The 68,231-nt window shown below is 33.2% G+C and overlaps 1 protein-coding gene across 1 annotated transcript; it reads right to left on the minus strand.

Annotated features, from left to right (window-relative positions):
* Positions 1-18,615: 18,615 nt before the first annotated feature.
* On the minus strand, positions 18,616-60,720 carry LOC129226443 (uncharacterized). The gene is made up of 7 exons (XM_054861048.1): positions 60,670-60,720; positions 60,447-60,548; positions 52,138-52,275; positions 50,061-50,146; positions 27,753-27,812; positions 25,537-25,631; positions 18,616-18,860 (listed from the first exon to the last, which is right to left on the minus strand). Exons 1-7 carry the CDS (start codon positions 60,682-60,684, stop codon positions 18,817-18,819), a joined length of 540 nt encoding a protein of 179 aa, XP_054717023.1. The 5' UTR covers positions 60,685-60,720; the 3' UTR covers positions 18,616-18,816.
* Between the last annotated feature and the right edge of the window lie 7,511 nt (positions 60,721-68,231).

A 68,231-nucleotide genomic window follows, 5' to 3' on the forward strand; every position in this document is an offset into this window, starting at 1 on the left:
ACAGATCGTCCTGAATTTGAGGAGAGCCACCTAACAACATTGAAGATAGTCTTAGATTGCGTTTTTGGAGCTTTTTTTTTATCGAAAAATTGCCGAGACCCTAACGTTACTAGAAAATAGTCAACAATTGCGTTTATAAGTCTTTTTCATTAAAAGTAAGCGGGAGAGCCTCTGATCCTTTCTTCATAATACCATTATGAACGTCTAAAATCTTCGTTTTTTGAGGATTTTAGTTTCGAAACATTGGGGAGGGGACGTTTAATCGATCAGGAACTCCTCAAGTCCTAACTTTTCCTAATGATAACAAGTATAGTCTATAACTGCATTTTAAAGATACACATTTCGGAAAATATTGGAGAGATTCCCGGAACTTTTTCTCCCTCTTAACATCTCCAAAGATCGAATAAAATTGCATGTTTAGGCTGATGAAGAATTGAAGCTAAGTTTAAATGAAAAAAAAAAAAAAATTGTTCCCCACCTCCTCTCCTAAAACTGATTTCTGATTGCGTCACTGTTTTGTAACTCTTAGCCGAGTCAATCAGTTTATTTAGTATTAGATGTCTTCAGCATGCAATATACATATGTATAAATTTGCTTTCAATGCTATTTAAAAAAATAAAAAAAAACTTATGTTACAATAAATGTATTTAAGTGTACATTTTAACAAAGCAAAAAAGTTTGCATTTTTTTTTTTTTTTAATAAACTAAATGCCTAAGTTATTTTTTCCTACATTATATTTGTATACAAAACCTCACTCCATGTGTGTTAACCATATTTTCCGCGAACACCACGATATGAAGGCGCTCAAAAGACATTTGCACAACGGCGCCGATCAGGCTTGGCGCGGCCCTGGATATAGGTGGACAAGGCGGCATTTATTAATATGTTTGTTCACCTTGATTCTCTTATAAAATGCCAAAAGCTTATCTTCCTTGAATTAGACTCTACGAAATAGCTGATTAATTCAACTTCATCTTACCAATTTTTAACGAACGGAACATTGGAAGAAACGCCTTAATTTATTCATTTAAATCTTTTGTTTATGTCCATCAAGTAAAAAGTTATCATTCCAGAACTCATGAAAATCTTGTACAGTTTTTGAAAATGATTTTCCTCTATTTTTACCGCCTTACATGAAGTAAAAGAAGTATTGTAATCACAAGATTTTTTTAAACTCATTTTTTCGTCTAGAATTATATGTCATGCACCAAGGGGAGAGCACGGGGGGGGGGGGGGAGACACCTGTTGGCCCGGGCCCGAGCCTGAAGGGGGCCTAATATTTTTGAAAACTAGCTGCGAAATGTGGGGTAAACAATATTGAAGGGGGGCCCGGAAAAGTCACTTGTGACGGGCCCCAAAATTTCTGTGCGCGCCCCTGCATGCACCCCTTATGAATTTTGATTCATGTTTTAGTACGTTACTACAATAGTTTTAGATGACAGATAATTTAGTAAACGCCAAATTTAGACAAATTAATCACAAAAATAATTACTATCTACAGAATTTGTAACAGTATTTATTTTGACCATAATCGACTTAACACGCAGAGGTTGATCCAGGTTTTTATTTTTAAACCCGCATTTTGTGAGAAAAATATTTTCTTTTTTTTGGACGTTTTTTTTTTCCATATAAAAAAACCCTGTCATATTGTATGAAGCATGTTTAGCTGTCACAAATACAATTTGAAATATCTTCAGCCTAAAGGACCTTTACTGGAAAAGACTTTTAAGCTGATTTTTTTTTTCTCTTTTCCACAGATGTTTTGCTTTCAGACGGATTGATTTAGCTTAAAAGTGATGAAGGAACTGTTTTTACAAATAAAATATCGGACAGGTCCATTAGAACCTCCTCCCACCTTCAATCAGAAATATGGATAGATCCTTTAAATTGCTTATCTTGTTGGGAAGCTTTTTGCTCACTAAGAACCACTTCACTTTGAAAAGCTTCCCGCCAAACAGAATAAACAATTTAAAGGATCTACCCATATTTCTGAGGAGTTGAAGGTGGGAGAAGGTTCTAATGGAAGTAGGTGTGATGAAAGAGGAGAAGAGGGAGGATGATAGTTTGGCAGATACTTGGCGGGCAAACTAGATATCATAACTTTTTAAGGGTTTTGGGGTTTAGGATGTGTGAAGGCCTTCTTTTTTGTGCGGAAAAGTTAAGGGTTTTCTTGGCGGGGAAATTTTTACAACAGGGTTGTTTTTGTTGAGATATCACATCTTTTTGCATTGATATTATGTACAAGTAACTATTTACAAAATGTTACAGTTCGTAACTTTAAGCAGATGGGAAATAAAAGCAAAAGTTCCCTATTATACTGTTTGTATTAAGCACGTTGTGAGGGGGAGGTCGTGACCTTATAAATGTGTCAACCACATATGAGGGGGGGCGTGACCTTATGTCATTCTTCAAAGGGGGGTGGCGAGCCTGAAAGTTTGAGAACTCCTGTTCTACACCACTAGCTAAAATGATATCACATCTGCGAAAGTAGAAATTTGATGAATGGAAAAGACCAGAGTTTAACCAGATTTTTTTTGGGGGGGGGGGGTTGAAAACTTTCAAAACATGAGAATTTGGAATCTCCCCCTTTCCCCTTTGGTTCAAAACGGTTTCTGTATCAACTGTTTTTGTTACCATGAAGAAAACAGCTAATAAAATTCATGACCAATAAAGATAGCGACTTATTGATCGATATGATTGACACTTGACCGGTCTTATGTTCATTAGAATGAAACTTCAACATACGGATAAAATACGGAGCATAAAATTAAGATTGTAGTTTTGGAAGTAACTTCTTTTAAAACAATGTAAGTAAAAAAGATTAGCAATCAAAGTCGCATCTAAAACAAAATTTATCATAAAAAAATCTATGGTACTTCGTTGTGAATGAACTAGAGTTAGATGAATTATGTAAGCTCGTCCGTATTTTCAAATTTTTCGGTAGGAGAAGGGCATAGGATTTGAATTCAATGCATTTTATAGGAAAAAAAAGCATCAAAATATATAAATGCATTATTTTTTAGAAAACCCGAGAGGTCAATTGCCCCCCCCCCCCCCAAATGACGGGTTTGTATGTAGGTATATTGAAATTGTGAAATGGGGGGTGTCATGAAGATAATATTACAGCTTTCAACAAGAATATTAGTAAACGATGAATAAACGGAAATGGAATTTGTAGCTACGTAATGCAATTTTGAAAAAAGTCAGCATCATTTTGGACAAGCAATAAATATTGATTTCCTAGAATAGAAAACCCAAGAAATTAAATTTTTCGTTACAGAAGCAGTAATACGAAATGGTACCAACATTTGAAATAATTAACCTTTATAAAATACAGGCTTCTTGAACCTTTGGTGAAGCAAATAGTTTAGCATATTGAGCAACGAAAAGAAAAACCACAGGTTTAACTCATTGAAATAATTTGAGCTAACGGAACAATTGTAGTATCGTATCTTAAAACCTACAATTAGAATGTTTATTGCCGAATGAATACGAATTGAAATCAAATCATTTGTTTTATCAATTTCATCAACGTCGTATGACAATTTGATAATGAAAATGACAAATCGCCAATTGGTAATGACAGTATTACCAAAAGAAAGTTGAGTATTAGAACTTATTTTTCTAAACGCAACGATGAACTGAATTTACAGCACCTGTTTTAGAGAAATCTAAATTGAAAGCAGCATTAGAAGCAATATTTTTAGAAGAAATAACACACGTTAGAAAAGAAATTTTTTACTAAACACTGCTAAGTTGTCGCAGTATTTCGATACTTTATTTTAATTACTATTTGATGAACTTAACTGTTATTGGATGGCATCAAATCTGATTTTGAGTTATACATATACTATTTATAAGTAGTTTTATGTCCTTGTGGCCAATTACCGGAGACTGGCCGACTACTGGAGCTCTTACCCTGCTTTAAATTCCCTATTTTAAATGTGTCAGAAGATCTATGCATGTCCACACTTGATTCGCTTACGCTTCAGCGTTAGGGGAAATTAGTGGTTTTCAAACTTTATCTACTCCGGTCCATGATGTCCCTAGGGGTTGAAGCTTTGTAGATGTCCTCAATGGGCCCCCCCAAAATATGTATACAAAAAATCATTATCACAGCCCACCGGGGGGCTGTTACATGGGGGACGGGGTATGTATGCAACTGTATTCGACGTCATATCGTAAATATCACAAATTTGTCACATCGCGGATATCCCAAATTTGCCACAGCGACTGCGCATGAACGCGAACTTAGCTCATTTCAAAAGTCTTGCTTAAATTAATTGCAAAAATTTTGTCTGTTACCAAATTACTGCAAAACACGAATATCCACACACATATTTCATATATTTTCAATTCATAATATGTTATGTTTGTAAAAAAGGCATTAATTTAGAAAATAAGCAAATCAATAAATAAGTGCTGTTTTTCGCTTTAAAACATAAAGGTAAGATGCATCATATTCATATGCGTACAGTTTCATATAATATGTCATGCAAAATATTCTTATGTTTAACCCCTGTTTCACTGACATTTAAGAATTCTTTCCCCTGAACTATATCAAAACTGAAAAACAGGAAGGAAGGAACTTCCGTATCAACGAAACAGGGGGGGGGGGGGGGCTGTATCTAATCTCATTCATTAATTTGTTTCTATGCTTAAATATTAACAAACAACAGAGAATTAAACAGAAAGCCCAATGAGCTTAGTCTGCGCGGATGCGCAGTCGCTGTAGCAACTTTGTGATATCCGCGATTTAACGTCTAGTTGCAACTGTTGGATCTGTTTTATCAGTCTTGATTGAATTTCATTTCCTAAGACAACTTTTGAATAACTGTTAGATCTTAGATCTGTTCTAGCCTTGCAATTGCAGTCAGAGATTAGCAAACCTATGAGCTAAGAGTCAGTACATAAGAATTTAGGGGAAATTAGTGATTTTCAAACTTTAACTACACTAGCCCATGATGTCCCTGGGGGTTGAATTTTTGTATATGTACTCAATGGCCCCCGAAGAATATGTATACAAAAAATCATTGCCATAGCCCCCCGGGGGCTGTGACAGAACCCCGGGAAGGTACAATTTGGGGGGTAAAAACGAGGGGGGAGGAGAAGAGAAGTCAAATTGCACAAAATGCACATCAGTAGGGCACAAGGAATGTGTGTGCGAAATTTCAGCTTGATTCGTCTTTTCGTCTGGGCTGTAGCCCTGTCAAAGAAAGCGAAAACTTTTTAGAGCAGCGATTTTCTAACTTGAATTCCTCCTCCCCCAGATAGTCCGGGGGATTGTATTTCGGTTTATGTCGTCAGGGGCCACTAGAGATTGAGTATACCAAAAATCAACTCCGGGGGTCTTCATGGGGCTGAGATACAGAGGAGTGAAAAAACACAGAAAAACCCCAACTTGTTATGTCGTGTCAACTGTTCCATAGTCGCGTTTTTTCTTTCGTCTTTCTTGGCTGCTGATGTTTGGTTTTCTTGGCGGCCGGGACGCTCCCGCGTTTTATGATTTCGAATTTCAGGCGCCCGGAATATGTTGATAAAGTTTTTTACTTCCGTTTTGGGGCTCGGAAAAGTCATTTGTAACAAGCCCCAACTTTTCTGTGTACGCCCCTGCTGGTGAGTCATTGCAGCATTTCGAAACTATCTCACTTTATTTTAGCTTTTTATGTTTAAATTATATTTCGGCAGTCCGTATATTTCCTGCAGATAGTTATGATTTTTGTGATGATATGCTAATTGAAAAACTAGAATGAAAATAGGTCGGCGGTGCCTATGAAGCTATTATGTTTAATTATCTCTTCATTTATTTTGAAACTGAAGCTTCCCATTGGTTAGTACAACTTACTAGGTATTTTTTTTTAACAAAATGTTTGAAACGTACATTTCGACGGCTTTTTGTTAGGGGAATGCAAAATCTAAGGTGTTCGTAAATAATATTTAAAAAATGCATTTTCCTCAAAAGTTTACAGAAAAAATACTTCTGGTTACATTTTTTTTTAAAATTCCATTTGTTCATTTGTTATCAGTTTTATTTTCTTAAGACTGCGAAATTCAACCACCCTTTTATTTGCATCATTATAAAATGAAATTGGCGGCTCTATTTCTGAAAATCTATGTGTGTGATGGGGGGGGGGGGGGGGGTAGCATCCCATTTTAACGTCTTTGATGAATTTTTCCAAGTATCTGTTGAAAAATAATAACAAAGGCGATCGATGAAAAATAGTAATATAGTATTGAAAAACTGCAAAATACGAAAGAAATATTTGAGATATTGAAGAACTCATAAAGTATTTAGGGAGCCACTATCGTTGTTTTTCGACCATCAACTATGAAGCCTTACTTTTCTTTTTTCTTTTCCGTTCAGTTTTTTTTTTTTTTTTTTTTTCTAAATTAATTTGTTGTGAAATTATACTTGCACCAAATGTATCTGTAACAGCCAGGTACGCCCTAAATTTGGGGGGAGGGGAGAGGGGGATTCTTAATTTGCCGAATGGTATTAAAAATTTTGCCGCATGATAAAATAAGGGTATGCACTCATGACACATTGCGATATTGCAATTATGTCTTTGAATTTGCCAAATCGTCAGACAAAATGCGCCCATTAGGGTCATTTTTAGGAAGGACTTCGTACTCCTGCAGGAGCGTCCCTGGAAACAGTTTTTTAGTAAAATAGCTGCTAAAAGTGATAAGGAGCTATATTTGCGCCAACGGCAACCCTGCTGAAAACAATGCGCGTGCCGATCATTCTAGCGTTAACTAACATTCAGCAGGGCATCGGGAATTATTGCCGAATCTCATGATTTGTCTCCATCGTTTTATGCTAATGCGACAGACTCACGTCTATTTACGGCTGGGTGCCCCAAAATACGGGCCCGGCAGGCACGCGGGCCGTTGAACCCCCGCAGACACCAGAAAACAAAATAACCACACCGGAGGATTAGCTCGATTACGAAATCGTGAGGCATAACGCACATCTTTCTGTGATGACGACTTCAGATTATCGGGGAAATTGGCAGCTGATATTGGATCCGCCCGTTAAATCATCTCCCATTGTTCGCAGAAGACAATTGTTGGTTGTAACAATCCCGAAAGCCTTGACACGCAGAACAGAATGCGTAAGAAAATGTATCGGAAGTCTTTTAAAAAATAAATAGTAAGCATGAATACGTAGCGAACATTTTTGCTTTGTTTTATCAATTGTCTGCCTGAAATTTAAATGAGATTCAAGGGGAGAAAGAATTTGAATATGTGACTAGGCAAATAAGCTATCTGTAGTCAACGTATTATTCTGAACTTTTAAAAAGTTAGTACATATTTAAAATCAGTCACGTCATCTCGATTTTTTCCAGGGGGGGGGGGGAGACTGTACTCAATACAAATTATATCGAAAAATAATAAAAATCACACCCACTCATATGTGCATTATATTAATTTCCACAGCCAGGGGATAGTGAATTTTCAACATCTGACCCCCGCCCCCCTGCAAACGACGGGGACATAGACATTTGAACGAAGCAGTTGCCTGTCCTGTTTGGTGATATTTTGATAGCTGAAATTTTTACCCTACCTAAAGTGAATCTAAACTCCAGTAGATAGCGTTCATTGTTGACCACTTTTTCCTTTCTTGATTCTCCTAAAACTAGAAAATCGCCCGCCAAGTATGACGGGTGAAAATTGCTTCCACATTTAAACGAAGCAATTGCCTGTTTGAAGATATTTTGATAGTTGAAATTTTAACCCTAACTCCAGTGAATGAACCCTAAACCATGGGCAAAGTTAGACTTTTTGCGTCTAGGGGGGCTAAGCCCGAGAGTCGTCATTTGGGAGATCAAGGGCAGTTAATTCCTCCCCCCCCCCAAAAAAAAAAACGAAACCATAATGTTAGTATACATTTGTGAGTGTATTTTGTTAACTTTTTTCATAATATCTATTGAGAATAAACTCCGCCCCCCCCCCCCGTACTCCGGAAAGCTCCGATGAAATGTTGGGTCTGCTGAGAGGCCTAGTTAAACAAGCAACGATAAAATTAAAAATTTTAAAAAACCCCCGACTTAGTCGCAATTGTGGAATCAAGAGGGAAATTTGAAAATCCTTTTAAAAAATTTAGTATATTATTAAAAATCAATGTTAAATATTTTATTTGCTTTTAAATAGAAACTGGCAACAGATAAAATTTTTAAGTCATTGCATTTTATTTCCTTGACGCCCAACAATGAATTCGGTTATCAATCGCGTGAATAAAGGCTTAGCCGTTATTAAAATCGGCTTTAAAAACACGTTATAATTCGAATTCTATGAAACATGGAAGTTCGAAACACACTATATGACGCGGAAAAAAATTCTCTTTATTTTGGTATTAAATTTAAAATTTCTTAAGTATGTTTTCACTGCGAAAATCACGAAAAATCTTTTAGGGGTTTTTAGTTAATATCTTCGTTAATTAATGTCATCCATAGACGCAACCCTAGCTAAGAACACTCTCGATCAACCCTCCTTTCGAACAAATTTTTGAAGTGATAACTTCTTATGGGAGGGTAAACCGATTTGTAATATAACGCGCGTAACGGCGCAACTCTTGTCTGGCATTCCTTTCGTTCGCGCATACGACAGAAGCGCGCGATGGTCGGGGAAATTTTGTTTTTTCTTTACTCTTTGGGTCAGCTTTAAGCGTTAAGTAGTAGTAGAAAAAGTAATGAAACTAACAGAAGATGGATGATCGTCGCAACATAACGTAATCTCCTAACGATCCCTACAATATAATACCAATAACATTGTAAACAATATATATTCAAAACAGCATTTAATCTTTAAATTTATTTTCAAAACAAAAACATTTTTGCGATTAATTATACTAAAAACATCTCGCTTCATTTAGGGTTTTGAATTGTGATAAGGTGTACATGTTTTAAACGAACTTCATTTCCGCAGACTACGCAACGCTGGGGTTGGGGACGGCCGAGAAAATAAAAATAATGAATAAACATTTAATTTGTTCATCACAGAGTAAAATCTAAAATGTTTCGTAAGTTTGAGTGTTTTTTCTGATAAGCGAAATATTTAGAAAAGACGCGTCATTTAACCTATTAACGATATTGGTGAAATGTGTATAGTGGAAAATGGAATGTCTCAATGAAGCAAAGCAACAAATTATTATTGCCAACATATATATGTCTCCAAACAAAAGTATTTCAAATATTATTCAATTTATTCATAAACAGCTTTTAAATTATACACAAGAAGGTTCTGCTTTAGTTAATGAAGATTATTATACAATTCCTTTAATTTTAACCGGAGATTTTGATGTTAATTTTGCTTCTGATCGAGCTAAAAATTTAGTATCGTTTCTACAATCCAAATTACAATTACAAATGATTAATAAGTCAGAAGAAGCCACTACAAGTCACGGAACTGTACTTGATGCAGTCTTTGCAAGATTATTCGATAACATACAATGCAAAAATTTCGTTGCTTATTATAGCTACCATAAGTCAATTGTTACTTTCATAGCATTAAATAATGATAATAATTTAATCTTTTATGAAAGTAATTACTTCTGCCGCGCGTCCCGTGACGCACATTTTTTTTTTTAAATCGGTCTATCCGTTTAGGCGCTACAGAGAGACACACAGATACGTCAAACTTATAACCTCCTTCCTTTGTGTGTCGGGGGTTTAAAAATAGCGCCAAAATTAATAAATGAAAAAAAAAAAAAAAACACACACACACACACACACAAACATAAGTGTGTATGTGGCTAATTCAATAGGAAGGTGAACACCGTTTCATATTGGTGACTTTTCCGAGTTTAGGCAAAGAGTATTAAGAAATGAAACTGACACCTTTGCCCATCTTCCTTCAAGTTTTATATCAAAATTTCTTGCAAAAAAAAAAAAAAAAGAAAAGAAAAAGAAGTAGGGTAAATTTATTAAACGTAAGATAAGCTTACTTCACATTCTAGAGCTTGGATACGCTACCTTGCGGTGATTTAAGACATCAGTCCAAAAGGTAAAACATTGCAATTTGGCGCGGGCAAGGCAGATGTCTGATTGGGTAGGTGAGCGTGTATGGGTCTTTGTTTTACCTCTTTCAGCAGCTATTGGCCTAAGACTGCAGATCCTCTAATAGCTTATTGGAATCGCGAATACAGAAAAAAAAAATTTGCTCAAATATTGCTTTGAAGGAAGGGTAGATACCAAAATTTAAAATTAAAACGCAGTTTTATGCTTTCTACAGTGATGTTAGAGGTAGGAAAAGGGAAATCGATGGACGTTCCCCCGAAATTTTTGAAATTAAAGTCTTAAAAACGCATTTTTGGTCCAATTTTTTTTAGGTGCGGTTAAAAGGTCAGGAAGAGAGAAGATTCAGGCAATTTTCAAAATTGATGCCGAAAATCGTAATTTTAGACAACGTTACGAGAAGGAGAAATGTCACACGTTCCATGTTTTTTTTTTTTTTTTTTTTTTCAAACAAATTTTTCGAAACATTTTTTTAAAATATATATATTTAAGCTATCTTTGGTGACTTGAGAGAAGCTCCTTCCGGTAGTTTGCTGCTACAGAAGCCAAAAAACACAAGTTCAAAACTATATTCAAATAATTAATGAAACAAAAAAGTTTTAAAGTGCCATATTGTTAAAATGAACTAAAACGTATAAAGTAGCCGTAAACGTAGTAGTAAAACCCTCCAAGCTTCATGTAGATGTAAAGTCCCATACAATTAAAGAATTTCTTAGATTGTCTGGAAAATTTTTGATTATGAGTTTTTAATTGCTATCAAAATACTTGTGAGCTTTAAAAAGAAAAATATGGGACGCATGTAACAGACAATTGATGCATTTATAATTTATACAAATACAAAAGTAACGACCAGCAACAGACTCTGGGCCCAGCTAGACTGGTCCTATTCAATTTACAATCCCCAGTGAAGATCAATGGCCCTCTTAAAACTGTCTACTCCTTTGCTCATTACCACCTCTTCCGGTAAGCTGTTCCAAGGTTCCACTACCCTGCTAAAATAATAATTTTTCCTAATATCCATGTTAGCCTGAGATTTAAATAGCATAAAAAAATGAACCCTTGTCCTGTTTTCAGTGCTAAACTTTAGCCCTGTAACATCTTTCGTTTTAATAAATTTAAACAGCTGAATCATGTCCCCTCGATCTCTTCTTTGCTCAAGACTGTACATTTTTAGCCTTCTAAGCCTAGAATCATAATCTAAGTGGGAAAGTCCACTTATTAGCCTTGTAGCCCGCCTTTGAACCCTTTCCAATACATTAATGTCTTTCTTAAGATAAGAAGACCAAAACTAAACAGCATACTCCGAATGGGGTCTTACCAAACTTCTATATAAGGGCAGAACTTCTTTAGATTTATTTGAAATAGATCTATTGATAAACCCAAGCATCTTATTGGCTTTGTTGCTAGCAATGCTGCACTGTTGGCTAAACTTTAAATCCTGACTTATTAGGACCCCCAGATCAGTAACTTTGTCAGCCTGACTAATGACTGAACCTTACAAATAATAACTTGTACACTTATTTCCATGCCCTAAATGTAGCACTTGACATTTCCCAACATTAACAGCCATACCCCATTTATCAGTCCACTCCGTAATATGATCTAGATCCTCTTGCATGTTCTTCATTTTCTACAGTCCCCATAACTTTGACATCATCAGCAAAACAATTCATGTTCCCAGAAATATTTTTGTGAATATCGTTCACAAAGACAATGAACAAAACAGGCCCTAACACTGATCCTTGAGGATCCCTGCTTAAGACCTCACTCCAATTAGACTAATTTCCCCTTACAACTACTCTTTGTTTCCTTCCGGTCGGCCAATTTTTTACCCAAATGAAAGTTTTCCCTCCTATTCCTATATTAGCTAATTTGCTAAGTAGAGCAACATGCGGTACCTTATCGAAAGCTTTTTGAAAATCAATGTAAACAACATCTACAGGCTTCTTATTGTCCAAAGCCATGGTAACTTTGTCATAGAAATGTAATAAATTAGTTGCACAAGATTTACCTTTCCTGAAACCGTACTGAAAACTAGAGTCAATAGATTATTAGTCTCTAGAAAATTTACTATCTTAATTTTCATCAATGTTTCAAAAATTTTGCAAACCACCGAAGTTAGACTCACAGGTCTATAATTTCCCGCACTCCCTTTAGACCCTTTCTTGAAGAGCGGTGTAATGTTAGCCAGCTTCCAGTTCTCTGGCACTGTCCCCGAATTATAAGAAGCATTGAAATATTTGCGATTACATCTGCTAATTCCTCTGCACATTCAACTAAAATTTTCGGATAAATATTATCTGGCCCCGGAGCCTTAGTCTCTTTAATGTTTTTCAAATGAAGTAAAACGTCATCCCTGGAAAAAACAAAGTCCTCAAGCTGTACTATAGCTTGTGTCTTGTTGAGATACAGTTATCGTTAAAAACACTCGAAAAAAAGTTATTAAGAACATTAGCAATATCACTATCGTCCTGAATTAAAACTCCGTGCTCATCAACCAGTGGCCCAATATGACTATTTCGAACTTTCCCCAAATTAGCGTATGCAAAAAACCTAAACTCAGGTTTAAGTTTTTTTATTGATAAGCTTTCTTCACATTTATAGTTATATATTTTACATTCATCCCATGTTTTGCCTTTTAAAGCTCACAAGTACTTTGATAGCTATTAAAAACTCATAATCACAAATTTTCCAGACAGTCTGTAAGAAATTTTGAAGTTGTATAGGGCTTTAAATCTACACAAAGCTCCGAGAAATTATTTTATACTTTTTAGCTCATTTTAAAAACATGGTAGAGGAATATGGGGCAAAGTGAAATGGTGAAATATTTACTTTGCTTTTAGTGCCACCTATCTGATAACATTTTAACTATGAAGTAACACATGTAGCCTACTTGAGTTAAGAAAAATTACCACTGAAAATTATAGAATATAGTAATACAAGCAGTTTTCTAAAATTGATACTCATATTGTAATATTTTGTTGTAAGTCGAAAATTATTTTTGGCATTATTAAATGAAAAAGTTCTAGTACTATCCAACCACGGATTGCATGGAATTTTCAAACGTCCAGATAAGACAAATCTATGTGAATAAGGGGGAAAAGTAAAAATTTGATACGCGTATTCCACTCATTTAAATAAGACTCTGCTTTGCAAAAGCTGACATCGGTAAAAAATAATAGATTCGTCCCTTTCCGGCTGTAAAACGGATGTTTGTCTTTCCATACAGTCCGTGGTCAGACAGTAAATTAACAAGTGAAATATTAATTGAAACCTTCTACTATTTGGTGCAGTATTTATTTAATGATTATTAAGTTTTTTTTTAAAAATATTTTGTACAATTAGACAAGCACATGCGAGGCAAAGTGGATGGGGCAAAGTGAAATAAATAAATACAAATACAAAAGTGACGACCAGCAACAGGCTCTGGGCCCAGCTAGACTGGTCCTGGTCAATTTACAATCCCCAGCGAAGATCAATGGCCCTCTTAAAATTATCTACTCCCTTGCTCATTACCACCTCTTCCAGTAAGCTGTTCCAAGGTTCCACTACCCTGCTAAAATAATAATTTTTCCTAATATCCATGTTAGCCTGAGATTTAAATAGCTTAAAACAATGACCCCTTGTCCTGTTTTCAGTGCTCAACTTCAGCCCCGTAACATCTTTCGTTTTAATAAATTTAAACAACTGAATCATGTCCCCTCGGTCTCTTCTTTGCTCAATACTGTACATTTTTAGCCTTCTAAGCCTGGAATCATAATCTAAGTGGGAAAGTCCATTTATTAGCCTTGTAGCCCGCCTTTGAACCCTTTCCAATACATTAATATCTTTCTTAAGATAAGGAGACCAAAACTGAACAGCATACTCCGAATGGGGTCTTACCAAACTTCTATATAAGGGCAGAACTTCTTTAGATTTGTTTGAAATAGATCTATTGATAAACCCAAGCATCTTATTGGCTTTGTTACTAGCAATGCTGCACTGTTGGCTAAACTTTAAATCCTGACTTATTAAGACTCCCAGATCAATAACTTTGTCTGCCTGACTAATGACTGAACCTTACAAATAATAACTTGTACACTTATTTCCATGCCCTAAATATAGCACTCGACATTTCCCAACACTAACAGCCATACCCCATTTATCAGCTCACTCCGTAATATGATCTAGATCCTCTTGCAGCTGATTTGCATTTAATTGTTCAGTCATTAATTAAATCTCTCACGTATTCTTTATTAATTATTTTATTAACATACCTTAATTTAGCAATTCACTTATTCATTCATTCATTTACTTATTTTCTTATGCATTCACTCTTTTACTCACTTATATATTTGTCCTCATACATTAATTAGTTAATTTATATAATTATTCGTTATTTTTTTCAGTATATTTTCATTCATTCATTCAACCTTTTATTTACTGATTTATTTGATCAAAATTGCTTATCATAATTGAATAGAAAATATTTTACTACAAAAATATTTCATTTTTCACTTTGCCGCATAAAAAAAATAGTGAACAATTTCCAATTTTCACTTTTTTCTGAAAGCAAAAACTTACTGCCAAAAATAAACTAGTATGTTGTGGCCATTACAAAACTTTCTTCTATATCTTTCTCATAATTCTGATCCCTCCCCATGCCTAACCAGGAAGCAATATTCCCAACGAAAACAAAATTACACATGCCAAAACTTGATGACCATCCCAATTCCTGATTTATCTCAAAAGCAAGGCAAAGAATGAAAATTGAAAATTATTTTTAAAGCCTTGCTGAAAATAATTAAACATTTATCTGTTAACAGACACAAGATGGCAACAGTTAAAAATTTTAAATCGTTGAGATAATATTTCGGATCATTTCCATGCAATTAAAAGCACGAGCTGAACGCAGACGACAGTCTGTTACATAGACTAATAATAAGAGTAGACCGAGCTTTCTCATTCTTGCTGATGAAGAAAATTGGTTCATAGATGTATCATGTGACTAGTGGAAGGGCTTGGCGAAGACTTTGGCAGCATGGTTGCTAGATGGCAGCATTATCTATAGTTTGGCACTCGACATGTATTTTAAGACAATGTGTTTTCATTAAAAAAAACTTCCAGGTGCAGAGATTGAACTGTTTTTCTTTTAGTTATGCATTATTTTGACATTAGTAATAGTTTTTGATCAGTTTTCGGTAACTTTTATTTCATTTGGAGCTGTCAGCGTTGGCGTGAACGAAATGGCGTAAACGTTTTGCGTTAACGCAAAAATGTACTAATCGGTATCTTAAATTGAAACTGTAGGTAAAAATCTTACTGTTTGCTGATTCTTCTTGGTCGCTTGCATCTTTTATTGCTTAGAGCGTTATTGAAATTGACTAAAGAAAATGCACAATACTATCTAAATGAAAAACTCACTATATTAACAAAATATTTACAACTTAGAATAACAAATTTACAAATCGGACTCCATAAAAGATCATTCTTCCGTGTTCCATCAATTCTAGTTATTTTATTTCCCGCTGGCGTTGATCGTCTGCTACGATTAACGCCCGCTGTTGCTAGGATATCCACCAGTCACATGGTTTGGTTTATGAGCAGCAAAAGGGTTGCCATAGCTCGGTCTACTCTTATTATTAGTCTATGGTCTGTTACGATTTATCTTTCTTATTGTTGCAATTAAAAAGCTACTTTTATTCACACAAATAAAAAAAAAAAAAAAAATCAGCACCCCCTGGAGCGATTGGCGCCAAAATTAAACCAACGCCTGTTTACATATGGATTCATATTTATTCCAAATTTCATCCAGAACGTAGCATTACTTTTTGAGATATGGCACTCACAATGGAAAAAAAGAACGTTCGATTGCGCCACCCCCTTTTTAGCTGTTGACACCAAAATAGAATCATTTCTTATACCCTCTAAGGGCTACTTGTCGATAAATTTTTGTTTGATTACGTTCATTATTTATTGAGATACAGCAGTCACAATTGACGGCAAAAAACGTTCTGTAGCTCAACCCCCGTTTGAGCTATTGACACCAAAATTGAATCAGCATCTGTACCTGTTAGGGACAACATATGGACCAAATTTTGTCTGATTCCGCCAGTTACTTCCTGGGGAATAGCAATCGAGCAAAACTCAAAAAACGTCCCATTGCTCCACCCCCCTTGGAAGAATCCGCGCCAAAAACCAATGGGCACAAGTTCACACAGGGGCACATATGTGTACCAAATTTCGTTCGATTTCATGCGGTAGTTTTTGCTGTAGAGCGGCCACAAAAAACTGGTCACACACATACGTGAAACACATACACACACACAGACAGACAGACATTTTCCAAAAATAGGACTCAGCACACCTCAAAACGTTCGAATCCGTCAAAATTCGAAATTCGAAAATTTGCATGAATCCAATACTTTCTTCTATATATTATATATAGAAGAAAGTAAAAATACTATTTCAATGAAAGTTTTATTATAAAATTCAATGTTCTTTCTTCATGTATCGTAAACGCGGGCTACTTTGGCCATAGGGTCCTTCTTTGGCCCGAATGGATAAAAAGATAGAATGTCCTCTGTCAACCTTCAGGGTGCATTTTATTCAACATATTTTGACATATTCTATTAGAGAGCATCCTCAAGCACCCAATTATGTATACCAAGCAGTTCTATAGATCTGCTCAAGAAGCGACACTAGTTGTTCTGCATTCCTTGTGCTAACATGTACCTTCATAACCTCTCAAACTTCTCCATGTAGAAGCAGTTATACAACATCTAAGAGTTTTTTAAGTACCTATTTACAAAAACTATTTAATACTCTTTGCCGTAATATAGTTGTACTTCTCCTTTCTGTGTAGGTTTTTTTTAAAAAATTGACAATCATACAACATATCGCTTTTCCTAAAAAATACAACCTACTTTGGCCTAGCATTAAAACCTGAAAAGTCCACCAGAGAGATTTGGATAAGTAAAGAATAGCTAAAATTAAGACTTTAAACAAGAAAAACACACACACACAAAAGCCTGGAATTCTCGGCAACGGGTTTCTAACTTTGTATACATCTTAGGTTTACAATAAAATACAATGCAAAAATTGCATAAAAAGGAATAAATATTTCAATCTCTGTTTAGGGTTTTCCCCCCCCTTCCCATGAGGAAGGGATATTTGGAAAAAATAATAAATAATAAAAAAGCCAGAGTCGGAGTTGGACGTTTCAAAACCTAGGAGTTGGAGTCGGCAATTTTTCTTCCGACTCCGAAGCCTTGTTTATAACTAGTTTTTTTTCTTCTTTGAGTTGGGCTAATGAGTTGTCCATGGGGGCTTAGCCCCCCCACCCCCCCAACTCTGCCCATGCCCTAAACTCCAGTAGATAGCGTTCATTGTTGACCACTTTTTCGCTTCTTCATTCTCCTAAAATGATAGTCTTACCAGTAAAGCAGTTGAGTTACCGGATCAAGTTCAGCCTTGTCAAAATAAAACATGTCCCTGCATGTCAAACATTTCCAAAAAATGTTATCAAATTTTCATGCCACGGAGAGAGTTTCATTGTTGATGACGTCAGAAGCATTACTCGATCATTCGCTATTATATATATGAGGATGAGTCTTACCAGTAAAACAGTTAAGTTACCATATCCAGTTCAGCTTTGTCAAAATAAAACATTTCCCTGTATGTCAAATACTGAAAAAAATAAATAAAAAATATCACATTATAAATAACTATGCTTGACAGATTTTTGAAATGCTGAAAACGCGCCCCCCCCCCCCCCCCACATACACCAGCGTAGGTAGTATTCAAAAGGGACACACCTATGTTGGTTTTTGAGTGTTTTAGAGGGTAGTTCAATCTTAATGCGAAGAATAATTGGTTATGAATTATGAGTCTCATTATGGAGCAAGCACACATACATTTAAGCATTTTATTTCCAACATGTTAATATTTTTCAGTTACTTTAGTAAGAAGAAAAAAGGAATAAAAATTTTAACAAGAATTACATTTTCTTTGCTTTAACCAGAACTTTTTTAGAAAGTCTTTTTTGTTTTTAATCTTGTAGTATAAATCCTCACAAGTTAATCCGAAATTAATTTTACCAGACAATGTTACAAATCTGTACCTCAGAGCTAATCTAACGTAAGTCAAAGAATAATCATTACTTTGCAGGAGATAGGAAAAACATTTGTCTGGTGCATGCAAAGGAAAGGACGTACGCTATTTTAACACTGGTAAATGATCAGAGAATTTTCTTTTTAGAATTACGTTAGCATATGTTGATGCGGTCTAGGATTCTACAACCTAAGTTCCAAAAAAAAAAAAAAAAAAAAGAATACTTTCATTTTTTGAGGAAAAAGCTTAATCTAATTAAATATAAGAGCAAATTCTGTAGGTATTTAAATGAACGTGCCGCCTTTCTCAGACTTTAAAGCGTACATCTGAATTGAATGTATATGCTCCTCGATTTAATGATAACTTTTTGGAGTCCCTTGACAATCGTTAAATTGGGGTTATACTGCACTTCAATTTCTAATTTTCAAAGAATTCAGTCAAAGCTACATTTGTCATCAATCGTTTGCATTGTTTGCTGAAATTTTATTTACACAAAAAACTGCAAAACACTTCTTTTATTCACAAAACTCATGTTACAAAATACAATTTAAAATAAGATAAGGTTAGGAGAAAACAAAATTTTCAAAATGCTTTCAACCTCTTAAAATGTACATATTAAAATAGTCAATTTTGTAAAAAAACGAAACAAAAAAGAATGAACTCCATAAAAAGAGAACATGCTTTCTCATTTTCAAGGCAACCACATTATCACTTAAGATTCATCGTCAATCGATGTGATGATTTTCTTGGACCTAAATGAAAAATAAATAAATTTCAGAGAAACAGTTTTAATTTTAATGACAAGTTGAAAAAATAATGCCTCCGATCCAGCATACTAATAATTTAATGACCTCAATGTAGTCAATATACATTCAGCTTTCAACAGCTGGAAGGCTTATGATTCTAATATTTCTTTATCTCCAAGTTTTCATTGAATTTCAAACTCTTGAGAAGGCTGTGGGAACTTCCAATAGACCTAGAACTACCAATAACCCCAAAGGTTTTAGCTGGTCCCTTGAGACTCGAGAGTTGACTGCAATTTTTTTTTTTTTTTTTTCGCCGCCAACTGCTTCTCACCCCCTTCACCAAACAGAAAACTTTTTTTCAACTTAATTTTTCAACATGAAAATAAAAGAAAAATTAACCAAGCATGTAATCAAAGATTACATGCTTGGAGAAAAACATCTTTGCCCAGTAATGGCAGTATTACATCAAGTAAAATGGTCCACTGCGTTTAAAAAATTGAAATTTGCTAAAATTACCCTATTCTCCATCAACAGCAATAACACAGATACAGTCGAACCTCCTTAACATGAACTCGTTTAACCCGAAATTTTGCTTAGTGTGAAAAAAATGCTATTCCCCGTCAGTTAAAGCTACAAATTACTGTTAAATCAATCACTTAACACAAAGAAGATTTAGACGAAATCCTGCATAAGACGAAGACAATTTTAAGATCTTGAAGAAAAAAGCAAATCCTCATACTTTTACATGAAATTACTTTCGAAAGTCGCAAAAAATTCCTCTCCTTGTATAGGAAAATGGGGAAACCACGTTGCTTCAAGAAAGTAACAATTTTAGCTGTAGGCTACGCTTACAGTAAAAAAAACTTTGATGAACGGTGAAATCTTCACTGAGTGGCTGACAAACCTAGATTTTAAATTTCAGCATAAAAAAAAGTGTAATCCTGGAGACCTGTTCTGCCAATGTAGAGGTTTGAGGTCTAAAAGTGATTCAGTGTATTTTTACCCGCCCTCACTGCAGGGAAAATCCAGTCTTGCGATCAAGGAAAAATCAGATGTTTGAATGTTTGAAAACTGATTCGAATAGCCGTTGTCTGCTTCAAATTACTTGTGTTTCTTACTTAAAGTATACATTTTGATGCTTGGGTGTATATTTTTGTACTAAGGTACTTTGGTTCCTGTATTTTCTGAGACACAAAAACAAAAAAAACTTGTCTGCTTACACAAAATACGGTAAACTTTGAAATTGGTTAACGCGAAATTTGGTTAAAACCAAATATTTGGCAACCCCATCGAATTCCTGTCAACGAGGTTTGACTGTATAACAATTTGATGGCTATAAAATTGAAACTTAGACCACTTGTCCAACCCTCCATAAACTAGCATTAATGCATGCAAAACAGTTCTTTGTAGATGCTAAACTTTACAAGTCACCATTTGTAGATGGAAATGTAGTTTGTTAAAGATATAAAATCAGAAAAGAAGCCTTGAAATTTTCCTAAAATGAAGGAATTTTCCAAAAAAGAGTAAAAATTAGGACATTTTTAACACAAACCAGGAGACCAGGGAAAGGATGAAAATGGAGTTTATGTAAAAAGAATATGTATGTCACTTATAAATAACATCAGTATTTAATCTTGGTAACTTTGGTTCAATTCTTTCTGTGTTAATTGATTGCCACTATTTTATGCAACTAGAACAAACAAAAAGAAGAAAAAAGAAAATTGTACAGTCTTATTAAAATATTAGTTAAAAGAATATCTTAGCTTAATGTAATACATTTTCAACGTATCAAACTTTTGATGACCATTATTTTAATCCTGTCCAATGGAATATCTCGCTTATTAGAATAATTTTTTGTGGAAAATTGGCTAAAAATTCCATTAAGCGGGCTCGACTACACAAGGTTGCTACTGTACATATAGCGTGTGTGTAAGTAACAATATACACACAATTATGCATGTATGCATATACAAATAAATTATTTAAAACTAGTGATATCCGTACGGCTTTGCCCGTAGTAGAAAATTAAATGGTCATTTGGTTCACCTGTATATATTTACAAATAATGGATGATGAATTTCTCGCCAATTTGCTATGTTAATTGGCTCGTCCATGTTATGATAATTTCATAATTTACTATTCCATGTTGTGATAATTTGCTTGGTAAAATTTTCTTAAAACTGGAATAGAAAACAAAAATTGAATTTTCGAAAAATCTCTTCTAGGTGCACACCCCCATGCTACAAACTAACTTTGTGCCAAATTTCATGAAAATCCGCCGAACGGTCTAAGCGCTATGCGCGTCACAGAGATCCAGACAGACAGAGATTCAGGTAGACTTTCAGCTTTATTATTAGTAAAGATAAACTACATCCATAATTATTTATTATCAGGGATATACTGAGCAAAATTCGCTTTCGGAGCAATCTTGGGAGCAGTAAAACGGTGAATTTGGAGTAGCTTGGAGCAGTAAAACGGTGAGTTTGGAGTAGCCTGGAGCAGTAAAATTGCAAATTTGGAGTAGTTTGCAGCAGCAAAAATTTAAGTTTTGCGTCAATTTGGAACAACTATGTATATTTCACATACAGAAACATGTGTAACATGATAAAATGACAAAAAAGGAGATTAAGGATGCAAAACCACCATAACTCCAATATAATTGAAGCACTCTTGTTTGCATTTATTATTATGACTAGTCCTGTCCTGCTCTACTTTTTTCTTACACTTAGAATTAGCTCATATTTTTACATTGCTTCATATTCAAAAAGCCTTAAAAAAAAAAAAAAAAAAAAAAAAGAGAGAGAGAGAGAGAGAGAGAGAAAAGAAAGCAAAAAAGTAGTTACATTAAAAAACTTTACCTTAGCAAGTTACAAGCGAGTTTTAAAGAGCTATTAAATAATCTTTTTGTTTTTCTTTCTTTTTTGGTATGTGTTAAGTTATTTACTTACATTTGATTTTATATATGTATCTATTTATATGTATATTTTTTTCAAGAATTTGTCTTTGCTGGTGCTAAATGATCATTTCCACACCAGGCATTTGTATATTCATTACATTCTCTCCCCATTTTTTATCTTTTCTAAATTTAGCTCCTGCTTCAAAGTATGCATTTTCAGATTTTGTAGTGTGTTTGCGTAACTATCCATTTGGTGTTGCTTTGTAGTTCTGGTACTTCATACTTTGAGATTTCCAATGCCGATGAGTTCAATCTCAAAGCAGCCTTTCTTTTTCTTTGGCTTTGTTTCTATTTTTTTTTAATTCCTTCCCCATTTTTTTTTATTTATTTATTTATTTATTTATTTTTTTTTTTCAATTTTTTGTTACTTACCATTATTGTGCTTAACTTTTGTAATTGCTGCTTTGCGCATTTTTAAGTTAGAGTTTTTTTTTCTCTTTGCTACTTTTATTTGTTTACAGTAGGCGTTGCTTAATGTGATCATTTTGGGACAAATATAATTTGATAACAATAACCAATTGATAACAATAGCCGAAAGGAATCAAGGATGTACAAAATGAAGATTTTTTTCAATTAAGAAGCATTTATTTTTACAACTGCAAATTAAAATTACAATTACTCAATCAAACGCAGTTTAAAATTATAAATTAGCAGAATGACATAGTTCATTTTTTCCATCGAATAAACCATCCGTCCGATGCTCAAGTCTTGTTTGCCCATTTTAAAAGCCAGAATTTTTTTTTTTAAAGTTAAATATTTTCTGCATTATCAGACCGTTTACTCATGCATTATTTTCTCTGACACTCGTAAACCAGTTTTAGAGCAGATTCAACTTCACCATCATTTCCAGCACGATTTCGCTTGTTGTTTAAATTTCCAATCTCGTCACATTTTTTTTTCTTTTGTAACTTACAAAGGAATTATTACAAAGTAACTTACAAAGGCTAAAAATAGAAATACTTGTAAAGAGGTCTTTGAACTCAAAAGAAAAGATACAGTCGATAGTATTGTTTTTCAGAAATTCCAAAACTGGTTTATTATTTTTAATAATCCAAATGTGACCACCATCCAGAATTTTATTAAAAATTGAATTTAATATTTTTATTATATGATTTATTTCTAGTCTTAAAGAAGTCCTCATGTCATACTTTTATGACTTTTGTAACACGCTGGATATTAGTGAAAATGGCTGGTCAGATTTAATCAACTTCTCTTTGTTTAACAACTACATTTACAATGGTGAACATTGTTTCCTACAAGTCAACGGTATTCTGCAGGGATCCAAGTTCTCTTCTGTTTTAGCCAACCTTTACTTACACCATTTTGAAAAAAATTCACCTTTTCCATTCTTAGGGCTTTCAGATACATTGATGATCTCATCATTTTCAATTATCACAATATTTCTAGTCTTAAAGAAGTCCTCATGTCATACTTTTACGACTTTTGTAACACGCTGGATATAAGTGAAAATGGATGGTCAGATTTAATCAACTTCTGTTTGTTTAACAACTACATTTACAATGGTGAACATTGTTTCCTACAAGTCAACTGTATTCCGCAGGGATCCAAGTTCTTTTCTGTTTTAGCCAATCTTTACTTACACCACTTCTTGATTCCAAAAGTATCTATCCTCCTGAATTAGAACTTATTCAAACCAATGATAATATCAAACAATCTGATTTCCTTGATCTTAATATTTCTCTTCCAGACAATTCCGTTCATATTGATCTTTTTGACAAACGACTTTCCTTTCAATTCCATGTTAATCGTTTGATTTCATGGAATTCAAATACTTCTATTAAAGTTTTTCGTAACACCTTAATTAATGAAATCAATAGAATTAAAACTATCTGCAACAAAAATGATTTTGTCTCTAAAAATCTTAATTTATTGAAAAGTACTTTAGACTATAATAAAGTTCTCCAATTTTTTTATTTAAGTTACATTAGAAAAGTAAGGAATTGCCCAGCAGAGTGAAGTATAGCGCAGTTGTATTATTGCAGTAAGGTCACCTAAGCTATGACAGTCTGTTGGGATCTATCCTGAAAATTTCTGATGTAATTTCCGATCCAATTTTTGTTTTTAGAAATTTTTTTTAATTTTTAGTATTACTTTTTATTATCATTTTTATTTCCTCTCCATGGTTTTTTTTACCTCTGGGTTTTTTTTTAACTCCGGGTTTTTTTTTTAACTCCAGGTTTTTTTCAACTCCAGGTTTTTTTCAACTCCAGGTTTTTTTCAACTCCAGGTTTTTTTCAACTCCGGGTTTTTTTCAACTCCAGGTTTTTTCAACTCCGTGTTTTACAATTCCAGGTTTTACTGCTGCCGTGTCTTAACTGCATGTTAGCCTGGCACGTGCATATAATTTCTCCTTTAAGGTCTACTTTCTGATTGTTTCTTCCTCTTGATGGTTCAACTGAAAACGCTTTCGTTCATTATTTTTCAGGTATGTTTTCTTGTTCAATTTTCCTCCAAGGCTCTCGGGGAGGGTAGCAAGTTATTGGGACCTTCCCTCTTGCTAAACAGAAAGGGCCTTGTGAACTCAGGGACCGGTCCTCCCCTTGAGAAAGTGTCGGTCCCTGGTTCACCTTTTTACATTTTGGTGTTCTTGCTTTTTGCATCTTCAATTTTATTTAGATTGTTTATTCTTGAATATGTTTGTGCTGTTTTTGTTTCTAGCAGCTTTGCACTGGCATTACAGTGCACTTTATTATTTATTCTTTAAATTTTTTTCAATGTCTTTCAATTTATATTTAAAATATGCACATATATTATATTCTAAACTATTTGATAAACAAATCTGAAGATCAAGCAAGGATAATATTAAAACCTTTTTTTAAACTGTTTGATATTTAATCACAAAATTAATAACGAAATTTCAATGAAAAATAAAATGATTTTGAGAAACGATGTCATAAGAAAAGGAATTTAAAAATACATGTGAAAAAAATATGAAAAAAAAATGAATAAATAAATAAATAAAAATTTTAAGACGGACCAAGAATATGGAAAAAATGCTTGAATCTGACAAACTTGAAATATCTGCATATTCCTTACCAGAGCATTAGAATTCCCCGATTTTTGCTATCTTAAGTGTCTCCACCCAAAATTAGAGATCAATTTTCTGTCCTAAAATCTTAAGAAACCTAAGATTAAAAACTGTTGAGTGGGCGTGGCAAGAAGACGAACTTACAATTCCTTTTCTTCTAAAAACAAAAGATAAGATTGGTTGAAAATAATGGCCAATACAAATTTTTTCAAGTCAAAGGAGCAGAATCACATAATAAATTAAAACGACCGAGTTTTTCAAAAGCGGATGCAATCGGATTTTGGAATGCGCAAAAAATTGGGGCTAAGTCAAAAAAAAATAGTAAAAACAAGCTCTAAATGCACAAACTTGATGATAATCTGCAAAATTTTCAAATATGTTGAAAAAACTACAACATTACATTCAAAATAGCATTTTTTGGCACAAGTTTGTCCGATTTTGGCACAAATTGTTCATTTAGCGGTCATTTGGAGCAGTTTGGCTCAATTGGCGCAGCTAGCACAACCCTGTGTTATACATAAAAAATTCAAAATCACTCGAATAATAATACTTGTTTGTTATATAGCATAGTTAAACCTACAGTAAATTTACTATGCATACACATACATCTCAAACTATGTACATATAACATAATTGTAAATATTATAACTGAAAAATAAACTCATGTGACAACATACTTGCACTTTTTCGCTTTGGTGATACAGCAACAGAACGCTTACAAATACGGGAAGGCGAAACTGAATGAGATTTTATTGTCGGATTGGAATGAGGTCTGAAAAAGATATAAAAAGCATTAGATACCTTTTTTTCATGTATAGGGGGAAAGTGGGACACAAGTGAACATTTTATTTTTATTTAAAACAAAAATTATTATCAATTTCACAACGCAAAGTGTTTCTATGATTAAAATGTCTTTCCTTTGTATCATGGAATTTGAGATTTTTTGAAAAATTATTTCTTTACTTATGGTTGGTTGGTTGGTTGGTTTGTTTATTTTTTATGGCGCAAGAGCCCTTGAGGGCTATACTGCGCCAAACGATTTTTTGGAATAAAATATATAGATAAATATAAAAGTAAGTATGTTTTCAAGTGAAAGGTATAAACATAGGTAGTTTAAAATAAGTAATAAAAAACAAGTAGACACTAAAAACATTTAAATAACGTATGAAATAATATGTTAGCAAAACACCTTGAATAACAAGAAAAAGACAAATCACATTTTAACGGCACAAACACTAAATTAAAAGGGAGAATCCAATCTCCTGGAGGAAGGAGTATATATTGCGATGGGGTGGGTCCCCAAGCAACTCCTTCAAAGAGGGTTTAAAATTATTAAAATATTTAAAACGTGTTTGGTTAAAACTAGGGCAGTTACTTAAAATATGTAACACTGTCTGATTCACATTACATGTAATGCACGTTGGAGCTGGTTCGCGACATAAGAGGTATTTATGAGTGAACCTTGTGTGACCAATGCGAAGTCGAGCTAATAATACTTGTTGTCTCCTGGTAAGTTGTAAAGATATGAAACCTTTAGCCGAGGGCTGGATGGAATGCAATTTATTTTGTGTTTCAAGATTCCAGGTCCGCTGCCAATGCGTGATAAGACATTCAGAAATTACGTTTTTAATGTCATTAAAAGGGACAGTGTCATCAACCAGGATACTTGCGATTCTGGCAGCTGAATCGGCTGCTTCATTGCCTGCAATTCCCACATGAACAGGGACCCAACAGAAGAGAACATGAAATTGTTTTTTTATAAGATTTTTGTATAAATGATATGACTGCAGGACTATAGGGTGGCTGTTATTATTGCAGTGAGTGATGGCTTCCACTGAACTCTTTGAGTCAGTGTATATCAACCATTTTTTGTAATTGGATTGGGTTATGGATAGGAGAGATGTAGATATGGCTTTTATTTCTGAAGTAAATACAGAGCAAGGTGGGTTTAATTTTTCTGCCGTAACGTGACCATCCACTATCGTAGAAAAGCCGACGTGATCGTTTGATCGTTTGCTTTTGATCCGTCAGTGAAAATGACATGGTAATCAAAATATTTGCATTTTGTATCAGAAAATATTTGCTGGTAAGCTGTATTTGGGGTCGTCTCTTTAGGGAATTTAGCGAGGTCATTGATGGTTGATATATTTACTTCGCACCATGGTTCAATTAGTTCTATTGTATTGAGAGTATTGAAATCTGACAGCTGCAAATCTAAGAGAGCCTGGCGCATTCGGATCCCAAACGTTGGGGTTGCAGAAGGACGATGAAGAAATAAGACAACATCAGATGGATTAAAAATATGAAGGTGTAAAGGGTGACCAGTGTAAGGTTTTGTTTTGAAGTAGAAGTTCAAGGAAATTTTGAGGCGTCTATTGTTTAAAGAATGTTCCTGAGCAAGAATATGGGGACTGTTGATAGGTGAGGTTCGGAAAGCTCCTGTGCAGATCTTCACTTATGATATTTTTAAAAAATATTTCCAGTTCTTCACATGTGAACAGTTGAACTGATGATGAAAAGCGTAACTGTTTATATATGTGAACAGTTGAAGGTTGATGGGGTTAAAATGCACCATTTCTTTAGTGAGAACCTAAAAACATATGTTGATTCAAACCTGACTTCAAGTTTAAATACTGAATAGAATACAGGGAACAAATTCACAAAAAGACAACAGAGTATAATAATAAGGAAAAAAATTTTAAAAGCAATTTTTGTTCAAGTTTGAAATTTAAATGTGTAAATTGTTCTGCCATGAGTGATTTATAATAAATCATGGTTTTCAACGATGTCTACAAATCCTGTTTATCAACATTTTGGCTGCCATGAAAATTACAGCTTTTTAAAACTATGATTTATTTTTTAATTACTTATTTAAAATTATGTACATCCTTACCTCATTTTGCATCTTTGAAAGTCTGAAACTGTATAAGTTCTACTGTCAATAGAAGACTTGCTAGAAAAGATAGTAAAATGAATATGAACACTTAAACACAAGAATAGAACTCAGGAAGTTGTGACACATAAAGACACTAAAAATCAACAAAATTTAATTTTATGAAAACAAGAAAACTTTGTTTTTATGAAATGAATAAATATAAAGCATTGAATTAGCATTAGAAAGCACACAAGTTATATTACAAAATACAATCTTTATCATAAGGTTGTTGAGTGAGTTTATAAAATTGGTTATTTTCAAATCACATATTTAAATGCTATACAGAAAGCCTAACACTTGGCTGAATACACATTTAATAGCAAGAGCCTAACTGGGCTGAAATTAAAACTTTTCATTCAGGAAATTAAAACTTTTTTACGCAGGAGGGAGGACAAAGGGATATACTAAAGCAGAGGTTCTCAACTGGGAGGTGTGCCTCCCTAAAGGGGTATAGATCAATTTCAAGAGAGGCATGAACTTACAAAATAAAAAAGTAAAACAGTAAAACTAACAGTAATTTACTCAATTTTTAGTCACAAGTACTGTTCATGTTTTTAATATTATTACCCCTTTTGAGGTTTTTAATGTGGCTTTCAGTCACATATTTCTGAATCTAGATTTTGAGCATTAGCATACCTAAAGTCAAAACTTCCAACTGGACATTGAAAGTGCCTTGAGGTGTGGTTTGTCACATTCACATGCGAATGTCCAAAAACTTGTGAAAAATAAACAGTGGCAACCTTTCCAATGATTTTTTGAAAGTGACTAGTACTACATGTGATCGTCACCTGTGTGCCTAAAATTTGTGTTTAGTTTTTGATTCTTTGATTTCATATGAACCGTTATTTTCAGTCTCTTTCTACGTCACAAGGGCTGCCATCTGGCGATACGTCAACAAGTTCAATTATAGAAATATATCACGAAAATGAAAACAATTACATTTTAGATTGTTTGTAAGCTAAAGTCAAAACAGTGACAATGCTATGAAAAATATCAAACGTTGTAAATGATTAACAAAAACCCATAACACAACAAGAATTTCATGAGAATTCAAAATTTTTTCATTACACTATCGAAAGTTAATATCATTAACACACACACGGCAGAAATACAAATGAATAAATAAGTTTTACTGAAAAACATAACTTTTAGAAATGTAAATATCATCTACACTAATAATATGAAGTTGTAGAGTTTGTTGGTTTGAACGTGCTAATCTCAAGAACTACTGGTTCGAATTGAAAAAATATTTTTGTGTTGAATAGTTCAATTTATTGAGGAAGGCTATAGGTTATATAACATCATGATATGACTAATAGGAGTGGAGTAGCAATAAATTGAAATTAAATCAGTAATATTTTATGATGCATTATTTATTGCATCAATAGTAAGAATATCATATGTGTGGATAGCTCAGTCGGTTAGGCGCTCAGGTAGTATTCCATCATGGGGTTCGATTCCGACTACTGACAGGAAGAATTTTAGCATCTTTTTTTTATTGAATTAACCGATAAAATTAAATAAATTTTTAAATCAAGTGTTTTCAGTTTTTTTTTAATTGAATTTTTTTTTCGGTTTTCTTATTTAACTGAAAACATCAATGGACATGGGGTGTAATTTTATATCATAGCGGACATATTTAAAATAGTTTTTTAATACATTGTTGTCTTATTAACGTGGGTGAAACCGTGGGGCACAGCTAAAATAAATAAAGGAAAGTGTGTATAAATTGTTTCTTAATATTATTAATGATCCTGGCAAAAATGAAAACGAATCCTCATACAAATAAGAGCCTTTGATAGAGTAACCTGCATGCTTCAACAATGAAACTCGCACCAGGGCATGATAATTTGATAATATGATTTGGTAGAGTTTAACATGCAGGGAAAGGCTTTATTGTGACAAGGCTGAACTCAATCGGGTGACTTAACTGTTTTACTGGTGAAACTATCATTTCAGGAGAATGAAGAAACGTAAAATTGGTCAACAAATTGGTCAACAATGATCGCTATCTATACTGGAGTTAAGGGTTAATCTACTGGAATTAAGGTTAAAACTTGATACTACCAAAATATCGCCAAACAGGCAATGGCTGCGTTCAAATGTTGAAGCAAATTTTCACCCATCATACCCCGACGGGTGACTTTCTAGTAGATAAATATATATAAAAAGACAAAAATGTGCTTAAACGTGTTTCAGGGTTATAAGGAACCCCTTTTTCCTTTCAAAAAAGATGTGAGCTTGCAGATTTAAAAACTCCGACGTAGTCAATTGTCTCTGCTCACATCTTTTCTGTATTAAAAAGAAAGAATTCCCCGTGACTTCAAAACACGGGTCTGTGAAGTTCTGCAAATTTGTCATTTTACTTATTTATTTATTCATTTTCATTTTTACTTTCAAGGGAAAATGTCAAACTTAATATTTTTTATGTTGTTAACATTATTAAAAGCTGTGATTTTTAGTAAAACTTATTTGTTTTCATATTCAGGGCCGGATTAAGCCAGCGCGGGGCCTGTAGCAAATGTTTCCAAGGGGCCCTCGTTTTTGCATGATATAGTAAACAATAGAGCTTTTCTTCATGGAGATGGGAAGTGCACTTATAACACGCATGAATACATAAATGTAAATATAATTTTAGAGCTTTACAACGGTTAAGACGCTCTTATATTGCCCCTCATCTTCCCGTTACTACACGTTTTCAACTTTTAATTCCAAAAATGCACCTACCCCCGGAAAAATTACCGATAGTTCAATACTAAAAACTCACTTCTAACGACTCCTTGCAATATTAAAAAGAGAAGATTTGGAGATCATCATTTAAAGAAACTGAAGTCAAAGAACGCGATTGCATCCTATCTTAGGTAAGATCAAAGGAAAAAATTTTGGTTCACAGTGCCTCTCTCCAGGCTTTTTTTTTAAATTTAAGCCTTAAATAAAACTAGATTATCTTTAATAATGCTGCAAAGAGGAAAGAGGGGTGTTCAAGGAAGTCCCATTGGGAATTTTTCGAATTTATAACGTATTATTAATCTAAAAACAATTTTAAGCAAAAATTCTCGAAATTATATACTCTGAAAGGGTAGTTTTTTTACCTTCTTTGTTGATTTTGGGGCGGAGTTCATGAAAGCCATCCCCTGGAAATTTCTTGAAAGTGAAGTTGTGAAAACGTGATAGATTGAAGGCCATCACGAGTTACGTTTCAGTATGGGATAGGGTTCAGGCGCTCTTCAAGGCCACCCGGAAATTTTTTGAAGTTGAAATCTAAAAGTACATTTTGGACCATCATTAACAATGTTGGAGGGGGGAGGTACACTCCCATAGATATTTTTTGAAATTATAGTCCAAAATACACACTTGTAGGCCACCTTATTAGACGACGTTATAGGACTGGATCGAGCTCGGGATTACACCCGAGGAAATTTTTCGAAACTGAAGTTCCAGAAAGCAGTTTTAGTGGGTTTTCGATTATGTTAAACAATTTTCTTCCTGAATTTCTCTGAATTTCAAGTTCAAATAAAAAAGTTTTTGGATACCTTTGGTGACACAAAAGAAATAGGTTAGGTTCGGGGCATGGGCGGCAGCTTTTTAGTTCCTTCCCACTCAGAGGAAAAAATTAAAAACGATATTCAAAGTCTTTCTCCTACACATAATTATTTTAGTTCATCAAAAAATAATATTCTCTTAACAATTTATTTATTTCGCTCAACATAAGTGTGAAGTCTCAGAATCTTTTTCTTTTCTTCTATCACAATCTCTAAATTTTGCTCGTTGTTTACAGTGCCGGATCTACAGGCTCGTGTTGCGGGGAGGGGGGGGGGCGGTATTTTGATGGTGACAAATTGACATGAAGTTAAGTAACTAAAGAGGATTTAGGATGACTAATAATTACCTTTTTGGGTATCCAATTTCGAAAACTTTGAGAAAGCCACTTTCAAACAATTTCTGGATGGTAACCCTTTCCCATCTCTTGTCAAACATCATCAAAGAGAGCTTTGAAATGTGGTTTTAGGATTTGTGCTTTAAGAGTTTCAACATCCTCCTTCTCCAGCTATCAACAAAAATTGCTTAAACTTTTAGACCTCAAATTCCGAAAAATTCCAGAGAAAGCCCTTGAACCATCTCGATTTCGAAATTTCAAAAAAATTCCAAAGGAGAATACCGACCTACTTGCCTAGCTTCTCAACATTCTGGGGGAAAGGCTCCAAACCACCACTCTTTGCCTGAAGCTAAAACTAAAGATAGCCTGCGTCTTGAAATAATTCAGTTTCTAACATTTTACGAAGCAAACCCGTATCCCCTCTCCCCCTGATAAAGTCTCCAGTGATAATCTAAAACCATGTCAGAATTGTTTCTGGGGGAGTTCCCTTTCTCTAATCTTTCCACATAGCTTGAAATTTTGTTTTCAGGTATACCATGGGACGATCCCTCAAACCCTTTCCTCCCAAAGATAGCCTGAATTTGAGTTCAGTTTTGAACACAATTTCTGGAAAGAACCCCTTCCCCTATCCTCTATTGTTATCAAACAACCTAAATTTTCTTTTTTTTAACTTTAAATAGCTGATAGTTTAAGGACTCTAACTCCCTTAAATTTCGTAAGTTACCTTACAATTGACTTCATTTTGAAAAGAAAAAAAATATATAGAGAGAAAACCCAATTCTCCGTTCTCAAAACATTGCCTTAAATTGTAATTTTTAGGTCAGTTTTGAAACTTTTCTGACCCAACGGAGCTTTTTCTCCTTCCACTAAGACTTCAGTTGAGAGAAATTTCTGGACAGCAATCCAACGAGAAAAATAAGATTTTTAATTTACCTGAGTATTTAGAAAAGCTAAATCTAAATAAAAAGAAAAAGATAGAGATAAACTTAAACGGATTAAAGTGCGGAAAGTAGTTTTTTTTCTGGAACTTTTTCTCATGGCCGCGGGGCATATAGCATTTGCTACTTCTGCTCTATGGCTAATCCGGCCCTGTCATATTTCCGCTGCATTTTACTGGTAGTGTTATAAACACTATTTTTTAATTAATGTAGTGAGAGAATTTTAAATTATCAGGAAATGAATTCTTTTTGTGTTATGAATTTTTGTTATAATTTTACAATGTTTGATGTTTTTCATAGATGTGCCATTGTTCTAGCTCACGAACAATCTAAAATGTAATTGTTTTCATTTTAATGATTTATTTCTATAATTGCTATTTGTACAAGAAAGTGAAAAGGGAAAAATAAAAGTTCATTTTTGGTTTTCATTACTTTTAAATTTTGTTAATCTCTCTCTACCTCCTCCCCGCTGAAAACAACAACATTTGGATTACAAGCTTAATTTCATCGATTGTACCTCTTTCGGGTTCTAAAAATGATTTTTATTTCCTAGCCTGCGTCACCCGGCTTTGCACGGTCTACCTCAAAAATAAAAGTTACTTCAAATGACGCATGTTTAACAAACAAGGCTTGAACAGTACAAAAAAAATGTAAAATTCCTTGACAGATTGTGGAAAATAACCAAAAAGGGAAAATTTTAAATCCCCCGATTTCAGAAAAAGCCTCCAAACAAAAACCGGAATTTTCTTTGTTCATATTCGAAGGAAAAAAAAATGACAACATATCTTTCTCCTTAATGATTTTCTTATGCTACAAATTTTAATAAAAGCATTGTTCAACAATGACCATTATCAACAATTGACTTCTAATTGAACGTTTACCTACTGTTTAGCATGAAATTAGTCAAGACCAGTTAAAATTCACTTTCCAATTACCTTAGAACATTGAAACAAATTTTATCTGATGCAGAGAAGGAAAAGTTTCTATGGATATTTCACTCTAATTTTTGCGAGCATTTTTTCGCCCTCATATTATAGGAAAACACCACTTTCCAGTCCTAAAATTAAAATTCGAACGGTTCGGTACGTTTTTGGAGTTTGAAAATCTCAATTAGTTCCTTCTTGGGGTGCCAAAGTACCTCTGCCAAATTTGGTCGAGATCCGGCGTAAACTGTGGATTTGTATAGGCAGGGCCCGATTAGTATGTCAGTGGGCCCTAAGCCAAAAGCTTTTTTGGGGCTCTAATGTAGTTAAACCTTACAATTTTAGCCACTGCATTAATTTTAGCCATTTGGGGCCCTTAAAGAGCAGGGGCCATAGACCATGGATGACCTAGCTGGCCTATTCAGTAACCATGCCCTGTATATAGGGAACATACACACACACACACACACACATATATATATATATATATATATATATATATATATATATATATATATATATATATATATATATATTAGGGTGGTCCTTATTTATATGGGAAATTTTTTTTTTTTCGGAATTCAACAAGTGACGCCCCCTAGTTTTGTGACACTATAATAAAAAGTAACGTGTGCAAAATTTGAACTCGATTGTTCAATAATAACACGTGCCCTTAGGCCGTTGAACTTTGACACTTTTGATAATTTTCTCACAAATCTTCGAGTTTTTACTTCAGACTCAGTACGTCGTTTCTCCTAGGTTTGCAAAATATTTTTACAGTGAGGTAGCCCTAAAATTAATCTTTTTAATTACTTTATATCATCTAAAGATTTTACGTTGAATAAGAATGAAATAATGCTTTAGAAATGTTCCTTAATCGTACACTTTTCTCAATGTATCTCGATAGTGTGTTTTTTTCCCCGATAGTTTGGACGGTCTGTAAAATCAATTGTTTTTGTGACTCATATTTGGTAAATTAGTTGTGAAATTCTTCGATTAATATTGTGCACCTCTTTCAGTTGTATCATTCACAATTTTCAGTATTTTAACAATCTCTCTTCCCTTTAAATAGCTTCCTTCATTTTGCCGTGAATCAGGATCAAATAGGAAAAAATCTTTTAGTATTTGTAACTTATCAAACAGTTTTATTGACTCGTAATTGATTCTATAAAGAGGAAGATCTTTACTAAGAAAGTATTCCAAATCATCTCCTGTTATCTGAAATTTGTTAAACAGTCATCAGACACGTCTTCCGTATCACAAGCATTTTTTGGACTAATCATTTCCAATCTTCAAAGTTAATTCCTTCATCTATTACCGACAAAGCTACTAGTTTATCCCCTAAATACCATAAGTGATTTATGAATTTTCCAATCACTGCTTCTGCTGCATGTTTGTCATCATTTTGTACGCTGCTAGTTTTTCAGACATATTATATTATTCAAAGGAGCCTCGATTGGGTTGCTGCGAAAAACCGTATCTTCATACAGCATTTAATTGTAAAACAGCTTTGTAAAACAGCATTGAAGGGCTTTCTTTTTATGTAAGATCAATTTAAATTGTTTCCTAAATATAAAAATTTTCAAACAAAAATTCCTTTTGCCACCATGTGGCTCAGGGATAAGCTCCAGGTTGCCGAAAACATTTCCATGTAGGAGGAAATTCACTTGGAAATATTATTACAAGTTACGAGAATTCTCTGTAATCTTTCTCAATTCCGCTTTTTACGAACAATAATATATCATCAACTTCGTCTTTTAGAATTTAAGTGGTATGTGTACTTGATTGAAATGTTATAAGTTCTGAATGATGGAGATCTTTCCACAAAGTTTTGAAGCGCTTAAATAATTGAATATCTGATCTAGAACTAAGAAAAGCAAGAACTTCTTTAAGGACACACTCTGCAGTACGATTTCAAGTGCATGATGATGGCAATCCAAATGTAATATATCACTGTTTAGTTTTTGCTGTAAAAAATTGCATACACAATTTATACGGTTGGTATTGCAAGTCGTTGTATCAGACACTACATCTAGAGCAGTTAGCAATAAAGAGCTATCATCTAAGATATCATATACAACTGAAGAAATATCTAAGGAATTCCGAGTAGCTGTTCAATATTAGGACCTGAAGCTATCATGGTAATCCTGTCGGCGTTCTTTTTCCAGTTACATCTGGATGTAGCTGTGTATACCAGTGAATAACTACAAAATCTAAATTTAAATTCATGAAATTTAATTTTACCTCTCGAAGATTTTCTTATGCTCTCGTAAGGAATGTACGATTGATCACTTGGTCATTTGGATTTAAATTTACTGCATCTATCCCTAATATGGCATGTGTCTAACAGTGATGAAAGGCAAGCAGACATCAATAGTTGTCAAGCTTTTTTGCATTGTGGTAGACCAGCTGTAGAAAACAAAAGTTCAACAGGTTAGGATAGATACCCATTTCGGTTTCTAAATCTTGTGAATCGCAAGAATTTGATGATAATAAAGGATTATGTACTGAAATAAAAGAAAATTAATTTATAGATTTCTACATTGTTCCAATCAGGATATTATTTTTTAATTTGTATTTTAGCTATGTAAAATATAGTATATTTTTATGTTTGGAGTAATCGAGGATTTTTTGAAATTTATATCTTAAAAATTAAAAATTTCATAAGCATTTTGATATGTTTATAACTAAAGAACAGCGTATTAAAATATAATTGCAATTACTTATATTTATAGCATTGAAACCTTGCGACTCTATTTGCCACACCTATTACATACACAGGGAATTTTGTAAATCAACACCCCCAAAGCCTGGAGGAAGCAATTTGTTGTTGTCAAATATCATTCATTAATGACTTAGGCCATTCATTAATGTCCTATAGAATCCCTTGTGTCCATCTTGGTGGGAGGAAACGTTCCCCTTCCGCTTGGTTGGACCACTAGAACAAGCGCAGAAAAGCGGTACGCTTGACCCAAGGCCATTGGTGTACATGTACCCTCTGTAGCATGTTAAATTTTACAGAAGGAAACTGAGAGAATGGTCAGTCTGGAAGTAGCAGCACCTATTGAGGTCGAAAATAACTTTAAATATAAAACGTTAGAATATTTTTACATAAAAATGAGAAAATCTGCATTTTTTTCTTCGAAACTCAAAGAAGGGGGCCCTAGGGGCACGTGTTAATATTCATGGATTGACTTAAAATTTTGCAAGGATCATTTATTTGTATAATGGAACAAATTGCGGGGGGCGTCGCGTAAAATTTCTGCAACTTCAAAAATAAGGACCACCCTAATATATATATATATATATATATATATATATATATATATATATATATATATATATATATATATATATATACACATTAGAGGACCCGACAGACGTTGTTCTGTTCAAACTTTGTAAATTGAAAAGTTAAAAAAAGATTCAATAAACTATAATGTGTTTGAACCGTTCTGTTGAAAAAATAAGTAAAGAAAGAAAATGTTTTAAGCTGCTTTGGTGTCAGAATACGTATATTAATTACAACTTGATTTATCTAATGCCCACTGAGCAGTTGTTTTATTAACTATTTTTTCTCTTCTACTTGATGGTTTGTTCCTTCAGCCATACTCAAAGGATAAAAAGCGTCCTCAGATATTAAGAGTAAAAAACTTACTACAAATTTAGAACAAACGGGAATTCCCGCTGCAACATCCCTCATATGAAAAAGAATACAACAATCGAAAGGATATCGTTTCGAAAAATTAAAAAGGTAAAAACTGTTCTTTGAATAAGCAAAAATCACTCATCCCTCCCCCCTCCCGATGTAAAATAAACACATTCTTCAACTAAAATGACTAAAAACTCTATAAAAACGAAAAACAATTCTTTGCAAATTGATATATTTTGCCAAATAAACAAAAAATACTATAAATTACATTAACAGTAGCTTTAATATGTAAACAAATGATCACGCAACTCTATAGTTTATAGCCAAAGTCACCAAGCCACCACGTTACTGTAATCCAGCCGATCAGAGAGCGAAGCCAACTCCGACCGATTAGTGGTCCGATCTTTTGAACGAAAAACTTTTTAAACTTCATATATTGCCTAATTTGTTCTTTCCACCAAAGATAAAGCTCTTCCACTGCATTGATCTTTTGTGTACAGAACCCCCATTTGGGGCCCTTAAAGAGCGGGGGCCATAGACCATGGATGACCTAGTTGGCCTATTCAGTAACCATGCCCTGTATATAGGGAACATACACACACACACACACACACATATATATATATATATATATATATATATATATATATATAATATATATATATATATATATATATATATATATATATATATATATATATAGATATATATATTACACCGACCTGTTGTAATTTATCTGGACGAAAATAATATTTGTTTCGTCTTTAAATTCCATCATCTTTTCTTTTAATAATGCACTGATTAGTTAGATAATTCTTAAAGTCTTCTTGACATTGGTGCTAACACTCAGATGGATTTGAGCCGAGGATAAATGTTGCTAGGTTCGGTACGTTCTGATCATTTGGTTAGGAAAACCTAAAGCACCGATCCAGTCACATGGTTCAACTACGACGACAAAACACACGTTTTGCGTGGACCTTCCAATACTTTACTTTAAAATATATCACGGGGCCTAAAATCGTTGCCTTTCAAGAGAGAAATGAAGGCTTCAATCTCTCTCTCTCTCTACGTTTTATCTATTCTCAATTGACATCAGGAAATTTCATTACAAAAAGCAGAGCTGGCTTTCTTATTGTCCTTTGGCAATGGGTTAAATATTTATTTCAGTTCTCGCTCAACAATAGGTTAGAATAAATATTAATCATTTGGGAAATATAACCATCCATTGTTTAAATAAATTAATTAATTATCAAAAACGTTTCCCATTCGATCCATCGCACTTCGAAACCATGCTTGCCACAACTTAATTACATACAAAAAATTGAATCAAAATCGATCCAGCCGTTAAAAAACCTTCGGGTGACAAACATACGCACAGAAGATTTTTATATATTAAGATATTCTTTGTTTTATAAATATAGATTATATGTCATAATTGTACATTAATTTTGGAATGAATTATAAAACTCTCGAACGAACTTAAACAGTTAGCAAATTTTTTTGATTTTAATAGAAGTCCCCATGCTTTCACTGAAAAAAAATTAAAAGTTTTCTTTCCTAATTGACCGCTTTCGTATTCGAAAAATGATTTTACAAATTTTTTCAACCAATATTTTTTTGTTAATTTTGAATCAACTATAATAAAATAGAAGTTAATTTGTTATTCTTTCACCAGACGGCAGCACGAGTTTTTGACGCAGAATTTCACTGAAATTAAGGTATCGTAATTTCATGTGTTCTATTATTAATATGTCCAAAATAAAGTTAAAAGCATTAAGGCTGAATTTGGAGTTAAAAATTTAATCACCATGTTTAGCTATCTTAACAGGCCGAGGACTGCTGATGGCCTTTGAAAAAAGTGAGAAAGGTGACAAATTTGAAAACAAAGGTGACTAAAAGGTGACAAAAAAGTAACTAAAAGGTGATCAAAAGCAATTTGTTAAATACTCAAAAAACAGAAAAGGATTATCCCTTTTTACTGACTTTTAACCAAATAGCCTATATACTTTTTGTAAAGATTTCTTTACAATTTTGGAAATGAATATTATAGGACTAGAAGTAGTAAAATAAAAATTTTAAGACATTTTCAAAAAACTTTCAGTGCAAACTCTATGTAACCTTAATATATATATATATATATATATATATATATATATATATATATATATATATATATATATATATATATATATATATATATATATATATTTAATCAACATAATAAAACTTGAAATTGTGAAGTAAAGAGCAAGATGATGCATTGAAAACGAATGTGGTTCAAATGGGCAATGAAGTCAAGCCATTATATAAAAAAGTGTTTATTAATGAAGTCTAAAGCTATTAATATCGAAACATATCAAAACAAAAGGGTTAGGCATACGCCTCAACAAACACAGACGATCTACTCCCTTCCAAAGCAAATATACAACTGCAGGGTGGCGACAGGAACTGTAAAAAAAAGTTCCCTGAGTTTTCCCTGATTTCCCTGATTAAGTTCACCAAATTTCCCTGATTTACGTTACCAATAATAATGTTTTTCTTTCTTTGCTCTACTTGAAATCCATTGTATGTTTGTATAAAATGCAGTATTTTAAACGTTTTAAGTTGTGTAAAGTTGTTGAACTAAAGATATATTTTTAAAAAATGCTACTTTTTTCATAAAATGATTAAAAAAAAACATATCTAGTCAATTTTTTTGGAAAAAAAAAACCCTACGAAACAGTATATTAAATTTTTCTACATAGAAAGATTAGAGAAAATTAAAAAAAAAAAATACTTTACTTCCAGAAACCACTTTGCATAAGAATTTTAAGAAACTATTCATATTACTCTTAAAAACATGTGTATTTATGATAGAACTAAAAAGTAATTGAAATTATTTTGAACTAAGTTTTCAAACAGCATAATTGTTGCAAGAATAACAAGTAATAGTGAAAGAATAGAAGTAATGTAGTTATTCTTATATAACTAATTGACATATTTATGCAAAACAGATGAAACCATTTGACATCCATTCACAGGGAGCTTTTCTCTAATCAAGAACATACGTTTTAATGAATGAATACAGCATTTTAACAATAAAAAGTAAAGATATTTACTTAAGTACACAAGTTAACTCTATTTCAAATGATTTGAGTACGTAACGAAAAAAAATCTTAGATTGCTTTTGTAACAAACAACTTTGAAATGCAAGAAAAAAAAAAGAAAAAGAAAGCAATTAGTTAATTTCAAAATATATAAAAAAAGAATACAACTTGGTTATAAAATTAATGAATCACTTAAGTCTGAAGAAAAGAAAACCTTTATAATCTGCGGTGACAACAAATAGTATAACGGCAAAAAACAAAGTTTAGTTCAATTTTAGCAATTAAATTAAAAATGCGAAGAAGTAATAACTTTTAAGCTTTTATAGTATTAATTCAAAAACCAAAGATTTCTTCTTGAAATCGTGATTACAGACGCTAATTACTTCGAGGCAATGAAATAAAGGCAAAGGAGCTAAGGCTTTAATGAAGGCTTCCTCTTTGCCTGTATGGTTGTTTATTTTATGTAGCATTGAAAGCGTAAAAGGAAATTTCAAGCTAGGTAAATAAACAACCTAACAGACACAAACACAATCTTAGGAAGTTCATCCTGTGGTTAATAAGTAAGATTCAATACTTTGACGTTGAGGAAAAAAGATGCACAAATATCCGACAGGCAGTGTATAATCGCACCTCATTAATTTTACTTTTTCTTTGAACAGATAATTGGCGGAAAATGCGTAGGGAAAGAAAGTACTTAATTTTGTAAAGCAAAAAAAAATTTTTTTTTTCTTCATAAAATCAATTTTCCCTGATTTTTTGTAATTTTTCAAAATTCCCTGATATTTCCCTGATTTTTCCCTGATTCATAAAGTTCCCTGACTTTTCCCTGATCTCCCTGATCTGTCGCCACCCTGAACTGACTTCAAAGGAGAGTGGCTTTAAATGACTTAATACAAAAAATAAAAGGAAAGCAAATCAAATCATTCAATAAAAAGAAACCATAAAATTAAGGGTGTAATTTTGGGGGACTCTATGGTAAGGGAGGTGGGTAACACAGTTGGGAGAGTAAAGCGTAAGGTGGCTAGGTGTTGTTTACCAGGGGCTAGGGTAAAAGACGTTAATATGGTTGCTGAAAAGAAGGGAGTATTGAATAAGGAGGACATGGTTACTTTGTGGGTGGGAACAAATGATGTAGGCCACAGTAAAAATGAGGAGTTTTCTAGGGAATGGGAATCCCTGTTGGATAAAGCAACCAGCTTTTCGTCGAATGTCCAAGTGGTTGGTTTGCTTCCCAGGTATGGAGTGCATAGGAGCTGGCTAAATCAATGTGCGAGGTGTATGAACTTGCTACTGAAGTCAATTTGCGAAAAGCGCAGTATCAGGTTCATTGATGTATGGAGTCATTGTAAACAGGATTGGATTGCTAGGGATGGCCTGCATCTGAGCTCTACAGGGGTCAAAATGGTTAGTGGATTAATTTTAAGGGCTTCGGAGTCAAAAAACTAAGTTGGAATGGGGGGCATGGTTCAAGCATCAGGTATCGAGAAAATGAAATTTTTTTGGGTATTGCTAGAAATGGAAATAAAGTGACGAACAAAAGTAGTAATGTTAACAATTGTAATTTAGGAAATTTCAGGGTGTTAAATAAAAGCAACTTAGGCATGCTTAAAGTTTTCTATACCAATGCTCGCAGTATTAGGAACAAGATGGATGAATTGAAAAGCATAGTTATGGATGAGAAGTTGGATGTTATTGGAATTACAGAGACATGGGCTACCGAATCTGATGCAGAGTTATTACATATTGCTGGGTATAATTTGTTCAGACAGGATAGAGTAGGTAAAAGAGGTGGTGGGGTTTTATTTTATGTTAGAGACAATTTTATTTGCAATGAATTGGTCATAAATGATAAGCCTACTGATATTGATATGGTTTGGCTGGAGTTGATGAGCAGTAAGGGCAAAAAGCTACGCTTTGGAAACATTTATAGGCCACCTAATTCAAACCAGGGACAAGATGAACAGATGTACCGTATTATTAGTGACATGTCCAGTAAGGGATCCGTTATCATAATGGGGGATTTCAATTTTCCGGGTATTGATTGGAATAATTTTTATCCTGGTAATGGCAAAGAAGAGGAATTTTTAAAAGTAATTGGTGACTGTTTCTTAGATCAAGTTGTAACTCAGGGAACTCGAGAGGAGGCCATTTTGGATCTTGTTTTTTGTGGCATAGGTAGTTTTGTTCAGGGGTTGAGTGTAGGGGAGCATATTGGAGATAGTGATCATAACAGCATTAGGTTCCGGGTTAAATTTGAAGTGTGCAAAGATGATAATTTTAGGTTTGTGCCCAACTTCAGAAACACCGATTTTGTTGCACTTAGACAGAGCTTGAAAGAGGTTTTTTCGTCAGGGTTGGAAAATAGCGACGTAGATCAGCAGTGGACGGAATTTAAGGATAAACTTGCTAAAACCGTTGGGGACTATGTTCCATTTAGGAGAAAAGGTGTTAGTACCAATATTTGGCCTATGTGGTTCTCCAGGAAGACTAAAGAAGCTCTTAATTATAAGCAAGCCACTTTTCGTAAGTTTAAAGAAACTGGTCAGAGTGCGGAGAGGCTCCAGTATGGTAAGGCAAGGCGAAATTTTAAGTATTTGGTACGGATTCAGAAAAGGGAATTGGAGCAAAGGCTGGCAGATGACATTGATGGGAACCCTAAGAGGTTTTTTGCTTACGCTAATTCTGGGAAAGCTCGAAACAGTCAAATTGGGCCTTTGGTTGATGAGTATGGAAATTTAATCCAAAACGATAGGGATATTGCAAATGTTCTAAATAACTTTTTTTCCAGTGTGTTTAACGATAACTGTATCTCAACAGTTGACACTAACAAGACACAAGCTATTATACAGCTTGAGGATTTTGTATTTTCCAGGGAGGAGGTTTTATTTCATTTGAAAAAGATTAAAGCAACTAAAGCTCCGGGACCAGATAATATCTATCCAAAAATTTTAGTTGAATGTGCAGAGGAATTAGTGGATGTTATTTTGAATATTTTCAATGCTTCTTATAACTCGGGGACGGTGCCAGAGGACTGGAAGCTGGCTAACATAACGCCACTCTTTAAGAAGGGGTCTAAAGGTATTGCTGGGAATTATAGACCTGTAAGTTTGACTTCGGTGATTTGTAAGATTTTTGAAACTTTGATCAAAATTAAGATCATGATGTTCTTAGAGACTAATAGTCTGTTGACTAGTTTGCAGTATGGTTTCAGGAAAGGTAAATCCTGTACTACTAATTTATTCCATTTCTACGACAAGGTTACCTCAGCTTTAGATAACAAAAAATGTGTGGATGTTGTTTATATTGATTTTCAAAAAGCTTTTGACAAGGTACCGCATGTTGCTCTTCTCAGCAAGTTAGCTGACATTGGAATAGGAGGAAAAACTTTACTTTGGGTTAGAAATTGGCTTACTGGTAGGAAGCAAAGAGTAGTTGTGAGAGGAAATCATTCTAATTGGAGTGATGTTTTAAGTGGGGTTCCTCAGGGATCAGTTTTAGGGCCTCTTTTGTTTATTATATTTATGAATGACATCAATGAAAATATTTCTGGAAGCATGAATTGTTTTGCTGACGATGTAAAAGTTATGGGGATTGTCGAAAATGAAGAACAAGTAAAACAGCTGCAAGAGGATTTAGATCATATTACTAAGTGGGCAGATAAATGGGGTATGGCAGTTAATGTAGGAAAATGTCAAGTGTTACACTTAGGTCATGGAAATAAGCGTATGAGATATCATTTACAGGGTTCAGTCATAAATCAGGCAGAAAATGTTATGGATCTGGGTGTCTTTATAAATCAGGACTTCAAGTTTAGTCAACAGTGCAGTATTGCTAGTAACAAAGCCAACAAAATACTTGGGTTCATCAATAGATCTATTTCAAACAAATCTAAGAAAGTTCTTCTGCCTTTATATAGGAGTTTAGTAAGACCTCATTTGGAGTATGCTGTTCAGTTTTGGTCGCCTTATCTGAAGAAAGATATTTTTGTATTGGAAAGGGTTCAAAGAAGGGTAACTAAATTAGTAAGGGGACTCTCAGATTTAGATTATGATACCAGACTTAATAGGCTTAACATGTATAGCCTGGAGCAAAGGAGAGTCAGAGGGGACATGATTCAGTTATTTAAATTTATCAAAATGAAAGATGTAAATGGATTAAATTTTTGCGGGGAAAGCAGGACAAGGGGTCATTGTTTTAAGCTATTTAAATCTCAGGCTAACTTGGAAATCAGGAAAAACTACTACTTTAGCAGGGTCGTGGGCACTTGGAATAGCTTACCGGAAGAGGCGGTAATGAGCAAGGGAGTGGATAGCTTTAAGAGGGCCATTGATCTTCATTGGGGACTAATTAATTGACTAGGACCAGCCTAGCTGGGCCCAGAGCCTGTTGCTGGTCGTCACATTTGTATTTGTATATTTGTATTTGTATAAGTTTCGCTTCAGCATTTATTAAACATATAATTTATATTATTCAATCACATTTTTTAGTATTGTTTTTTTTTTCTCTTTTTTTACCCTTGTTGAAAAATTATCAGTATTCTTTCTTTTTTCTTAGTAAATACAAAGCATAAATATTAAATCGAAAGTCTTGACAATAGAGAATAACTGAGAAAACCTATTTGAAAAATCAGACTTAAACAAAATAATAATTGTACTTACAATGCAAAAATAAATTGTTGAAGTATGAAACTGAAAATATCATTTCATATGCCTGAAAATGTTCATAATTTTTTCTTTCTTGTTTTTATTTATTTTTATTTTTTTAGCAAGCTCTGAAAATATTCCATGACATGTCTATGGGAGGTAAAAAATGTAGTGTTAAATCAAGTTATTAAAAATAGCTTCAATGCTTTTTGCAAAAATTATGAAAATAATTTTTTTCTACTCTTAAAATATTACTTAGAATTTTTTTTATTTTTTTTCTGAAATCCTCATACTTTCATTAATATTACTGTAAATTTTCATAAAAATTGGCTGAAAAATAAATAAAATACAAATTATTTTCAATCAACAAACAGAATCGTCATACTTTGGAAAATACTAAGCATTCAAAATTTCGAATGGCTCTAAAATGAAAACTAAACCAAATTGAGGAAGAAAAAATTGATGTGGATACTTTTCTACATTAAAGGACTAAACTCACCAAGTTTTATCAAAATCCGTGTCGGTGGGTGTCAAAATGCCGTTTTTTTTGGTTGAATTTACATGGAATGACCCTGCTTTAATAAAATCAATCTCGCCATTACATAAAATAAAGCTTTTGGAAAGCATCTGCTTTTAAAAGCTTTATTTTTTCTGGAACTAGCCATAATAAGGGTTGAAACCTAATAAAAAAGACTTTCGGAGATTCTCTGAGACGCACCAAAAAAGGAAATGTTTAGAAATGTTTACACAGACCAAGTTCACTTCGCATTTGCGCAGCAAAAATAGAACCCAAACTAACCATTTCGGTGCAAACACAAAGTGAAACCATAAACGCAAACCAAAACTTTTCACTATTCAGTACTCAAAGAAGACATCGAGGCACGCCTCCTTAACCCATCACACCTTTTTCAAATCGAACCGCTTGTGGCTGCTTAGCCGCGGTTTTCGAGATCAGTAAAAGTAAAACAAGCAAGTAACGCACCCGGCTAGAGATGAGCATGAGATTCCATGAGATTCAAAGACTCCAGATGATGTTACTTGATAAACACAGAAGACAACTTGCATTCAATGACCGCTCACTCAACAAAGTGTGCAGAAAGGAATTGCGCAGCTGAACTTCAGTCGAACAACGCTCTATGGCCAGAAACCAGGGTTGATAAAAAACCGGTTTTTTTTTTTCAAAAAAACCAAAAAAACCTCCGGGTTTTTTGGTTTAAATCGGGTTTTTTTTGGTTTAAATACTATTTGCGAGAAAAACAATTAATTTTCGGAAGGTAATTAAGGTTCCATGTAATTAACAGTTATTCAATAGTCACATTATACCTAATTTCTTGATTAATTAAAGAGATAAGAACAAAATCTTGTAACTAAATTAAATGATTAAAATAGCTTTCTGCGGGGAAATATTGATTGAAATGTTTGACTTGATTAACATATTAGTATGCATGTATATATAGGCCCTTTTATGATACGAAATACTTCAAGAAGTGGTTGTGATGCGGGTTAAGATAAAATATAATGAAGATCCAAGAAAAAAACTTTATAAAACCAACAATAATATGAATAAAATTATCGAATAAAGGTAAAAGTTATATTTTTAAGCATAATCTTAACAAAAGAACAATTTTCATATTTTTTCTTTCTGATCTTACATAAGGCTGATTTTTATATACACAATGTCGCAAATATTGAAGTAAAGCAAATGTACAACAGTACATGATTGAACAGTCAAACAATCGATTGCTGTTGTACTGACAAAGTTTTAAAAAAAAAGTGCTGCTCTATATTCGACTCCGTTCTTATTTTGGAAAGACTTGGAAAAGATAGACTATCGCTAAAACAAAGAACCAAATCAAAAATACAAAAATTGGTGTAACATGGCTTAAATTACAGCTTATTTACTGGCATACATGTTGCATCCAGCATTGAAGTTTAAAAAATATCAAATGCAAACTCTTTAGAACAAATAAATGTGCAGCAAATTCTATTTCAAGAAATTTTTTTTGCCAAAAACGTTATATCTTCTGCAACAGTGACTGAGTGGTGGAAAAGTCAGGAAAAAGAATTTGAAAAATGCAATGCAACCGTCTTTAAACGTCTTCAACATTACTAAAACCAGCTTCAGAAAAGTGCAGTGCATATATTTTCGTCATTTAGATATCATTCATAACTCAAAAATTGATTAGGCTCTGGAAAAGCTTCAAAACTTGCATTTTGTTCAAAGTACTAAATAACATAAAAATAATATTAATTTATAATGTAAAAGTTGCTATGTATTTATGCATATGTTATTGTGGTGTAAAGTTGATTTTATGTAATTGTAAAAAGATTTATACATATTTCTGAAATGAGTTGAATACATTACATATACAGGGTGTCCGAAAAGTCCTCGACACATAACAATGGTATTTTAGGTTAAATGTGTCAAGGACTTTTCGGACACCCTGTATATTTATTTATAAATGTAATTTTACAGTTTTTGTAACAGATTAAACATATTTTGCTTTAAACCAAAAGAACCGTTATTTTCTCCAACAGTCATTAAAAAAAAATTCATTTAGTTGAAAGCCTTGAACAAAAAGACTAGCTTTGAAGCTTTTTCCAATCCTAGTTTGTTTCTTATTCAATATGTGTGGGGAAATCAATGTAAACCTGTAAAATGGATTTTTTTGGGGGCTTTAAAAAAAAAAAAAAAACATTTTTTAAAAAAAACGTATGGTTTTTTAAAAAAACCAATTGGTTTAAGCCAACGTGGTTTAAACCAACCAACCCTGCCAGAAACACAATAGGAAACAAAATAGTGTTTAGACGAGACTTGCAGAAAATGCGTTCGACGGTCGAAAGGGGATAGAAAGACTGGTTCTGCTTATAGGGTGCAATTGCAGGCAATGAAAAAAATTCCCTGATTTCCCGGCAGCATAGCTATTTTTCTTAAACAACAACAAGTTGGGCGGGGGGGGGGGGGGGGATATTTAATGTTACTTTTTTAATTAATTTCACTGTTAAAGTTATCATTCAGATACTTTTCAAGGATTTAATTATTTAAAAAAAAATATCCTACGACACATTTCAAAAAAGGTGAGAAAAGTGACAAAAGTTGCAAAAGGTGACTAAAAGTAACCAGATTTTCAAAAGGTGACTAAAGGTGAGAAAGGTGACTGACTCCTCGTCCTGTCTTAACTAACTTTAGTTTTAAACTCGAATATACTACTTGTATTGATCACATGGGGAGGGGGGTGACCTTACATCAGTATTCAAATAGAAGCAAAGAGCGTGAAAAGTTAAGAAGGTTCCCTGTACTAAAGAAATATACTTCTAAAAAATATTACACACCTATATAAATACTTTATTTTTCCCAAAGCTGGGAGGAAAGACAAAATTACCTTTCCTGCTTTCCATAACTAACACTGCCAGCGAAAGGTAAAGGAGAGTAACTGCAAATTTTTCTTTTTTTTTGCTTTTCTGTCATTTATTATGCCGTATTAAGCACAAAAGTCGTATCTGAACTTTTTATCAAAATTGATCTACCAAAACCAAGTGGTTTTTGTCACGTATTTCACAATGTTTTAGGTCATTTGTGAATAGGAAATATATATATATATTTTTTAATTCTGAAAAAAATTGCATTGGAATCAAGTACAGGGAGAAGCAAAACTTAAAACGGCAATTCCATATTTTGGATTCAGCTGCAGATTCGACTTTTTTGTGCTTAGAACGGCAGTACTGTACTTTAGCTTTATTGTACAATCCTGCATATTTTGTTGTTGTTGAAAATAAAGCATGAAAAAAACATTACATTCCAACACTTCACTCATGATAGTGTGGAATCCAAAACATGTATCTTGAATTATCTCAAAAACTCATTTTGGCATATTCTACTCTTTATCTTCCCACAATAGAACAGATTTGGATGGTTTTGAAATTCTGATGATAGATTTGTAATAATGATTGTGATTATAAATATGACCTACCACAAAACTGCAAATTAAGGGAAGCTTGTGTGTAAAAAACCCATGAGTGTCTTTACTAAGTGCCAAATTTTGGTGAATATATTTTCTCGTTAATCAACAGTATTGCATTTATACATTTAATGCTAGAAAATAAAATTCCAGCACCATAAACAGAAATAATTTAGAGGAATGAAATGCAGGCAAAACTCTTATCTGGTTTCATTCATTTGATCAAATGTTCACATTTCATGTTAAAAGGTTGTATGAATAATGCAATTTCCAATATAAAATAGTGTGGCATCAATATCCAGTAGCTGCCAAGATTTTAAAAAGCAAATAAGCAAATGTGCATGGTTTGTTACAAGCGCTATACTAAAAATAAAAAGTCTATAAGATGTTTAATTAACATAGAAAGCCACAAACATTATCTTTACGTGTAAACAATATCACAAGAATGTGATATATTCTATAAGATAAGATGGGGGAAACAAGGAGGTTATATTTTCTTTTAAAGTTCAGTTACCTCATTGCCTTTCTTTTCACAGCTAAAATGATTGGCTGTCTGCAAGTTTTTAATAAAATTGAACAGAGAAGAAATTTTATGGCTTAAAAATTTTGTTTTATTTTTCTCTTGCTAACTTTTCTGATAAGAACAGAACTGAACAGTTTCCCTTTGCCAACATCCCCACCCTTTTCACAGGCAAAGGAAATCACTAAATGCTCAACTAATAAAATAATTCAGCTCTTCTTACTTCACTCTTTTACCTCTCTCTAAGGGGAAAAGGGAACCTATGACATGCCAAACAATGAAAGTTTTGCAAATGCCAACAAAAGGGGCTTGCTTTTAGGAACTCTTTCTTTGCTTTTATTGTTGAAATTTCACTTGACTGAACAAAAAACAGAATTTAACATGGCTAGTGAAAACAAACACAAATGAACACAACAAACCATGTTACTGATATCAAAAATGGATTTTTTTTAACCATATTAATGCCTAAGCTTTCTTGACTTTGCAATTCTAATAACATTATCCACTATTACATTAAGCAGCAACCTACTGTATTATTTATGTTTAAGAACTTTAAACATCAAAGTTTATAAAATATGAATCAAATATACACATCCACACAGATAGAGCAAAAACTAGAAAAAAAAATGATAAAACATAATTAAAAATATACAAAATAAAAGAAAAACCTTTTTTTCCGTTCTAATGATTTTATAGTAGCTGCAGACAGTTTTTTCTTTTTATTTGGCAAATTTGATGGTACTACTGGGAGCACCTGAATAAAAGAAAAAAAATATCTCTTGAGACAAAAAATCTCTGAGGAATTTAAAATGAAAGTAATAACTCAAATATTTCAGAGAAATAAGTCTTAATGCTATTTAAACTTTATATTGCACTAAACATGCGTAGCTGATCATTACATCTTAAAATATTTCACACTCCTAAACAAGAAAGGCATTCGTAAAAATGCTAATATTTGGCTAAGTGCTTTCATTCAGAACATTTGCTGTCCACCCCTTAATAATTACTTAAAAAAAATAGTAATTGATATTTTAAACTTTTATTCTTATTCAGCTAAATCTAGGATGTTTAAAACATTAAACCATAGTAAATTGCCCTTAGAGGAAAACAAAAAATTTCAAGAAAAATTATGAAGCATTTTCTTGCTTAAGATGCACATTTACAATACATACACATTTACATTATATAATATGCACAAAGAAAAATATAAGGCAATGCTGAAAGTAATATCTAAATAACTCTAAATTTTCTGCTTGAGTTAACAATGATGATTGACGAATTAAGAAAATTAAAGTTACAAACTGTTAACTAACATTTACAAATCATACATCATTATTTCAACTTGAATTACTTGCTTGTATTATGAATTTTTACTTACATATTTCACATAATTTCTTCCAAAATTTTGAACCATATAATCAGATACATAATGATATTGTAATGTAAGTAAGTTATTTAAAGAATAATAATCAATTTGTTTGTAACAGAAATCAATGTTACGAATCAATGTTGACGAATTAAGAAAATTAAAGTTACAAACTGTTAACTAACATTTACAAATCATACATCATTATTTCAACTTGAATTACTTGCTTGTATTATGAATTTTTACTTACATATTTCACATAATTTCTTCCAAAATTTTGAACCATATAATCAGATACATAATGATATTGTAATGTATGTAAGTTATTTAAAGAATAATAATCAATTTGTTTGTAACAGAAATCAATGTTTTTACAATCAAGCTAGATTTTGAAACATTGTATTTTATTTCTTTCTGAAACCTTATTTTTTTGTTTTTTGAATTTTTGGGCTATACAATTAGTTATTCTACAGTTTTAAAAGCAATCGTTTTGCAGAAATTTCAGACAATCTTTTGAGATTCTTTTAAGCACACTATATGAGTAAAAATATCACTAATGAATAGGAACATTTCAAAAGTAATATTAAAATACATAAAGCAATCAACAAAAAAAAATATGCAGTAAGAATTATACAAATTTATCATAAAAAATCAAAACATATTGTTCAAAAATTGAAATATTAAAAAAGGGGGAAAAAAAGGAAAAAACATTTTTTAACCAAGCAAAATGAAAATCAAACAGGTATTCCAAATTCATTCATTTACATAACTTAGGTATGATCCTGTCTATCAGTATAGCCTCAGAATGGGTATAAAAAAAATTTAAAAAAAAGAAGAAAAGAAAAGAAAGAGTTAATTTACTAACATAAAAGGCAGAATGACCACAGATAAAATTTATGTCCAGCCAGCCATATTAACCACATGAGAAAAAGAGCAGTTAATGATCATAATTAGGCAGTTAATGATCATAAAGAAATAGAATTTACTTTTGACATGGCCTCAGATTCTGGGGATAAAGGTATAATTTCAGTTCCAACTAATTTAGAAGCTTCAAATAAATTTCTTTTTATGCAGACAAATCCAGCCTTTTTATTAATACAATAATACCGGGATTAATTGTATCAAAATTTGGAATGAGTTTCAAGCCTTTTCGAAGCCTGGCTAGTTTCCAACCCTTGGCTGTTATTAGGGAGATAGCATGACATCAAACATAACGTTTGCTTATTTAAAGAATAATTAAAAGATCATTCCAAAGGCAAAAAAAAAAAAAAAAAAAAAAGACAAGAAAAGAAAAGAAAAAATAATCTTTCATTGTTTAAAAAAGGAAATATTAGATTTCAAGAAAATATTTTTCAAAAAATACAAGTAAAGTATCTTACGGAAGGAACAGCAACAGCAGTTGGCTCAGTAGGATTCTGCTTTAGCAACAAGGTTCTGTTCTCAGCAATAATATTCATTCGCTCTTTAACACTTATCGTGCAAAAAATATCATATATATTGTGAAATGTAGTCATCAACTTGAAAAGAAGAGCAGATTGGTTAAAGATGAGCAAACATAACGTTTAAATTCTTTAAACAAATTTGAGCAACACTTTCAAAAGTTAAACATACTACTTTATAATAGTTGAGCTAACATCTAATGCATTAAAAATAATTTGCCATCTTAATCATTATATATGTAATGAATTAGAATGATACAACCTGAAGGATATATATAAATTGTGTGAACATACTTATCTAAACATTTAAATTCTTAAACTTGGGGGGTAACATATATTTAACTGCATTTGAGGCAGTGAAAGCAAAAGAATGTTATAAGTGGACTTAATTTTTATATATTGATTAAGACATGCAAAATTAAAATATTTGGTAGGATTTTATTGATTTTTCCCCCCACTTAAAAATCTTGATGTATAGCAGCACATGCCAGGCTACTATTACAATCTTTCTTCTCTAAACAGGTGAGAGTTTCTTCTACCTTTTGAACAGGTTATCTCCAAATTCTTACAACCTTATGTATTTCACTGCATATATTTGAAATAAAAATAGCAAGCTCATGTTTCTAGCTTAAAGCTATGTGGTGCAGCTAGATTGTCACATATTTTTCTATATTACATAGTAGGGCTGGGCAATGTAGGAATTTCTACATAAGGATGGATTACCAAACTTACATCCCAATGCAATGTTGCGATGCATCGCCATGTAATTCAAGCAGTTTCAACTTAAAAAATAACATTACTACATAATCACTCATTATTAAAAAATTTAACTCTTGTATTCAAAAGTGAAGTAATAAAAAAATAAAACAATTTAATGAATTGACATGAAAATTATTTGCAACAGGCTTATTATGCATTAGGGGCGTATTTTAGTAAGGCTCCAGGCAATGATTCTCAAAATGTGCACCTTTTAGAGGAGCTATGAAACCTCTTTAGGAGCGCCGCCAAATTTTGCAATAACGTAGCAAATAATTAGGGACTTATTAACAATGAAACTTTTCAATATTTTGCTGTGCTCCAAGATGGCAAAATCTTGCATTAGAGAATCTGCTCTATTCACTGCATTTAAAAGAATGTTTAAGAACTTCCCAAGCAAAACCTCAGCCGACATCTGCGAGTGCTTTGGGATCTATCATGCATTAGGGGCGTGATTCAGTAGGGGTTCGGACACAAGGTTCAAAACCAAAAGGTCCGTGGACAGAATATACACGTACGTCCAGGCGGACATATGGTCTGATGGACATAAGTTCCACGAATAAATGGTCCAGATTTTTACAGCTAAGACATAAGGTCATGTTTTCTGAAAAGGCTGGGCATAAGGTCTGGATTTTGAAGTTTATCCTTTGACTCCCACTAATTTCGTTAAGTATTAAATTGATTTAAAATTGATTTAGTGACTCGACAGGCAATTTCCCCAAAAAATTTTTTACCCCCTTGGAGAGCCATAATTCACCTACAGGGGCGCTGTGAGGATATAGTAATAGTTTAGCAAGTAATTATTATTTATGACATTTTGAATAATTATACATTTTTGTGTCCAGTTTTTGAACTTCTGCAGTTTGCACTTGGATCCCCCCACCCGCTCGAGGACTGAGTATAATATTTTTTTTGAAAAATATTCCATATAATTAAAGAGAAGAAATGAATGCTCCTCGAGGAAAGGAAGTAATTTTAATTGAAAAAACATAGAATGTTGAGAAAAAAATCTTTATTTCTTTTAAAAAGAACCCCTAAAATTAAATTTTTTGATCATTACAGATTATTGCTCAGTTAATCACACCCCACACTTCATATTTCGTTCATCCCCACTTCTCCTTTTTCTTTTCTTTTTCCTAAACGGTCCAAAAATAAGAAAATCATTAAAATGCTCCACTTCAGAAGCCTCCACCCTCGGTCAAAACCATTAAAGGGCATTTCAAATCTCGTTTCCAGTGGTTCAATTTTGAAACATTTCCAGGGAAAGAACTACCAAACACCTCGCCTTCTGACACCATCAAAAATCATTTAAGACTTTTTTTGGAACTACAATTTAAAAAAATTGCAGAGCCCTAGCGTAACCAAATATGGTGTACAGTCACGTTTTTAGGACTTCCATTTCAGAAACTTCTGAACCAGGGGCGGCATTTCAGCATTTCATTTGGGGGGGGGGAGTTTCTTAAATATGAATTAACTCAGTATGGAACAAAACACATACTATTGGTAACAGCTAGTAATCATAATAGAGGGGGAGACTGTATAGTAACAGAGCCTCCAGAAGATATATTTGTTGATATAAGATTTTTTTTCTTTCAAAAATAATATGTATTTATTAAGAGTATCTATGAAAGCATAAAATGCATTGAGCAGCTGAAATGTGTTTCTAGCAGAAAAAAGTGATGAATACTCATTAAATAGACACACTTAAAACATGAGTGTAACAATGAATGTAAAATACCAGGGCATTTTTCTGCGAAAATCATGCAGCCACACCACTTCACGGGCCTCTCATAACCATCGTTACACAGAGCACACAAGAACGAGATATTTAGCCTATATGACGAAATTACGTTTTTAGTTAAAAGTAACCCTGATTCCTCATCAGTTTTTATTTCCTTCTACAAGCGAGCTGATGTGTGCGTCACATGACTTCCTTTTACTCCAATTTAATGTCATTTCCCCATTACCGGCCATTTTAATGTGATTCAATAGTTTACTTTCTAAATATCACCAACAGTGGCCAAATTAAAACGGATTTTTAAAAAAAATTGCCAAACTTGTCGCCAAGTTGACGACAAAACTCGGCGACCAAAATATAGGAAATATATCGCAAAGTGTCCGCCAAATGATAAGACCACTTGAGTTTACATCGAAATTAACAATGATTTCCTCCCAAAAAGGGGCAAAAGACCCCTTTAGAAACACTCGAATGCAACCAAAAGGGGAGGTGCACAACTAGACCCCACTAGGTGTCTACGTACCAAATTTCAACTTTCTAGGACATACCGTTCTTGAGTTATGCGACATATATACGCACATACATACGTACATACAGATGTCACAAGAAAACTCTTTGTAATTAATTCGGGAATCATCAAAATGGATATTTCGCGTGTCTAGACCTTCTTCAGCACTTATCGACCTGTGGTTGAGTCGAAAAAAAAACTCAACATTCATTCGGGGGTGAGTAAAATGGAAATTAAGGTCGATCTTTGAGTGAATTTTTTTTTGCGAATACAATACTTCCTTTTTTGTAAAAGGAAGTAAAAAGGAAGAATAGTATTCGCGAAAAAATTTTCACTCAAAAACCGCCCTTAATTTCCATTTTACTCACCCCCGAATAAATGTGGAGTTTTTTTTCGACTCAACCACACGTGGACAAGTGCCTAAGAATGTATAGACACGCGAAATATCCATTTTGACAATTCCCGAGTTAATTATAACGAGTTTTCTCGTGACGTCTGTATGTACGTATGTATGTCGCATAACTCAAGAACGGTATGTCCTAGAAAGTTAAAATTTGGTATGTAGACTCTTAGTGGGGTCTTGTTGTGCACCTTCTCTTTTGGTTGCATTTGGGTGTTTCTAAAGGGGTCTTTTGCCCCTTTTTTTGGGGGGGGAATCATTGTTAATTTCAATGTAAATTCGAATGGTGTTAAAGCTTGATGAATTTCTAATAATTCAAAAAGCGGAAAACACTTGCTCATGTCTGGAAATGGGTCAAGTTTCATCAACCATTATGGATAACAAGCAAGATTGTTTTTCTTGAACATTGATTAGCGATTTACGTAAATTAAATTTGCTAATTTTTATCATTCCGCTCAAAAAATTTGGGGGTGCAGCCGCCCCCTCTCGATCCCTCTATTTGCCGCCCCTGTTCTGGACAAAGGCCTCACGCCTCAAACCCTTCCTTCTAATATCATCCAAATTGTCAAAAAAAAAAATGGATTTTTTAAAAACGAGAATTTGTTTAGTTGCTTAGCATGCAGTCCTTTTTGAATTGAGCGAGACGATGCTCCCATATGAAATCTGAAAATGAAAAACTATAATTTCAAAAAAATTAAGGTGAGACCTTCAAACCCTCATCCTTGTCCCTGAATATCGCTTAAAAAATTCGCTTTTTAGAACTTCTTTTTCAAAATGTTTTTTGGATGTGCCATAATCATCAAAGTTTGTCGGAAACTGCTTTTTGGAACTTCAATGTCGAAAAATTGGGGTGAGAGGTGATTGATTTCACTCTATTTCGAAAAGAAAAACAAACAAAAACAAAAAATCATCGAAGACAGCACTGAAGTCCCATCCCTTATTCTAACGTTGACACATATTGCCTATAATGGCAGTTTTAAGACTTCAGTTTCTTAAAAATTCCTCAGAAGACTTCCTTGAAACTTTCCACCATCTAAACCTTCACAGTCTAAAACTGTGTTCTTAGGACTACAATTTAAAAATTTTTTACGGGGGAGAGCCCCGGGACCCCCTGGACGATATGGAAAATTTCAAGGGTGCCCCGCTCCCCCTAAAAATATTTTGGGATTGTGCCACTGTCAGACAGTGCAGCAAGCTGTAGCCGGACTTAGGAACAATGAATTGATGAATATATAAAGACAAACAGCGAAACAACTGCTTTCAATCATAAACATGTTAGGGGGAAGGCGGGGCGAGGTTTTATTTTTGGAAGAACGTTTCATATTAAAAAAATTATCAAAAAGAAGGGAAATAAACTGTATTTCTAAAGCAAAAATTAAAACATGTAATGTTTGAATGTTTCTTTTTTTTTTCTTAAATTTTTTCTTTATTATTATTTTTTTTACCGTGGAGAGGGGCGGCACTTTGGAGATTTGTCCGGGGCGGCAAAACTGCTAGAGCTGGCCTTGAAACTTGGTGACCCTATTTAAGCAAGCAACCTTAAAACTTTGATTAAAATAAAAGGATTGCTGTGATTCATCACACCATTTCATACCAGAGCTGTTAAACATGTTGATTCGGCTAAATAATACAATTGCTTCTCCATGTCCTCTCACATCATGCTAAATTTGATGTCTCTCTACCAATTCATACCAGTGTGGAGAAATCGGAGATGAAATAGGGAGCAACAGGATCATGGATCGGTGTTCCATACATTGGCGTGGTGCCAATGCATTGGTTTATAGAAAAATTCTAAATGGGTGTAATGATAAGGGTGTATATGAGTGCTTCACTATGCATCACGCAACCCTACTACATAGTATACATTGAATTTAAGACACTTACTTGATTCTAAAACACTTATATATAAATAAAGATGCTTAATTGTGCTAATCCTACATTTAACCCTTAACTGGGAATATTTTTAGGTTGATTGAGTAGTTTTCCCAATAGCTTTTTGTTTTGTGACCTTGATCAACCCCCTTGCTTAACAGTATCTTTTGGCAAGTGCATATGGTTTAAATTCCATGGCATTCTTCAGGAGCAGTCTGTGGGACTTCCCCTCCCATTCAATGTTACAATTTTCCACAGTAGTAGACATGGACCTTAATGTTCGGACCACAGAGATGGATTAATTTATTTTATCCGCATGATGCAGAAAAGATGCAAAATATTCCAGATGAGGCTGAGGGTTGTTTGAAAAGCTCGCAAAAGTTGTGCAATGAATGTTCCAAGAACAATGAAAGCTGAATTTTTTCTGGAAATACGAAGCTATATAGTAATAGATAAAGTGCTGTATGAAGAAAAATGATGTTTTCTGAGCCATTAGTATTTCTTGAAAAATAATGCATGGAAATAAAAAACAAGGACAAAGTATGTATAAATTTATACTTTTTTCATGGGCCTGTGTTGCGAGAACTCAAGTTATAATACGCAAACACCTCTGTTCCTTTGCACATGTTATAAGTGAATTAGACTAGTTTGTTCGTTCAACCATTTTGAAATAGATAACTTTTAATACAATTTATTTAACTAAAACAAAGTCAGAGCAACTTTGAAAATAAAAGTTTACTTTGTTTGGTGTGGATAAATTTAAGATAAAGAATGGATAGGAAAATGATGCTATATAACAAGTGTCTTTGTCACTTGTTGATAGAAGGTTTTAGTTTGTTTTTAACCTCCCTACAGACTCACTCTTTAAAAACAGATGTTTTGAAAATAACGAGAGGTATACAAGTGCAGTGTAAACAGTTAACTGATGCAGAACTGAGAGAACCTCTGAATCAGTGATGCCTAAATCAATACTAATTAACATTAATTTCTCAACACTTTTGTTAAGAAATTTTGAAAATTGATGTCAATTTTCAAAATTTCATTGAGAACATTTGAGAGAGATGTGTATAAAAAGAGATTTATGAGAGATTACCGCAATATATATTTTTCCATTACAGTAGACCCCATTTTTACATTGGGGCCATGTTCCACGGAAATGCCGCGTAAATAGAAACCGCCTAAATTGAGACCTAGTACTAGTGTTAAAATAGGGGTTTGGTTCTGTAGATAACAAAATACTTCATTCTACTGATGACTAATTGTACCCTATTACCCTGCATTATCCGGCAAACCGAAAAGAGGCTAGGGTGACCGGCATGCAGGGAAATTCGAATTTTCCGGCATGCCGGATAATTCGATGTTTATTTTGTAACAAAACAAAAGTAAATTTCCTCATTCAGTTCCAATCAAAAAGCAAACCACTGTTAGGGAAAAATAAATAAATCCCGAAAGTAATCTTTTTTTTTTTTAAATGTGTATTACATATATGTGCATCTTATTTATGGTAGATCATTATTAATGGATTTAATTATATGCCAATAAAGTAATCAATTCAAAAGCAATCATCCTTAATGTAATTTGTTCATAATTGTTTTAAATAAACTATTTTAAGTTCCTTTAGTGAGGTAAGTTTAATTTTTATTTATTGAATAGCTATGGTAAATTCTTTAGCACTGGTTTAGGAGCGGTAACTTGCTGCTTAAATGTTTGCCTACATAGTTTTAATTTATTTTTTATGAAATTATTCCAAATTAAACAAAATTTTTCTTGTTAAAATAACAAATGACATTGTTACTAAATATTTTTATAAAGTTAAACTGTTTATTAATACTAATAAGATATGTATAGAACTTATATTCATTTTTAAGTTGAACATATATTTTTTATAGAATTTATTTTTTGTTCCCAATCTTGATTTTTCCGGCATGCCGGAAAGGACCAGGAAAGTGTTATTCAAAATCTGGTGACCCCCAAATTTTGCAGCATGCCGGAAAATATGGGGTAGTACAGTATAATAAGTTTAATGTGTACTTATATCAACTTTTATTCACAACATGCATAAAGAAAACATAAATTAATTTTGTGTCCTGTTTATAAAGAGGAGCTGGCAATGATAGTCTTTTGGCAGTCATTAAGAATTTTTCTCTGTAATTCTTTGCAGAGCAATAACGCAAACATGATCACTTCCGTCATTTTCATGATAGAATTCACTAACAAATCAGGAAGATCATTTGCTATTATCTGGGAATGGCTCAAAATTTTCAATGTGAACATTTTTGGTAGTGTTTCACCGACGTCAGTATCTGATCTGTATCTTCGTTGGTTTTGGCCTCCTTTGTCACTCCTAAAAGCTCTTCTTCCAGTGAGTTCTGAACTGTGTGAGTTCAATAACTTTTCTTCTGGAAAGAGTTCTGGAACCAATTGCATAAAATGTCTCCAGTGGCCCAAGCTGGATTATTAGCATGCCAAAATGCAGTTGATTAAGCGTAATCTGCAATCTTTAGGAGTTTGGATTTTGAAAGAGGGGAAAATTTTATCTGTTTACATAGCCACATCCGCATAAAACCGAAACTCATCCGTGTAAAATAAAATAAAGGTGTCAAATCTTGAACCGCATATTCTCAAAACCGTGTAAAATAAACCTGCGCAAAGGAGGGTCTACTGCACAAACTTTCACTACAAAAATTGAAAAACTCATAAAAAGTGCAAATAACTTAATTAATACTGCTAACAGTAACAGCAAATAACTAAATAGATACAGCAAAAAATTTGATTTTAAACTTGAAACTGAGAATCATCAGTATTAAAGTTAAAAAATTACTGTGCTTGCTCCTTTTTCAACTTTAATATATATGCTTCCTTTTACCCACAGTTTTAAGTGGAAATTCAATTCCTTACAGAGGAAATCAAGAGCACTGGAAGCAAAGAGGAAATTATTGTACTCATTTATTTCACATTTGATAGCAACAACTTACTTGGACAATTAATTGTCTGTGAAATTCCGCATCGTTCGGAGAAATGGAGTCAACTTTCAGAGTGAGATCTTCACTTAGCTTTCCAATTAATAAAGCAGTGTCCTAAAATTTAAATTTTTTAAAATCTATTTATGTCAGGGTATTATGATAAGAACATTTTTCTTATTATTAGCATAAATCAACCAAAGGAAATTTAATAACAAGGAGGGTATAAATAGATTACCTTAAGGGTTTTCATCAGGTTTTTAACACGTTCTGTTTTCAAAAGCCGTCGTGTTAAATGGCCTTTTACAAAAGCAGGTAATTTTTCAAACTTCTTCACTAGAGCAGGATTATCAGTCTGAAATAAATGAGATATTCCATTTATTTATGCTTCTTGAGAGTTGATTATGAATTAATGAATTAATAAAATTGAACATAAATGCTGAAAAAAAAAAGCAAAATAGATTACTAAATTAAAAACAAAGGCTTTATCAAAAAAATATGAAACACAGTTATGAATTTAAAAGTGAAAAAAAAGAAAGAAAGAAAAGAAAAGAAGAAAGAAAACTTCATTATCGACCTAGGGCTAAAATTCATTTTTAAAAGCATGCGGTGAGTAATACTCAATTCAATGTCTGAACCAGGGTTTGGACGATTCGTGCAACTTTTTTTAAAACCACACTTGATAAAAATTCCTTAGCATGCTGTTCCTTCTGCTTAACAATAGCTGACAAATATTAAAAGGATGTATAGAGATACTAGAGGATCCGACAGACTTTGTTCTGTTCAAACTTTGTAAATTAAAAAGTTGAAAAATTTTAATAAACTATCAAGTGTTTGAACCGTTTTGTTGAAAAAAATTAGTAAAAAGAAAATGTTTATGCTGCTTGGTGTCAGAATGAACATATTTATTACAACTTGATTTATCTAATGCCCACTGAGCAGTTGTTTCATCAAATATTTTTTCTTGCATAGTTGATGGTTTGTTCCTTCAACCATACTCAAAAGATAAAAAGTGTCCTCAGATATTAAGCTTAAAAAACTAGCTATCCATCTAGAACAAACGGGAAATCCTGCTGCAACATCCCCCATATGAAAAGGAATAAAACAAGCGAAAGAATATCGTTTAAAGAAATGATAAAAATAGAAACAGTTCCCTGAAGCGAAAATCACACATCCCCCTCTCCCCTCCTGATGTAAATTAACATTCTTCAATAGAATGGTTCAAAAAAAAAAAAAAAAAAAAATCAGCCAGAGTTCAGGACACCCCCTATTTTTTTTTTTTTTTTTTTTTTACACTCACTAATAGTATTATGCTGTAAAAGTTTTAGCTTCTTACTCAAATTTTAAAACAGTACTCAATGACCCCTTCATTTAACATTAGAGGAAAATGCCAAATTGAAAAATATTTAATTTCCCCAGCTGTTTTTTTTTTTTTTTTTTGTAAATAATTGTTTTGTTGCAGCATATGTGCATATTGCTAGTGTATATTGTAATATGTAGCATTGTTTTTTCAGTTTGATGTTTTTTAACAACCCTCCCCATACTATTGAAGTTTCGGGGAGGGGGTTGAACATTCTCTTTCAGTTGAAATAGGAGGCTAAAATTCTTCCAGTATATTGCTATCCACAAGTCTAAAAATATTGAGGGGAGTCCCGTCATCTAGGAGAAACTTTTTTTTTTACATGTATTTTTGAACCACCCTATTCTTCAACTAAAATGACTACACACTCTTTGAAAACAAAAAACAATTCTTTGCAATTTGAAATATTCCGCCAAACAAACAAAAAATACAATAAATTACATTAAAAGTAGTTTTAAAATGTGAACAAATGATCAAGCCACCACGTTACTGTTACCCAGCCGATCAGTGAGCAAAGCGAATTCCATCCGATTAGCAGTCCGATCTTTTGAACGAAAACTTTTAAAACTTCGTATATTGTTGAATTTGTTCTTTCCACCAAAGATAAAGATCTTTCACAGCACTGATCTTTTGTGTACAGAACTACCCTGTTGTAATTTATCTGGACGAAAATCAAATTTGCTTCCTCTTTAAATTCCACTATCTTTTCCTTTAATGATGTACTGATTAGTTCGTTAATCCTTAAAGTATTCTTGCAATTAGTGCCAAAACTCAGATGGATTTGAGCCGAGAAACAAATTTTGCTAGGTACGGTACTTTCTGATCATTTGAAAGCACCGATCCAGTCACATGGTTCAACTACGACGACAGAAAACACGTTTTGCGTGAACCTAGTGAAAGAAACCAGATTTCTTCCAGTACTTTACTTTAACATATATCAGGGGACCTAAAATCGTTGCTTTCAAGAAATGAAGGCTTCACTCTGTCTCTCTAGGTTTTATCTATTCTCAATTGACATATCACAGTAGGAAATTTCATTACAAAAAGCAGAGCTGGCTTTTTTATTGTCTTTTGGCAATGGGTTAAATATTTATTTGAGTTCTCGCTCAACAATAGGTTGAAATAAATATTAATCATTTGGGCAATATAACCATCCAATGTTTAAATTACTGACAAAAATGTTTCTGATTCGATTCATCGCGACTCTAAACCATTCTTGGATAAACTTAATTGCACACAAAAAATTTGATCAAAATCGGTTCAGCCGTTCAGAAGCCTTATGACTACAAACACACGCACAGAAGAAATATATATATTAAGATAGAAAAAGTATTGGATTCATGAAATTTTTGAACTTCGAAGGACTAGCAGGTTCTGAGGTGCGCTGATTCCACTATTTTTGGAAAATGTTTGCGTTACCATCTGTGTGTGCGTCGGTATGAACCCTGTTTAAACAATCTTCAAAATGCATGAATAAACTCAACCAAGCAATGTCTAAAAATTATTAATAATTGCCTATGAAATAAATCAATATTTTATCCAAAGTAAGCTTTTAAGCACAATGTTTAAAAGTTCTAAACAAAACAACAATCCGAAAAGATTAATAGTCAGAGTGTACAGCAAGTACTTACAATCACTCTCCCTTTATTCTTTGAAGCCAGTGCTGAGGTCTTCTTCAAGGTAGGTCTGGTTGCAACAGAAGGAAATTTGCTCTTGGATACATTTTTGAGATCATTCTCGGTACCATTTGACTTTAATGCAGATCTGCTTGTATTTTGTGATTCTTGCTGAGCTTTAACTTGGTCATTAGAATAAGTCCCAGACTCAAACTGATTACAATCCGATTTCATATTTAGACTTTCAACATGTCCATTGAGAACCGGTGGACTCGATGATAATTTAGAGCAACAAGAATAAGCACTCATAGAGTCACCATGTTCATTTATGTCAGAAAAAGCATCTGAATGGTTTTCATTTACAGTTTGGTATTTCAATTGGCTTTCTTGTTCTTTCTCTTTCTCACTATCCACACTAAAGCAATCTTCAGTTGGTTTCAATATGTTACTGGCATTAGGAACAGGATGACATTGCATATTAGTATCAATACTATCTGTTTCAGCAGAAATATTCTCAGGTGTGAAATTTCTTGTTAAAACTTCCCTAGCAAAACTTTCAGAATTGACAGCATCATTTTGTGAAAGCTTTGAAAATGTATAGCATAAAAGTTGATCACTGTACTCCTTTTCAGGATGACTATTTTGAGTTTCATCAGTCAGGTGCTTTATACTGACAGAAAATCCATCAGGAAAAGGTGCAGATAGATTTACGTCATTTTCACTTGCACATAAAGGAAGACAAAATGCACTGTTTTGCTCTAAAACAGAACTTTTATCCTGCTTGGAAATAATTTTTGATGCATTATGCCCGTCAAATTTTGAATTTTCAGGAATGCATTGCTTGGATTCAGTACCTGCATTGAATAGAAGGGAAAAAAAAAAGACAGTTTTAAAAAAAGCTTTCAAAACTCAAAATATTCATGTTCAAATATGGGTAATACATTGAATGATTTATCTTCATAATTAAAAATGTTTCATTGTTCATTGCATCTGAAGAAAAAAATGCAGTTTTCATGCAGAAAAAAAAAGTTAAGTTTACTGTATTGCAAATCAGGAAAATTGTAAAAAGATTCCAAATCTTTTGAAATAAAACCATGTGCATCACTTTGCATCCACCATTAAAGTATCAACTAAAAACGTATATTTCACAAAAAAAAAAAAAAAAAAGATCTTGTTTCAGGCAAATAAAAAACAAAATTTTAATTTGGAGGCTATGTAAGATGAGGATGAAGCAACAAATGCAGTGAGTGGAAAGTCATAATTTTCAGCTGAAGCAAACCCAGTGCTATCGTTGGAGGTGCAGGGGTTTGGGGGGGGGGGGGAGGCTGCTAAACAATATTTACAATATTTTTACACTAAAATGTTTTGGATTTAGTTTTTGTTGAAAAAAATGATGTAAATTTGTTTCAAACTACCTTTTCTTTTGGTGAATCTTCTTAAGGTGAGTTCCCCAAACATTTTTTTCCAACTACAGCACTGAGTATACTGATACCTGAACAGAAAATCTTAACTAAATTATAAGTATCTAACCAATATATATTTTTACATAAACAAAACACAAACTCCAAATGTGTATATACGGGGTAAACTCTGAGACTTTCAGCCCGATTTCGTTGAAATTTTTATTGTTTGTGCTAGCTAGGGCTGGGAAGGTTTGTTTGAAAAAAAAATCATGTTTTGAAAAAAATTTGATGAATAGTTCTTTCTTTATTCAAAATTTAAGTTTTAGACCAGCCAAAAATGGCTCTTCCAACAGGAAATAATTATTTCATCGTCTTGATTTTAATTTTATTGGAAAGAGCGGAAAAATGCTGTTTTAGAATATTTCCTACCTATGGTCCAAAGGAACAAAGATCCTTAATTGATGAGGGAAAAAGTTACATGATTTTAAGTAAGAGAAAAGCAATTTTTAATCTAACATTTGAATCACTGCCACTTTTGCTCAAATTTTGGACAAATAAAATTCTTCAACTGTTTTTAGGCTCCTCCGATAAAGGGAGATTTCAAAATTTCACTTGCTATTTAATGTCTATTTATTTGTTTGTGCAACCTACAGACATTCACTAAAGATTTTGTTTTGAATTTATAACTTAAAGTTTCATCACTGTTGTATTTAATGTTATTGGCAGAGCTTGCTTTAGAAAATGAAGGGTCCAATTGGAAAATTCTGCTGGGACCCTTTAATGGAAAGATTACATTTAGCTTGGGACACAAAAACAGAAGTAGAGTGAACTTTAAAAATGCAACATAAGTTTATAACGCTAATACATTCTTTATGTGCAATTTAGTGCTTAGCCAGAAAGGTTAAATACCTAATGCTACATGACCTTTGGTGACTTCAGCAGTTGGACAGAGGTGGGAAGTCAAAATTTGTACAACCCCATCAAGTTTTTCTTAATTCACCATAGCATGAACATAAAGGAATTATAAATAGGAAGTATAAAATAGGAATAATTATATGAAAAAATGTAAGAAGTAAAACTTTACTTACCAACAGAACTTTGAGCAAGATGCTTTAATTGCTCATAAATACTTAGTTCTTCTTTTTTGAGATCTTCTTGAAGTTGTAGCCACTGCCTATTTTGTTCTTCTAGAAGATTTTGAACTTTGACTTTTTGATTTTCTTGTATTAGTTGATAAGCTTTTGATAAAATGTCTTCACTGCTAGTTTCTACAAAATAACTTTCCATAGTTGCCCTGGAGCAAAAATGCAAACAAGTATAAAATATAAACTGGTGAAAAAAAAAAAAAACTGATACAACATGAAAAAAGCAGTTGTGATTTATTGTAGTAAAATATTATAAAAATGAATAAACAAAGAAAATAGAGCATAACTCCCTCACCCTCATTGAATAACAGGGTGTTTTTTTTAATTACTATTATTATCATTTTTTTTAATGTACTTATTATTTATAGAGCAATCACGATTACTTATTGTTTTCATTTGACCGTTTTTGATGTCCGTGCCTTTTTCAGATTGAACCAGAAGCCTCTGCAGCACCACCACCCACCGTCCACTGCAGGCAGCGTGGCTGCTCCGGTCCTGAACTATCCGCTTCTCCTGGTCGGAGGCATCCATGTCCTACACGCACGCTCACACACTCACACACGCCTATGTGCAAACACACAGGTCTACGCACACACACAAGCCTACACACTTACACACAAAACTATACAGACATAACCGCCCAGGAGGAGAGGCATGCTTGGGGGGGGGGGAGACAGGAGCCGTTTCTAGAAACAATAACTCCAATGAGTAGGGGTCCTGTTTCAGTTCGTGATTGCGAAAAACATAATTTGAATTCAAAATTTCAGAATTCAAATTAATTTTCTTTTTTATTTTTTAATTCGACTTTTATTCATCTTATAAGCGCTTGAATTGCTTGAAGACGAATCTTTCACGCACGCATTTTATAATGAAAAGGATAGATGTTAAAACTTTTTTTAAATCAATAAACATTTAATGGTAGATTAATAAAAAATAATTCTGAATAAATAAAATAATGCTATAAAAACATATGGATAATTTCAATTGGATACGTATAAACTTTTAGCAGAAAATTTTGCTTAACTTTAAAGTTTAAAGCCCTTATATCTAAACAACATTTCAGACATTACACTAAGTTTGTGTGACCGGACTGGGAAATCATGTTTTTTTAAACCAAATTAAATCTTAAATAATCAGACTTTAAAGTCTAATCCATATATCTAAATGGTAAAAGTTAATTTAACACTAAGTATATAAATGAACTCTTAACATACATGTTGCCCAAATTATTTTGCAAAGCTTCAACTTCTTTTCCACCACTGGACATTTCTGTGGGATCCTGACTTTCTTCATAACATTTTGAGCATCTCTCACTTTCAGTTATTTTTTTTTCAACTGCATTAAGAGAATCACTTTTATTAACAAAGTAAAGGTTTTGGTTGTCAGTTAAGGTTTTAACACCTGCAACAGATAGCTTTTTAGCTTTAGCAGGAGATAAGGAAGCATTCACATCTATTTTTTCTTTCAGAAAAGCTGCAACCTTTGCTGACGAAACTTTGGATTCTAAATTTACAGTAGAGTTATGAGAATTGGGTTCAATGCCTAGATTACAGAACGGATCTTCCAGAGCTTTAACGAGGACAGGGGATGGTTGGTCTAAAGTGTATGAATTTCTCCTTATATGTCGTCTACCTGTAGAACTTTCTTCATTTGATTCTATTACAGAAATTGAGTCTTCGACTAAGCTGCTGCTACAACTATGGTAGTTATCATTATTAAGCTCAAAACCATATTCATTTTCTATAGAAGAGATATTAGTATCCTGCTTATTAGCAGTTTCATCACAGTTCTGGAGATAATTTTCTGTTCGACAAGACAGATCTTGTGAATTTTTATGGGATGGATCGCTTTTGGACGTTTTTAATATTTAAATTTTGTTTATACGATTTTAAAAGTTTCATATAACTGTCAACTGAATGTGCTCGTTTTATATTTACACTATTTTCTTCATTTGATGCACTAGATTTTATTTCACTCACAGTGCTTAAAGTATCTTCAACATAAGGATTGAGTTCTGCTACAACGGATGCACAAGGTGTAAGCTCATTTTCCGTATTTATCAATGTATCCGAACTAGTACAATCAGACGTGGAACCCGTAGTTTCTTGGCTAAATGTTTTAGATCCCCAATTAACAGTATCTTCAGAACTGTAATAATCAGCAGAGCTGTTAGAAACCATATACTTCTCTAAATCCGTACTTTGGGTGATGGAAGTTACGTTACTTTCGGAATCAGTATCATGAGTAGGTAGCCCATGATTATAGATGACTGTAGG

The sequence above is a fragment of the Uloborus diversus genome, chromosome 7 (assembly GCF_026930045.1).
Source record: "Uloborus diversus isolate 005 chromosome 7, Udiv.v.3.1, whole genome shotgun sequence".
Taxonomy (NCBI): Eukaryota; Metazoa; Arthropoda; class Arachnida; order Araneae; family Uloboridae; genus Uloborus; species Uloborus diversus.

Excerpts from the sequence above, each read along its gene's own strand:
- LOC129226443 (XM_054861048.1), bottom strand. Across the intron at positions 50,147-52,137 it reads CTGCTGTTGCTGTTCCTTCC|GTGCTCCCAGTAGTACCATC; the intron begins GTAAGATACTTT and ends TCTTTTATTCAG. Across the intron at positions 25,632-27,752 it reads TTTCAAAGATGCAAAATGAG|ACCTCATTCCAATCCGACAA; the intron begins GTAAGGATGTAC and ends TATCTTTTTCAG.